Here is a 72,089-nt window from a genome sequence, read left to right on the forward strand (position 1 = left end):
CCCCTCGCCTCCCCACCAACTTTCTGTGCGAAGCTTTTCCATCAGCACGTTTTCTCCCCTGATGCTCTATCCCAGGTCTGAATTCTTTTCATCATCATTAATTTGATGCCTTGGTTCTCAAAGGTTTTTGTGCACAAGAAGAGAAATCAGGAAATCATAGCAAGCTCTGAGGAAGAGGTGAAACTGAAGAGAGGTGAGAGGGAGGGGGCCTTTGAAATCGTAATTAGGGAGGCGGAGAAGTACCAGTAAGATGTCAAGTCTATTGATGGACTTATGTAACAGAAAGCTAAACTGACACACTTTTTTAAAATGTCAAAGTTGCTAACGTTTGCCTGTTTATTTATTTTTAAATTTATATATGGTAAAATGTCCTCATTTGGGGCGTACAGTTCTAGACGTCTTGACAAATGCCATGACCACGCTCAGGCTACGGAATAGTCCCATTAACTCCAAAAATACTCTCTCTTGTTGTTTCTTCATAGTCCAAACCCTCCCCCTGACCTTTAACCCCTGGCCATCACCCATCTGTTCTCTGGCTCTACCAGAATTTTAAATGTGGAAATGAAAATTTCTCATGTGGATGGTAAATGTGGTTCCCTTTTTATCTTGGCATTGCCCTTGGTCTGGATTTTTGGTTGTACTGTAGCTCACAGTAATAAAGTTCAGAGAAGAACTATTATCTTCCAAGCATTCCTATCATTGTTTTGGCAAATGCTCTCCTGTCTGGGTGCCAGAGGAAGGTCCTTGGGGTGGCGATATACTGTTTTTGAAAAAATGAACAAGATCTCATAGAAGGGCCATTTTCAGCATAGAATTGCAAGCCTGGTATAAAATTAGAATTGCTTCTCAGTGAGAAACAGCCTTTATTAAAGAAAGTACAGATTCTTTCAGGAGAATCCCAGGTTTGATACAACTTTTAATTAAGTTTCTCAAAAGCTAGAGCTCATTTATTCTTCCCTCTGTCTACCATCTAGCAGCAGTGTGCAGGGCCCCATATTCACCAAGACCTTCCTTTGAATTCTAATTCCAATGTGAGTCTTTATACCTAATTTTGGTTCATTCCATGGGTTTTCTAAAATTATTTGTTTGAATATCATTAATATCTCCCTCCATTTTCACTATGAAAATCTCTCTGGATAAAGCTCTTAAGGAGTGTAAGCTATCTCTTCTCAATACTGGATTACAGCTAGTATTTTAAAACCAAATGAAACAAAATGAATTCCCTACACAAATTAAATTCCAGTATGCATTCACTTCTTATCCTGACTGGAGATAAAAAGGTGATAAAATGAAACTTAAGAAAATGATTCTAGCAGCAATATTATGAAAAACAGATGAGCTTTTCGGTGTTTCTCTGGCCAGCGAAAGACCAAATACTGTGAAAAGTTTTAATCAACTTTGGAATTCCAACCAGTGTTGGCAGACTAACTAAAGGCAGACCATAAAAAAGAGCAGGCGTTTGTGGAAGGCAAAAATCACTCTGTGATCTTTTTTGGGGGGTAGGAGGGAGTGATGTGATGTTTCGGAGGCAAGGCAGCCCACACATGTATTCAGAATTCCCCAAAGCAAATTTTCAGAATTGACTGAGTTAATTCCACATACTCTCACCATCTTTGACCCAATATGCATTTCGCTGCTGCTAGAACTGTCCCAGGTGGAAGTATTTCTTTGGACTAGCAGAATAGAGAGATTTCATATGCACTTTGTACACGCGATGCCGCTTCCTTAAATCATGTGTTTATTGACTGCAAATTTCACTTGACTGCACAAAATGCATTCAGAATTGATAACTCTGAAATGTAACAGCAATTGTGTTTATGGGAGACCATCTTCTAGCTACTGAAACTGGCTAACACTCCATGTCTAATGTCTGATTACAGAACATCCTGGGAAAAGAGCTAGTTCTTCAGGTTCTGCAGGTATCAACAACTCTTAGAAGCCTATATAAGAAATAATAAAAACAGACTTTGATATATATACATGCTTTTTGCTTTTAAGTAGCCATATTGATAAACAGATCTTAATTATTTTCTACTGCCTGAGAGCACATGGGTAATTACTATACTCTCCTTATGTTTACCAAATAATTAGTGCATTATGAAGATATCATTTATGCTTAAAAATGGAAAATAGCTTTGAATTTAGTGAAGGAGGAACACCAAAGAGTCAGAGGACAACGAGGCATACATTTCTGAGAAGTGGCATCCTGTTTTCCTACCTGAAATCCTAGCCACTGGCTCTGAATAATAGGTTTATACCCAAGTAATCTTAGAATTTTAGAACCGGAAACAGAAGATGCAATCTAGTGCTTTACATGTGAAGAAACTCAAGGCCAACTGATTTACATACTTGCTCAAAGTCACACATGGAGATAGTAAGCAGAGTGGCGAGAAGTAGAACCAGGAGTCACAGGCTGCTCTGCTTACTAACCCCATCTGCATAGAGAAGAGGGGACTTACGCGACCCTGCTCCTGGCCGGCTCTGAAACATTCAGAGGTTAGAGCGGCCCCCGGTGCCCACCGATGGCTCTTTGTGATGAGCTTACTGAACCCTGACAGATTCCCAAGAAACACCAACCAAATACCCACCTCCTAAAACACAGCCGATCTTCCTGCTGACCTGAGGGAATTAATGATCATACCTCAGCTCCTCATTTTTAAGATTTTATAAATGTCAGCCTTCCTTTGACCCTGCAGCTATCATAATAACTATAATAACAACATAATATATAACATATATGATAATACCATAATAGCTACAACAATAGCATCATACAATGAAAACAGCTTTTCTTTTCACTATTTTACTGTGATTATCTGGCATTCATTGAGCATTTTAAAAACTATTTTATTGAAGTATCACTGATTTTCATTGAGCATTTAATATGTGCTAGGTGTTCCGCTTTACACTTTTTTAAAAAAAATTAACTCTCACAACAAATTAATCCAGTAGGCACTTGTGCTGGTTTTTGCCTATTTTCTGTCAGAGCCGCTTCTGGTTTTTCCCCTGCTCTGTGCCATACTGAAGGGGGCTGAACCCTGCAAGTTACGTCACCCGAGCTTTCTTGCCAACTGGTTTCCAGTTAGTTTTAGGAAAGAGGGAAAGTGACGAAGATGAGAAGGTAGGAAGTGGAGAGACACTGGACATTTCTGCCCATTTCCTTGGGTTTCAGGGAGCATCTCCAAGAGCGGTTGAGTCCCCTTCATTGTTCTGGCTCTTACTGCGTAGCCCAGACTCCAGGGGTCTGGTAACAGCCCTACAGGTGGTAGGAGCTTCCTGGTGGGTTGCCTTACCATCTCGGTTGGCCCCTTCAGCTCTCCCAGTACCTTTACGATTAGTTCCCGCTATGAAAAATGCCCTCCGGACCACTTGACATGGATTCTGTCATTTGGACTTGAATCTCACGATTGCCCATATCCTATAAATGAAGGCCATGCAGGTTAGAGAGGCCTGTCTCACACCAGAGAGAGTCCTATGTGTTAGACACTATGCCCAGCACTTTTACACAGTATTTCATGTAATCCTCACAAAAGTATTATGAGGTAGATGTGATTATTCCTATTTCACAGACAAGAAAATAAGGCTCAGGGAACATAAATAATCCACCTAACATCATAATAGTTAGTGGCAGACCTAGGAGCTATGCTTATAACCAAGCACGACCCTATGGGGTCTGCCTGGCACAGACCCCCTCCGTCATATCCTCTGCTGTAGCTCCTCTCTTAAGTGCCCAAATAATAGTATCTCAGGCGTATTTCCTGAGGTTTTCAGATGCTAAAAACCACCACCAAATGAAAGAAATTAACTACTTGATGAGCACAAGCGTGAGCACATAGCCCCCAGACCTACTGGTGCCTAAGGATGGATAATGTTAACTGCCCTGCTACCTCACCATCAACCAATCGGAGAATTGTGCATGAGCTGCTCACAAACCCTGCAACCCTCCTCCCTCACCTGGCCTTCAAAAATGCTTTGCTGAAACCCTTCGGGGAGTTCGGAGTCTTTTGTGCCTGAGCCACCCGTCTCCTTGCATGGCCCTGTAATAAACCTTTCTCTGCTCCAAACTCTGACTTTTGGTATTGTTTGGCCTCACTGTGCATAGGGCACACAAATTTGCATTTGGTAACATTCTAGACATTCTAGATCACAGTGAGGGTACAACCAATTAATTAAGAGATGCTGGAAGATGGTACCACCTCTTCCAGAGTTTGATTGGTCAAACTCTTCAGGAAGGGCATGCTAGAGACTGGAAAAGGAGGCCTCTGCTGCATTACCACAACTCAGGCAGTTTACCAGAAGGCTCTCCACAGCTGCTTTGCAAATAATCACAGGGCTAAAAGCAGTGGGGTGCTGCTACTGGTTTAACAATCTGCCCTCCAGGAAAAAAAAGTCTAGATTCCTTTCTTTTGCCAATTTCCATGGTGTAAATATTCCCACTATGGGTGATTTTAAGCTACTAATGTGATATCAACCAGCTCATGAGATTCCTGAAACACTAACAATCAGCTCCATCACACCAATGGCTAAAGGTATAAAAGGCACGAGGGTAGTTTTAGTTGACTTGGTTCTATTAAACACATATATTTCCAGATTAAGTCGGGATTTAAAAAGGATAAGTTGATGAATTTCTATTCTTCAAAAAAATCATCAAAAAATGATCAGCACATCACAGACTGGGAGAAGATATTTCATACATACACATACATTTACATATATATAACAGGATATCTAGAATATAAAAATTAACCTTACATAAATCAATAAGAAAAGAGGCAAATGATACAGTTTAAAAAACGGACAGAAGATTTTAACAGGCCCTTCATAAAACATTACATAACTTTTATGGCCCACAAGTATTGGAAAAAATCATTACTCAAATGCAAACCACAAAGAGATACTGCTATATAACCCCAGAAGAGTTAAAGCAAAGGTGACTGGCAATACCAGAATTGCTGAGGATATGGAGAAATTAATATCCTTGTATTTTGCTGGTGATTGTGGACATTTGCAAAACTTTTTTTTTGTGGTACGCGGGCCTCTCACTGTTGTGGCCTCTCCCGTTGCGGAGCACAGGCTCCGGATGCGCAGGCTCAGTGGCCATGGCTCACAGACCCAGCTGCTCCGCGGCATGTGGGATCTTCCCGGACCGGGGCACGAACCCGTGTCCCCTTCTCTGGCATTTGGTACAGGGGCACATTCTTGAGCACATGCCCCTGTACCAAATGCCAGAGAAGTTTATTTACCATGACCACTCTCTTTATAAAAGCTTCTCTTGGACTTCCCTGGTGGTGCAGTGGTTAAGAATCTGCCTGCCAACACAGGGCACGTGGGTTCGAGCCCTGGTCTGGGAGGATCCCACATGCCACGGAGCAACTGGGCCCATGAGCCACAACTACTGAGCCTGCGCGTCTGGAGCCCGTGCTCCGCAACAAGAGAGGCCGTGATAGTGAGAGGCCTGCGCACCGCGATGAAGAGTGGCCCGCTCACCGCAACTAGAGAAAGCCCTCGTACAGAAACGAAGACCCAACACAGCCAAAAATAAATAAATTAATTAATTCAGAAAAAAAAAATACGGGAGTCCATGTATTTAAAAAAAAAAAAGTTTCTCTTACATGAACCCTTAACCTTCACCAGATCCCTAATTCAACATGAGACCTACTCCTTACGGTCACTGAGTCAGTAACCGAGATGATCTGTACCACAGACTCAGGCAAAGGTTGTTTGATGAATTGTATTATTTTATGTTTTTCTTTTCTTTTCTTTCTTTCTCTCTCTCTCTCTCTCTCTTTCTTTCTTTTTTTGACAATTGTCCAGTTCCTGATAATTTACCAGGTTCTAAGTACTTACCAACCTCTATCTTTGCAAGGGATTCTAGACTTTTGCAGGTGACTTTTTAAATTTTTGGCTTATTAAATAGGAACTAAGTTCTTAGACTATTTCTTCCTTGTCTTGTCTCATAATCACCCTTAAACATTTCATATAAGCTTTACATCTCTAGAATATCACTGTTTTCTACAGCTTTTAACATTATTTGTCTACCCATCCACCCCTCTCCCTCTTAACTAATGATTCCCCAAATATTTCTTCTGCATTATTTTGTTTGGTTTGTTTCCTCTCTGCATATTTTGGGCCTTTTTTTTTTCTGTTATAAGTTAATTAAAACAAAACCATTATAAACTGCATGTCAATAAAGTGCAATTGAAACAGCTATGCCATTAAAAACAAGACATATGGCATATCATCACCTATGTGAGCTTAAGCAATTTACACTGATAAAATATGGCCAGTGACATTTCATATAAAGTCAAGGGGCTGCCTATCCAGAGACTATCTTTAGGTTATCAATTATCTACAGTCTTTGGATACAGTGGCTCTCCTAGGTATGAATCTATCTATTTTTCAGTTTCATAAGCTCACAGTAATTTATTTTTTTAAAAGATGAAGACTAATCAGAACTTCAAGGAACGTTAAAGATCATCTAGTCTACCTTCTTTTCCCATATTTACATATAACATGGATGCGGGGGAAGGAAGCATAGAGCACTTACGTTGTTTATCCAATGTTGTTTGGTTAGTAAGAGGCTAAGCTTGTATAGCACTCAGGTCTCTTGCTTCTTGGCTTGTTTCTACACTCATGAGAAACTTAGCCAATTGTCCTGTTGAAACTAAGATTCCCGATATCTATTATATTTGCCTGAAATTGCCAGGCTAATTGAGCTCTAAAATCTTATGTACTATGATTTCAAACCTCCCTTCAAGACTACTGTGGTCACCTATTTGCTAAATTTCAAACAAACCAACACACCAAGTGAGCCAATCAATTTGTATAAAAACATCTTCCTTCTCTTTTCTTGTTGAGAGAAAATAAAATGAACTCTTCTAACTATTTGATTATGATAATTTAACAATATTACCATTGTCATATACATATATGCTATGCTATGGGGCATATTACTAAGGATAAAAAGCCAGTCCAATAAGAACTGTATTCAGAAGACTATATACCAGGGTGAATGAGAGAGCCAAAAAATGCTATGTACAATAAAGATGCGTCCTTAGAATTCTGCTAATGTATATTTTTCTCTTTGGTTCATTTGTTTGTTTTTTTGGAATAGCACATAAGCCTAATAAGAATAAAGCAATGGAATAAGAATATAAGAGCAATAAGAATAAACAAGGGAAACACTTTGCTTTTTGACCTAGCACAGATAGTATTATATTACTAGGTGATTGGATCAATACAGAACTACTCCACTTTTGCTTTGTTCTAGTCTTCTCTACCATGGAAAATAATCCTTATGCTGGAAAGCTACAAAGTGGTGAGAGGTAATAGGATGTAATTTTTAAAAATCGGTCCATGGAGTTCAACAACATGAATTTGGATCCAGACTCTTCTCTCATGAGTTATATGATCTTGTACAACTTATTTGCTCTGAGTCTTGCTTGATGATATCAATAGTTTCATCCCTGGAGGGTTAGGAGTATTAAAGGAGATAATTCATGGAAGGCACTTTGACACAGTAACAGCCTAATAAGTGGTAGGTAACAGGGAACAGAAGCCCAAAGTAGGTAAGAGAATATCGAAGAATTCTAAACTTGACAATCTTTCAAGGCCTAGAAGAATCGTATCCCAATGTACTGAAATAATTTATAAAAGCAATAATGAGGCTATGGCCAGTAACCTTCGAGAAGTCATGGCAAATGATAGATGTGCCGGACTGTTTGCCCCAGTTTTCAAAAAAGAGGGGAAAACTTAGTCATCCCAACCAGCCAGCTAGATGTTTTAATCTCCAGGGACATTCCAGATGCATTATGGATTACGAAATGGATATTCTAAATGCAATTTTAAAAGGTAGTTGTGATTGCTAAAACCAGCATTTAGTCAAGTGCAAGTCATGCTGAAAGTGTGACTCCTAGTGCAGGAAAGTGGGTGAGAAAAAAAAAAGAGAGAATCTCAGTATCATGAAAGCAACAAGAATGGAGAGGAAATCCTTGATGAGTCACACGTGAAGAGCAGATTGTTGGGAAAGACGCGTGAACGAGTGAGGCAGCTGAGGGCCTCAGGTGAAGATTGAGTTTTAGTTAAAGGTAGTTTTTAGTAGGAAGATAGAGGCTAAGGTTATTTCTTCTCAGCAGAATGGCACACAGTAGACCCTTACTAAATATTTGTTCAGTAGATGAATACATGAATGAATGATTTGGATTAAGTTCTAAAGAGAAGGGTGGAAAATGGTAATATAAGAATTAAAAACGTGAGAGTCAGTATGAAGAAGGCGAGGCTCTTTGCATAGAGATGGGAGTTAAATAGCACATGTATAGAGGCCTAGGGGTCGACCAACCAGGGCCACTGGGCCAAATCCAGGCCAGCACTTGATTTTGTGCAGCCCACGAGCTAAGAATACCTTTTACATTTTTAAATGATTGAAAAAAATCCAAAGAAGAGTAATGTTTTGTGACATGTGAAAATAATATAAAATTCAATTTTCAGTGTCCATACATAAAACCGCTGCTTTTTTGTTGTTCTACTGTTGCAGAAGGAGCCAGTTATTAAGCGGTAATAATGTGCTAAAGCACTTTATAAATGTTATTTATATAATTCTCACTACAACCTGTGAGATATAATTCACTGTTCCCATTTTACTGATGAGCAAACTGAAACTTATGTTTCAGCCAAGTTCACACAGTTTATTAGTGGCAGAGTCAGAAACTATCAATACATCCACAGTAATCTGACTTTCCAGAGTTTCCATTTCCTCCTAGGATGAAAGCACTGGCTCTAAGAGTAGTGAGACCATGAGATGTTTATTAAACAGGGGTGAGGAGTGTGCTGAATGCTTAGAGGGCAGCTTTGGACCTGAATCAGAGGAAGAGAATGGTTTAGGCAGACACATTTATAAGAGAGGTATATGAATTTAATTCTCATAACTCCTGCATCATTTGGATACTATTATTAACATCCCATGTTGGATAAGGGGTGGATTTCTTAAAGACCATTTCCCAGGTAAAAGGCCCAGCATGTGGACGCTTTGGCTCTTTTTTTTTTTTTTTTTTTTCTGCTGTACGCATAGGCTCCGGACGCGCAGGCTCAGCGGCCATGGCTCACGGGCCCAGCCGCTCCGCGGCATGTGGGATCTTCCCGGACCGGGGCATGAACCCGTGTCCCCTGCATCGGCAGGCGGACTCTCAACCACTGTGCCACCAGGGAAGCCCCGCTTTGGCTCTTTTGATGGGTGACACCACTGGGCCTCCAAAGGCTCATCCAATCCTACGTTTTAGGATCCCACGTTCAGAAGCACTTAGGGAAGGTTTCCTATGGATTGAAGGATTCCAGTGTCCTGCATTCTTCCCTGAGACTTCTTTCTCCGCCCCCTCCTCCTCTCCCCCATCTTCACCTCCCAACTAGGCTTCTCAGACCTTTCAGTTAATAGCTCTGTTCCTGAATCACAACAAATCAATCAGCATATGAAGAAATGCAGCAGAGTTTAAAGTTCAAGTGTTTAGGGATGTGAAGGCATGAAACTCTCCTAACAGAAAGCCTGGAGGCAGATGACAATCTTTTGTCAAAGATTCAGCAGCTGTAGATTTCTGGAAGTGGTTTGTAACCTTGCAGCTGGCCTGTTTATTCCTGCCTTTGCTGCCTTTGGCGCTGAAAGCAGCCACGTTCCCACTGGGAACTTACTGGCTGGCCCCTGCTGCCAAAACAGGAAGTGATTTGAATGTCCTCTGTTTTTAGGACTTTCTGAACTTCAAGAGTTGTAAAACAAATTTCAGCAGTGAATTTACTGCTTTGCTTTACTACTCATTTCTTCTAAAACGCCCGTGCGGGGTTAAACTCTCAGGGGCAAAGTCCTGTACAAATAGTCACTTAGTAACGAGCTTTGCAAACCCAGCCTCTCCAGCACATTAAATTCAAAGCAGGGCTTTTTTGTGGGGTTTTTTTTTGGGGGGGGGATAGAAACTGGTGCGGGTGAAGAGAGAAAGAAGGAACAGGGAAGAGGGAAGTTAGACCTCCCTTCCCTCCTTGTCTTTCTCAGAAAACCAAACATGGCATCTTCCATGAAGAGCTTGTTTTCTGACCACAGCAGATATGTTGAATCTTTCCGGAGGTTTCTCAACAATTCCACGGAGCATCAGTGCATGCAGCAATTCATGGACGAGAAGCTGCCGGGCATAATAGCAAGGTAACCAAAAAAAAAAAAAAAAAAAAAAAAGGCCGTTTTTGTCCCATGGACAAGCCTCGGTCTCGTTCTGTGCAGTGATAGATGGGTCAAGGCCATCCCGGGAGGCTGGGCGCGGGGATAAGAACGAGGTACTGACAGCCGCCCCGCTCGACCCTCCGGTGCCCCTTCTCCTGCCGCGTTTCAGTTAGACGCTCGCTTGAAACGTTCAAAGGCTCTGATTTGTGCTGGATTTCCAGCTGCTCAGAGATAAGCGTTAACCATCTGAAGGCACAAATCCACGTTCCTTTGGGAAAAGATAAGATCCCAATCTTTGAGCTCAAATTTTTCAGCCCTCCTCCAAATTTTACCTTCCAAAAAAAAAAAAAAAAAAAAAAAATCCCCAACGAAGTCTAGTATTTTTGCATTAGAATCAAATAATTACCAAATACTATTCACCCCTGAGGATTGAGTGGGTGCCTCTCAATTCTCTTAATACCCATTTAAATTTATTCTCCTTATCCATTATTATAGTTACCACTCTCCAAAAAAAAAATAATAATAATAATTGTCTTTTACTTTCAACTTAATATTAGCAATGTGGCCCTAAAAAAGCATTTTCCCATTATCAGTGAAACTCACTAGTGTCTACCCTTCTCGCAGACTCCTTTTTTTTTTTTTTTTGGTGATTAATGTGTTCAATTTGTGCCAGAGCTGATAAGCATTATGAGAGTAACAGATTTCACATGGCAGTGATAATCAAATCACTTATCTGGGGGTGGATTGCGGGAACTTTGCGCTTCAGGAAATAATGATGGAAAACTGGGGAAAATGGCTGGGGATCCAATTTGCAACTGGAAAGGAAAGTTTCCTATCAGCAAAGGAAACTGATATTTTTATCTTTTGCTGGATTTTTCTATTGTAGGCCTGTAATTCTTTCACCAGGACAGTTAACTCCACCTGACCAGAGAAAGCACTGTGGGATGTATATGGAATTTTATTGCCCTTTCTATCTTCTATTTTTCATGGTTCAGTTTTTAAATGTGTTTTTTTTAAATTGAGTATCATATATTACGTAATAAGTCATAGGATAACAATGCAAAAATCAAAGCAGAAGGCAAATACAATTTCTTATCTAGGAACTAATTATAGTTTACTTCTTTGAGTCTTTTGGTTCATTTCTAAAATGAAAGGTAATGAGTTAATTTCTGAGTTCTTTTGCAATGCTAAGCATCTGTGTTCATGTCTGTGGCTTATGCAGATCCTTGGTTTACTTCCGCCACCCGTTTGGTTTGAAGACATACTATGGATAATTAGAGTAACGACAACAAAGATAGTGGTTCCCTGCCTTACCCACTTCCATTCCTGATTCGGGCTCTCCGGAGACAACCACTTTCAACACTCCGAAAACATTTAGTTGTTGCTTATGGAATTTTCTTTCCTAATTCTAAATAACATGTTATTCTCTTTCTTAATTTTGATGTATTAAAGTAGCTAAATAAACATGCACATCCCTCTCCCCATCATGTCAATACAACATAGCTATATAGAGTGGGTATATATAATACATACGTGTATGTATATATATATGAATATATACATATATATGTCTAAATTTTGGTTGATTTGTTTATATCATATCATTTTGCCTGTGTAAATATTTTTCATAATTGAACAATGCATTTGTACTATCATTACTACTATCATTATATTTCCTTTCATGTACAGCCTTTTGTTTTTCCTAGAGTTAACTACTGTCTTGATTTTAGTTTATTTACTTAGCTTCCTATGTACCTATCACTACTTATACCCCAAGCAGAAGTATTAATCTCCTCTCAATATATTCCAACAGATCAAGTAACCTGCTGATTTTTCCTCATGGGAACATCTTTTCTGGAGTTCTCTGTTCTTTTTTTTCCAGTCTGGGTTGATTTGCTTTTGGCCTGCTATACAAGTATTGATGAGGAATTTATTTCATCTTCTAGAAATTCCCTTCTCTCTCCAGTACTGAATTCCCAGCTTCTGGATCCGATGCTGTTTCTTTCTTGGTTTCTTTAGTCTTTTTTTTTTCTTCCCTGCTAATCCTTTAAGAGCTTTCTAAGAAAGAGTACATGGGAGGTAAATTTTTTGAGACTTTGTGTGTTTAAAAATGCTTTCACTCCTTGCTCATCATTGTTAGATAGTTAGATAGTTTGGGTATAAAACTCTACAATGTAAATGATTTTATATCAGAAATTTAAAGATATTTTTCCATGGTCTTGTAGTTACTGTTGAGAAATCTAATGCCATTCAAATTCTTCATCTTTGGTTTGTGACCTTTTTGTTGTTTTTTAGGATCTTCTCTTATATCTAGTATTCTGAAATTTTAAGATGATGAGTTATGGTGTGGGTCTTTCTCACCCATTTTTGTGAGTAGTCCCTGGGCCATTTCAATTAAGATTCAGATCCTTCAGTTTAGGGAAGCTTTGGTATTATTTAATCATTCCTGCCCTCTGGTTTTTTTTTTTTTTTTTTTTCTTTCTTTCTTTCTGGAACTTCTATTCATCAAACAGAAGACTTTCTCAGTTGATTCTCTAATTTTCTTATATTTCCAGTTTTCACAATTTTATCTTTCAGCCCTCTATTGTTTGCTATTGTATTTTTAATTTCCAAGAATGTTGCTTTTTTATAGCATCCTGTTCATCTTTCATAGATATAATACCGACTTTTATCTATTATAAAATTTCCCTCTGCTCTGTGCATGTTTCTTCTGAATTCTCCTTTTCTGTTTCTTTTGGTCTCTCTCATGTTAGGGGAAGTCCCCAACTACTGATGAGTCTTGGTTGTCCATCCAATCAAATAATGAGGCAGTAAAAATTAGTTCAGGTCCTCTTTGTGTATGTACAGGAACAGTCTGTTGAGCAGTTGGCTCACTAGAGTAATTCGATGTAGATTTTGCACTTGATGGGAGATTCTCAGATGCCAATATAGATAAGTTTATTTAGTGAAGTGGATTATTTTTTCACAGAGGAATTATTCAATCTTCTATCTGGAGGTGGTAAACAGGGCGAGGATGGTTATAGCATACAGCTGTAAATAGTAAAGTTTGTTGTTGTCACATATAATGCATTTAGATCCTTGCCTGGAAAATAGCAAGTTTTCAATAATTCTTAGTTATCATCATAATATATGAAATAGGATGATAATAGTGTCTAATCAGAATTCGAAGAGTTAATTCACTACAGATGACCAACAAGCACATAAAAAGATGCCCAACATTGCTAATTCTTAGAGAAATGCGAATCAAAACTACAATGAGGTACCACCTCACACTGGTCAGACTGACCATCATTAAAAAGTCTACAAATAACAAATGCTGGAGAAGGTGTGGAGAAAAGGGAACCCTCCTACACTGTTGGTGGGAATGTAAGTTGGTGCAGCCACTATGGAAAACAGTATGGAGGTTCCTCAGAACACTAAAAATAGAACTACCATATGATCCAGCAATCCTACTCCTGGGCATATATTCAGGCAAAAATATAATTCAAAAATATACACCCCTATGCACCCCTATGTTCCTAGCAGCACTATTCACAATAGCCAAGACATGGAAACAACCTAAATGTCCATCAACAAATGAATGGATAAAGAAGATGTAGTACATATACACAATGGAATACTACTCAGCCATGCCATTTGTGGGACTTCCCTGGTGGCGCAGTGGTTAAGAATCTGCCTGCCAATGCAGGGGACATGGGTTTGATCCCTGGTCCAGAAGATCCCACAAGCCGTGGAGCAACTACGCCTGTGCGCCACAACTACTGAGCCTGTGCTCTAGAGCCCGCAAGCCACAACTGCTGAAGCCTGCACACTCTAGGGCCCACGTGCTGCAACTACTGAGCCCACATGCTGCAGCTACTGAAGCCTGCACTCCTAGAGCCCATGCTCAGCAACAAGAGAAGCCACTGCAGTGAGAAGCTGTGCACTGCAACAAAGAGTAATTAGAGAAAACCTGCATGCAGCAATGGAGACCCAATGCAGCCAAAAAAAAAAAAAAAAAGAAATAACGCCATTTGAAGCAACATGGATGCAACTAGAGATTATCACACTAAGTGAAATAAATCAGAAAGAGAAAGACAAATGCCATATGATATCACTTATATGTGGAATCTACAATGTGACACAAATGAACCTACCTAGGAAACAGAAACAGAATCACGGACACAGAGAACAGACTGATGGTTTCCAAGGAGGAGGGGGTTGGGGGAGGGATGGAGTGGGAGTTGGAGTGAGCAGATGTGAGCTTTTTTTTTTTTTATAAATTTACTTATTTATCTATTTATTTATTTTTGGCTGCCGTGGGTCTTCGTTGCTGCGTGTGGGCTTTCTCTAGTTGAGGCGACCAGGGGCTACTCTTCATTGTTGGTGCACAGGCTTCTCATCACGGTGGCCTCTCCCGCTGTGGAGCACAGGCTCTAGGCACACAGGCCCAGCAGTTGTGGCACACGGGCTCAGTACTTGTGGCTTGTGGGCTCTAGAGCGCAGGCTCAGTAGTTGTGGCACACGGGACCAGCCACTCTGCGGCACGTGGGATCCTCCCGGACCAGGGATCGAACCTGTGTCCTCTGCATCGGCAGGCGGACCCCCAACCAATGCACCACCAGGGAAGTTCCAGATGTGAGCTTTTACATACAGAGTGAATAAACAACAAGGTCCTACTGTATAGCACAGAGAACTATATTCAGTATCCTATGATAACCCATAATGGAAAAGAATATAAAAAAAATGTATATATATGTATAATTGAGTCACTTTGCTGTACAGCAGTAATTACCACAACATTGTAAATCAACTATACTTCAATAAAAATTTTTTTTAAAAAAAGAGTTAAGTCATATAAATCACTTAGCTGTGCCTGGAATAATAATAATAAGTTGAGTGCTTGTCATGTGCAGACACATTTCTAAAAGATTCACATCAGTTACATCATTTAATCCTCACAACTCCTCCATAAGGCAGATACTATAATTATAACCCTATAAGGTAGATGGTATTATTATCCTATTTCTTAGAATCAATAATAAAGGCACAGAGAAGTTCAGTAACTTGCTCAAGGTTACGTATTAGTAAGCTAGGATTTCAACCTAGGTGCTCTGCTCCGTAACCTCACTATGCCAGCTAATGATAGAAGCATTTTTAAGAATTAACCAAGGGCACAGACAGGGATGGGTGTATTAGGACTCATGATTATGAATTGGAAGATAATTAGAACTGAGGAAGGCAACTCATTCACAGGTGTCCTTGACTCTGTGTTTCCCAGTGTCCTTAAGAACTCTGCTTCAATCTGTCTTCTTCCTATTACTCTGGGCAGGCTCTTCACTTTAGCCAAAAACTAGGCTTGTTTACCATCCTGAAGCACAAACAAACAAGCACCGTTCTTTCAGTTCATGTTTCCTCTCTAGCAGTCTCCCTTTTTCGTTCTCTCTCTTTCATCCTTTTTCAAAAATCTCTAGATCTTCTTCTTCTTTATTGAGTTCACTTTTAATCCCACTGCCATCTGACTCCTGCCCTTAACCACCTTTTAAAGCTGCTATTATCAAAGATATTCATATTGCCAAATTCAATGGAGAGTTGCCCTCTTTTTATGTTTTAGTAGTACAGTCTGCCATGTACAATGGCCTTTTCCTTCTCTAATTCTCTTATCATCTCTCTGAGCTTTACTGCTTTCCTCTCTGTCTTCTTTGTGTGTTCCCCCATTATCCCATGACTTTTTAAAAGTTGGTATCTTGTCATAATCCCACTGCTCTTCTCTTTGCAATACCCTTGGGTGATAGAATCTATTCTCCTACTTTCGACCATTACTATATGATAATTCTCCAGAATACATCATCAGTCCTGATCTCTCTCCTACCCAGCTTCAATCTTGCATATCCAAATGTCTGTTGAATTCAGATCAAAAAAAAAAAAAACACTGAAAAAACATAAACTTGCCATAAAATCATACTGTCCAGCTTCCTTTTCGATACCACCCTTCACCCAGTCATCCAAATTCACAACGTGGCAGTCATCGTGCACCTCGTCCTTTTTCTGACCCCTTATTTTTTTTTTTTTTACATCAGTTTAAAGAAAGTCCTACTGTTGCATCCCAGTCCATCAATTCCACTCTATTTCTGTATAGAGCCATAATACTGGGCTTTATTGTCTCACATTTCAACTTGAGAGCAAAGTGGTCTCTTCATTTTTATGTATCAGTGCTTAGGATAGGCACATAATAAATGTTTAATAAACATTTGTTTATTGAAAGGAAATTAGCAAGAAGAAGGAAACAAGGCAAATATCAGAGAGAGTATGAATCACCTTAGCCTTTCTCCCATCTACAATGAATGGCTTATTATATTACCAGACTCAAAGGCCCACTTTTTCTGTTTTTGTTCTCCAAACAATCTTCAAACAAATGCTATTTCCTACGTCTGAGATGTTTATAGTGCTGTTTCTAAAAGTCTCCCAGTTCAAGGTTGGTAATAAGTGGAACCTTTACTTCTAAAGATTTCTGAAGACAGCAATATAGCCACTGAAATGATCGAGGCCTTTCTTGTTGGCCTAGTTTTTGTTCACTGTAATTTTAGTCTGTTCTCTTCAACTAGACTTGATAATCAGATTTTACAAACCACCTGGCACATTTTTCTTAAACTACATAATTTTTTTTTTTTTCAGGATTGGAGACACAAAATCTGAAATTAAGATTCTAAGCATTGGTGGAGGTGCAGGTATGAATAACACATTTTAAAATTTGTATTTCACTCCAAACATCATGCTGTCTGACAGCAATATTGTTCATTCTTTAGGAAAGCCATTTTCCTTTGCTTTTGGCAGAGATTAGTTTATTAAAACCAGTAAGAGACATACCACTTCAACTAAGATTAATGTCCGCATAGATTTATAGCGTTTAGGACATCAGCCTTCATTATTATCTGTGATATGGATACGTGCGGCTTTCTTATTTTTTTTATATAAATGGAAAAAATATAGGATAACTTTGAGGATACCTTTGACCCAAAATGATTTAACTGTTCACAGAAAAGGGAAATTTCATAAGACATTCCTTAAGCTTGTGCCACTTAAACCAAAGTCCATAGACTGGTTAATGGTTTGCAAACTATTACTGGTGCATGAGAAGATAAGTGTGCACTGGAACGTAAATCAATGCACAGCTCCTTTCATTGAGAAAGCATTGCTATGGGGAAAAATATGCTTAATGACATAGCTAATTTACACTCTCGTGACCCCACTCTTTTTGAGTTGCACTGGCCTAAACCATTCCCTTCCTCTGGCTCAGTTCTAAAGCTGCCCGCTAAGAATTCAGCACACTCCCCAACTCCCTTTCGTAAGCAGTTCATGTTCTCATTACTTAGAGCCAGTGCTTTTATCTTAGGGGAAATGGGAAGTCTGGAAAGACAGGTTAATGTGGGTGTAGTTTCTGACTCTGCCACTAATGAACTGTGTGAACTTGGCTGAAACATAAGCTTCAGTTTGCTCATCAGTAAAATGGGAACAGTGAATTGTCTCATAGGTTTGTAGTGAGATTTATATAGATTAGTTTCTAAAGTGCTTCTATAAGGTGGAGGTAGGTCCTTTCTGCAAAAATAAAACAAGAAAATTCATCTCCAGACTGTGTCTCATATCAAACTCCTGAGTAGTGTTTGCTTTACTTTTAAGTTGCTAGTCATCTGGAGGTCCGAGTTAACATAATAATATATATATATATTATATAATATATATGATATATTAATACTATAATAATATAATATAGTCATATATTATTTATAATATATCCATATATAATAATATATAGTCATATATAATATTTAAACATATTATTCATATGTTTATATCCTTATTATTGTTTTCATTTGAAATAACCACAGAGTGATGGTTAGTATAGGTTACAACTTGGTAACAAGTGGACACTACATTACCACTTGTCACATAGTGCCAAATGGTAATCTCTTGAGTCTTCTAAGTGTAATGTTCTAATCCTACATGAATGAGTTGAATTGTGCCCATCTTAACACAAAGATAACCAAGAGCCCTCTAATGGAATAGGATAGCTAGTTTTTGATGTCATCATTTGCTCATTTTTCATAAAATACACTGTAATATAATGTAATAAGGACTGACTCTTAAAATAATTTTACGTTATTATCATCTTTCACCAAGAAAACAGAAACCAACAAGGACAGGTAATGAAAGATACTGTCATGAATGATCTAATACAGTGTGTTTAAGCTAAAATACTCTATTATTGCTTGTGATATTTTATGTCCTAAGGTTTATAAGAGTGATGAATTGCCCAAAGAGTGTCCTATTAATTCATTTAACCAAGACAGTCATTTCCAGTGTGTTTTGCAAATGAATTTCAGGCAACCACAGGCAATGAGACTATCATTTGATAGTGTCACTTGTTCTTGGACAAGAAAAGAAGCCCTACAAGGAAAAGTAATTAAAAACAATCTCTACCGTGGCCAAGTTAATTGACCTTTTAATATAAAGTTAATTGAATTTCTAATGTAAATGTATCAAGCAAGATGCTTATAAGCTATCTAGAGAAAGGAACATTTGCCCCACACAGTGATTCCTTACATAAAGGTGCACATAGGGGCTAATATAGAGAACTTTTCCAAACAGAGGGAGCAGTACTTGGTGTTCTTCTGACTGAGCCCTAACATTGTATTAATAACAAGCTCTGCCTTGGAGAGAATATGGGTGCCCTTTAAGCTCATTCTTCATAAGAAACTGATCAGAAACATAAGAACTGCAAGAGAAATTCAAACTGTACTTCGTCTTCACTGCTCAAGTAAGTTACATGAAATCAAAAGCAAAACCCCTAGGTCTAGAGGTCCTCGGCATGAAAGAGTAGTGTTTTGGGGGAAAGGACACCTCACTCAGTTAGTCTGAGTGCTTATATACCAACTGGGAGATGCTTATCTAATAATCTGTCATTGCCTAACTGCAAGGACTGCAGGCGCAGAAGAAAAATATATAGTGAGGAACTTCCTGTACTTGCCTTAGAGAAATGGGTTCGCCGCATGTTTCACAATCTACAGTGTGCCTGAGACTTTTGCATTATCCTGCGGCTTAGGTATCCTTCCAAATCAGTGTCTGAACTCCAGTCCCTGGCAAAGGAGGCCATTGGCCCCGTGTGACACCTTGTGCTCAGCTCCCATAATGCATCTTACAGGGTTCTACTCTGGCCTTAGCTTATGGGCCTCTCTGGTTTCACTTCCTAGATGTTTTCTTTTGGATGTCCATATACCTACAGATCCTATTCTGCATATCTTTGGTGCATATACTCTCTCTGTATTTGTAATGGTGATACCATTCTCACCATCATGATGAAAAAACACTCCAAAAGCAAACAAACTAAAAACTTCCCTAAATCAAATTGCTGCATTTATATCACTTAATGTTCATATTCTATGGGGGCCTGTTTGATTTTCTTCTCAGAAGCATGAGCAGGGGCTGCTATGTACCCTATCTGTCTTCTGTCTCTTCTATAGAGGTTGGTATTTGGGTGCAGAGGGATTTCATAATTTAAGAGAGAATGTAAGGTTTTAGAAAAAGGTGTTTGGCAATTCAGTTCAGAAGCCAAGCAATTATTAGGGCTCTGAGCAGTTCAAAAGAAAGGAAACTGATGGAAAACGTTTCCATGTCTTCTGTAAGTGATCTACTACATCAGTGAAATACAATTGATAAGCAGCATTGTTATTCATAGATGATATATTCGATGTTAGGAGAATGTTTGAAATAAATATTATGTGTATCCACAAAAGCAAGAGAGGAAATCAGGAGAAAAACAAATCATGTACAGAAATATAGACCATATAGTTTTTACAAAGGCCAAATAGAGAAGTGTAACGCTGTATGTGTATGTGCATAAGTTTGTATACTTTCATGAAACAAAGTGAGCAATGGGAATGCTTCATTCGAGGTCTCAGAGTATTCATATCATGCTTATTACAACAATTTTTTTTTTTTTTTTTTTGGCTGCGCGGCTTGCGGGATCTTAGTTCCCTGACCAGGGATCGAACCCGTGCTCTCGGCAGTAAAAGCACTGGACCGCCGGGGAATTCCCAATTGTTTTTAGCTATTGAGAGCAACTGCATTGTATTCCAAGTCTCATAGAACATGCTTTTTCAGTCCATCTTCAACACTGATGCTTCCTAAAATTAAACCACCCAATGGAACTTCTTCATTACTCAACTTTAAATGAGTGTTGTCGTTATGTTTGATGGTACATGAAGAAAAAGAAACCCATACTCTTTTTGGTAAGGGAGAATGCTGTTAATTTACAGTGCACATTTATACATGGAAAAAGGTTCCAGAAGGCAGTAATGGGCAATGTTTTCTCCTTGCTCTGGGCTTTGCTTCAAGGAGAATCACTTTATCTGCTGCGTTGTTCAGTTCTTATGTTCAAATGCCAGAAAATTTTATAAGGTTTAGACAGGACTCAAATAATCTCATTTTATCCAGCTCTCTACTTTTATTTTTATTAACCTATTATGTACCAACTCAGGTGTCATAACTTATATAATAGTGTATATATAGATAAATTTTTAATCCACTGAAGCAATTCACATATGAAACACAGGTGGTATAAACCCTTTTATAACATTTTTTGGAAAATAATTATGCTGATATATGTTGAGTTAGGTTGTTTTCTTATTCTGTAACATATAGACACCAACATTACTACAGAGATTAAACAATAGAAGAAAATTTAGAGACCATCAATACCCTCATTCTACAAACAAGAAGCCTGAGAACCATCAAGGCAGAATAAAACCCAGGTCTCTTGATTGTAGTCTAGTCCAACAAGCTGTACTAAACAGATATAAAAGTTAACTATCGACTTGGCAAAAGAGAGATTCGGTATTTAGTAATGACCAGCTATTTGAAAATCTAATTTTATCAGATTATTAATCTTGTTTCCTTTCATAAATGGCATGTTAAGGTGACCCTGAAGTTTAAGCTAGGTGGATAGAAGTAGAAAAATGTAATTAAGGCAAGAACTGGAAGAGCCAGTGTACCCAGTTTAGAAGCAGGAGCTGGTAGCAAGCAAAGGTTAATGTTTCCAATGGTCTAGAGTAAGCCAACAGTCTGTATCAGCAACTAAGGAATGACTGGGGAAATATAGGGAATTGGGGGATTTTTTTTGCCTAGAAATAAAGAATTTGAATGTGCTTATTGCCATCTGCAGATATTTCCTATTGAGCAAACCACAGAATATTTGCCCCTAAAGGGCCAGTGGTTAAAAGAGAGAGATTTCTTTGTTCGGTATTAGAATTTACTAATGATCAAACCTGTTCAGAAATGAAAGCACACATCTTGGGATATAAAGAGCAGTCACTCTAGGAGTACTAGCTTAGGCTGGAAAAACACTTTGCACATATGCTATGGAAAGGAATCAGGCACTGATTTCTTGGGTGTTTGGGCCATTGAAGGTGCTTTCAGTCCAGAAAATCTATGATCTTATGAGTAACCTTCTAGAAAGAGGTAGGCATTTCTTCAGAGTGGTGTGGCTAACACCATGTTTTGTTATATTGAAGAAGTAGAGTTTAAATAGGACTTCTAGACATGCAGACGATTTTTGTCTGGATTCTAATTGCTTTATAACTTGACATGAGTAAGAACTGTTTTACTTATGTGCAGCATGCTAGCACTTATTCCATAACTGGAAGGATATGGACTCTAGTCAATTATTAATCTGTAGGATTTAGGACTGTCTACTTGAGATAATTTGGGGCATCAGATACAAAGTATTGTTAAAGGCATTCATAATTATGTGATTTTGAAAAAAACTATTCTACATATATAAATTTACCGAAATAGTTTACCTCATTGTATTGTATTTAAAACTTTCAGTGAACGTGAAAGTACTGTTAAAGACAGACACAGTACAGAATGGAGAGACGTGAACATAATGCTACAATACTGGAGCCACTGTCATTAAAACCGAAATAAACAAGATTGTTTTGGCTAATTCAATAAGGCCTGAAACAGGAAAATGGGGATAATGAGCAGAGTGAAGACAAAACTATCATTATCTGCAGATTAAATGACTGTATACTTAGAAAAGCAAATAAACTCAGTTGTATAGCCTTAAAATTAACAAGAATGCAGTAATGGCCTGATAAAGGTAAAATAGGAAGAAAGCAATATGGTAGATCCACCTTTCTTTTTTTGTCAACATCTGAGTGTTTTTCATTTACAGTTTTGATTATTTTACAATGTACTAGAAAGTCTGTGGCATGTGGTTATGTGTAATTTTGCTGAAGGACAAGTTTGTATCTTCCCAGTTCTTGTGCCAGTTTGGGACACAGTCTCTTAGTCGATGAATATGCTTCTACTTGACATACACTATTGAATACAACTTTGCGATTTAAGACACACAGTCACAGAACCCTGGTGTAGGGTGTCTGCTGTCATCTTCATTTTATACATGGTGAACCTAATCATATATGCCACAGGGGGATTGGGGGTCCTAGAGATTGGGGTCAATGCCCAAGGTCTTCTGAGGCGTTGTCTCTATTGACAATAACAAACTGATAGGAGTGGTAAAAAAAGATACTGGATTGCTGAGCTACTAATATATTCAGTACAAAATATAAGAAACCTATTTGAAGAAAAGTTCAAATTTTTACTGAGAACAATTTGAGAAGATTTAAAAAGCAAATATGCAATAGTGATGAGGTTACAGTGACATGAAAGCTTTCATGTACAAAAGGTAAGAGTTTGAAATGAAACGAAGTTTTCCTGAAAGTAGCGTGGCGTTATATATCAAGAACAGTTCTGATATTCATCTATCACACAAGGACCTTGTGATGCTCGTTGTTAAAATACTGACATACTTGGTAAATAGCCAATCCCTGATGTCCCAACACAGGCCCCGCTGCTGCTTCAGCCTCTCCTCATAGATTCTGTACATCCTCCACCCACCCTGTACCTCAGCCCCCCACCTCCAAGCGTTCCAACAATTGGACTGGTCTTGCCTACCCAGAGGGCCTCTGAAAATGTTCTTTAGTTCTTTAGCCTGCATCCTTTCTCAGCAGCTGGTGTCTGACACCTGTTTTTTTGTTTGTTTTGTTTTGTTTTATATCACCAAAGATCAAGGATCTCATTCTAATCATTAATTCTGGTTCTTGGAATTAATCTGCAGAAGAGGTTTTTGCACAAAAATTCACGGTTCATTGTCAGATGCCTCAGAATAGCAAAAAAACTTAAAACTAAGTATAACTATACATATAAAACTGTATATAAAAATGTATTTCTATGTATAAATACATATTCATATATATTTCCACATATAAATGCACACATTTATATTTTTTTAGATACTTTTATTTATATTATATATGAAAGGTTAATAATGAAATTGATTATCCCACATATCCGTCTTTGAGAATACGAATAGCACTTTCAAATAAATTTTGATATATTCATGGTTTAACTCTCAAGTGGGAAAGTCAAAATAATTCATATACATAATAATCATAATGGGTAAACTAAAGAAAATTATCTGCTCAAAGGGGACAAAAACAACTTAGGAGAAAATAAACCAAAACATTAACCTTTGCTTTCTCCCATAGTGAGATATTTATTTTATTTTTACTTTACACTTCTATGTCTTGAGTTTTCTATAGTATTAATTTTACAGCCAGGGACAGGAAAAATAAACCCAATTTAAATTATAATTTTATAGTTGATGAGAGATGATGGTAAAGAACAGACTCACTGACTTCTGACAGTTCCTTCAGCTATTTGGCTGACGCCCAAAGCACTGTTCTGACACACGTTTTCATGACAATTTTCCTTTGGTTATTTCTGACTCACCGGTAATAATATTGCACCCATACGAATACTTTAAGAACAATCTCGCTTGTGTTGTAGCTTAGCAGATCTTTTCTTCAGAGCCCATCTGTTCTCCCATGGCTGCTGCGAGGACATGGTGGCCATGACGATGAGAGTGAGGGTGATGTGGATCAAGAGGATGGTGGTTGTCGGCTCTCTGGTCCTTCAGGTCCTTGATGTTTTCTGTTGATTATTTCTTGCTTTTTTTTCTACAAGGGCAACAGGCTCTCAGACTGTACGCACGCTAGGGCTGAAAATTTTCCTCGGCAACATTTGTGTTTTAACCACTATTAATGTGGCGGGCCAATGGTGTAAGGGTCAAATGAGAGATCGTGAAGGTTAAGAGCGCCTAAGAACACGGACGCACGCTGATACTGATGAAATCACACCAACTACGTGATTATCTTGGACTACCTTTGTCAGCTCAAGTAGTTTCATCTTATAAATCCTGTCTTTGGGCATGAAGAAGGTAGAAGAAAGTTGGTACTTTATTAAGGGTAATTCAATATAACTTATACACATCATAATATGGTAGGTATAGAATTTACCTCTCTATGTATGTGATGAAGTAGCAAATATCTTTATGTTTAAAATGTATAATTGAAAGGTAAGGCAAAATGCAGTCTTTTTTGAGTTTTTTATGAAATATCTCTACACTTCAGTGTTCATCACCCTTTGGGACATTTTCTCTATGTTTGTGTTTCATAGAACATTTTGGTAGCATGGCTTTTCTTCTGAAGTTGCAAAGCAATCAGGCAGTATTGTTCCTGGGCCAACAGCCGGAAGACACACGAAAGTAAATGGCAATGCCCTTTTGGCTCAGAATTTATATTTATAATCCCTTTCCTGAGACTCTCCAGCTATTTTAATATTCTACTCTTGTCTTTCCATACTGACAGAACTGCCTCCATACTGAGGCTCCCATGGGACAAAAGAGAGAGAGAGAGAGAGAGAGAGAGAGAGAGAGAGAGAGAGAGAAAGAGAGAGACCCAGACAGAGACAGAGAGAGACAGAGAAAGAAAAGAGAAGGGATCTCGTCAAGAATCTTTTATCTTTTACACTGCAGCTCAGAATCAGATTGTTCTTGTTCTGGTTGCAAACCCATAGCTGAAATTATTTTTCATCGCTAAGCAGAGAGTTATCTGGGCAATTTTTCTCCCTAGAAACAATTTTTTTGTGCCTGATACTCTAGTAGAGGGAAAAAGGAAGATTGTAATCTTAATGCAACTGTAATAGAATAAAATTTTTCCTGCTGATACTCTAAAGAATTCACTTTTTTTTTTTTTTTGCGGTATGCGGGCCTCTCACTGTTGTGGCCTCTCCCGTTGCGGAGCACAGGCTCTGGACGCGTAGGCTCAGCAGCCATGGCTCACGAGCCCAGCCGCTCCGTGGCATGTGGGAATCTTCCCAGACCGGGGCACGAACCCGCGTCCCCTGCATCGGCAGGCAGACTTTCAACCACTGTGCCACCAGGGAAGCCCTTCACATATATTTTGATATTAGAAATGAAGCAAGAATAGACGGAAATCAAATGGCTGGAGATAACCTGACCAGTCTTTAATCCTCCATTTTCTTGGCATGGAGAATGTTCTTATTTGGGGCAGCCCCAGGGTTCTCAAGCTGGGCTTTGTGTTTCATTGAATGTAGCTCAGTCAGAAAGACAAGCCATCACGAATACATGATGAGTGCTCTTTCACAGTGTCATTTTATTACGGAGCTGCCCATTTAGAAAGGCAAATCTTCATTTCCTTCTTTCCCAGTCTCCTTCAGCCTTCTCTTAAATGTCACCTTTTCCTGGAGGCTTACATGACCACCCAACTGAAAATCACAGAGCTTCCCCTCATGTCTTCCCCTTGCTATTTTTTGCCTTGGTTTTCTCCACGGGACTTATCATCATACATAACGGTTGGATGTTTTTGTCTATTTTATTCAGTGCTGTATCTCCAGTGATTAGAACCTAGCATTTAGTAGGTGCTTAAAAATATTTGTTGAGTTAATGTATAATAACTTCAATTTATTGAATTATGACTATATATCATGAACTGTGGTAAATTATCTCCATATAATGTCTTTAACATTCAGAGTGACCCTGCAGAGTAGACCATATTATCCCTAATTTACAGATATGCAATTTAAAGGGCAGAGATATTAACAGATTTGTATAAGATATTTCTAGTGAATACTAAATTTGAGTTCAATTTTCTCTATAGCCTCTAACTTTTCCTTTTCATATTTTTGTTTTCCTTTTTAATCAAATGACCTTGGATTTCAAGCAAAAAGGCAACATTCCTCTGCTATCTCATGAAATATATCCTTGAAGTTCAGGGAGTGGAGAAAAGTTGTCTGGAAGATAATATCCCCACCTTTTCCCTATTTTTGAACTTTTTAAGTTCCACTGTCAGGTTTCAATTATATGTTGTTCTTCAAATATAGGTATGATGCATTTAAAATATGGCCCATATGAAAGCAAGATATTATAACCACAAAAATATCTGACTGTGAAATTAAGTAAAACACTCAACTTAGGTCAGAAAGGAGACATGGGAAGTCATACTACAGGGGTAGCTGATTTGAGGGACGGAGTAGTACAAAGGAAAGAGATTTGCAAGGAAGGAGATTTTAAAAATTTAGTTTTCATTTAACTTCCCAAATCAAAAAGTCAGGACAGAAAATAATACAGGAGTGAACAGAACAGAAAAAAACAAAACAAAACACCCACAACCCAGCCTAATAGAAAAAAACCACAAAAAAACAAAACAAAAAAAAACAACCCACAACTCAGCCTAATAGAAAATAATTTTTGATTCATGCTGACACATGTTTGGATTTTCCTAACTTTGCTCAAGCTCCACGTATTGATCAACTGAGAAAATCAGTTACATCATCATAAAATGCCCAGACTCCAAAATCATTAATTTGCTGTGCTAGTCACAAAAGGGGGTGTGGGAGGGAAGGAAAGAAAAGAAAAGAAAAAAAAAGAAGGATGGTATATTGGAAAGAGTTTGCTTAATCCCTATAATTTTTCCATTTGTCACAGGAAACTTTGCAGATTTTGTTCCAAAGCTTTAGGGGGAAACATGCAATAATAAGGCTTTAGTTAACTCAGACAGCTGCTGGCCTAAAGGCTTAGGATGTCATCAATAAGTAGTCTACAATTGCCAGAACCATGATCAAGCAGTGCCTAACCAGAGATCATATATGAAAGGAGACTGACTATAAAATGAATAAGTACTCCCTTACTCCTCTTAAATATTGTTTTCTGGACCTGAAAGTTAAGATTTCCAGAAGGCTCTGCGATGCACAATAAAAGCAGCAGACTGCTGGCTTCCACGTTTCTTTTGTTTACCCCTGAATTTGTGGAGGATTTCTGAATTATCTGACTGATTCATTTCTAGGTTACTTTCCCCCACTCTTTTGGCATATTAGTTTGGCTTGGGAGCTCTTTAAAAGCCTTTACAGGGCATTTAACGTCTGATACTGGAACACATTCATAATGTTATGGCTCCTATTCAGAAGGATCCAGCCGGGAAAGAACAAATGATATTCTTTCTTTCTTTTTTTTTTTTTCATTGTTTGAATCTCTTTACTGCTGGCTCGTGGTACTATAGGGTCTGATAACCCCTCACATGCTTTTCAGTGATTAATGATCAACCTGCTCAGTTGCTTAATCTAGCATTTTAGAGTCCTTGATACTTTTTAACAAACTCATTGGAATCAAGCCTTTGCTAGTGAATAAAATAAGTGCATTAAAGCAATAATTCAGATCAGGGAACACAAGGTTTTATCTGTATTGCCAACTCCAATCAAATAACTGGCAGCTTCTTTTTTTTTTTTTTTTTTTTTTTTTTGCGGTACGCGGGCCTCTCACCGCTGCAGCCTCTCCCGTTGCGGAGCACAGGCTCCGGACGCGTAGGCTCAGTGGCCATGGCTCACGGACCCAGCCGCTCCGCGGCATGTGGGATCCTCCCGGACCGGGGCACGAACCCGCGTCCCCTACATCGGCAGGCGGACTCTCATCCACTGTGCCACCAGGGAAGCCCAACTGGCAGCTTCTGTCTGAAGGATTCTGATGCTATTGCTAGGCTCTGTGAGAAAGCCTGTAGTTAGTGATGTGTGGAAGAGTTCATGCCTAAGAGTCAGTCGGATGAAGTGAGGCAGTGAGGGGAGAGTCTTCCTGGCAGAGGAGAGAGCACAGGCAAAATGTAGGGAAGAGTCATGATGTCGATGGGGGGGGGGGGGGCGCGGGGGAGAGCGAAGCGTAGAAATACAAGAAATTCAGGGTTCCTAGAGACACGAGTTTCAATACATGAAGTTGTGAGAGATGAGAATAAGAAAGCAGGCAAGGTGGTCTGTGCTCAGTTAAGGAGTTTGGACTTAATCCAGTTGATTAGTCATTAGAAGGTTTTAACCTCAGAAATATTGGGCTTGCTTATTAGCTCAGGGTTTTAAATGGTTGTTGTAGTGATGGCTTTGAGGGAGACAAAGTTCAGCAGAGACAGGCTGAACTTTTAGGTTATTATTTTAGTATTCCAAGAGATAGGTAATTTGGGCCTAAACAAGGACATTGCTAGTATGGATGGAAAAGAGAAAGTAAAGAAACATTTAGCAGGAAAACTTACAGGTGGCCAGGGAGGGAAGAGGAAGAAAAGAGCAAAGCTTGGATGTCTGGATGGAAAGTAAACAGGATAGGTGATGTATCAAGAAAATATTTGTAACTAAATTTATTTAGAACTGAATGCTACATGTTTAGACTGTAATACTGCAGAACATCTGAACTACCTCTCTACTGACTCTCTTTTATGGGGGAAAGAGGTTCATATAATTTTTTTAAATGCATTTCTCTTATTTCTGAGTGATACAAGAATGCAAACTACATATGGTATGAGATCAAGGAATATATTGTCTAATGGGAGATCTCTCTCTCTCTCTCTCTCTCTATATATATATATATATATATATAAAATCTCACAATAAGAAATAATAGAGTCTGTTATAAATAACAAACAAAACACAGAAAATAAGTGCCTTACGAGCATGGTGACATTGTTTATTGTCAAACCCAGGATACTTTTAAGAATGAGAGTGGGAGGGAGTAAAAGGAGTAAAATTATTACAGTTTTTTGAAATATTTATTTATTGAACAAATTGTTTTTATTATATCAATTTATAAAATAGTTCTTTTATGTCATCAAAAAGTTTATGAATAACAAATGTTGGCAAGGATGTGGAGAAAAGGGAACCCTAGTACACTGTTGGTAGGAATGTAAATTGGTGCAGCCGCTATGGAAAACAGTATGGAGATTCCTCAAAAAACTAAAACTAGAAATATCAAATGATTCAGAAATTCCACTCCTGGGTATATAGCCAAAGAAAACAAAAACACTAATTCGAAAAGATACATGCACCCCAATGTTCACAGCAGTATTACTTACAATAGCCAAGATACGAAAGCAACCTAAGTGTTCATCAACAGTTGAATGGATAAATAAGATGTGATACATATATCACCATGGAATATTACTCAGCCATAAAAAAGAATGAACTTCTGCCATTTGCAACAACATGGATGGACCTAGAAGGTATTTGTGCTAAGTGAAATAAGTCAGGCAGAGAGAGACAAATACTTGGTTATCACCTACACGTGCAATCTAAAAAATAAAATGAAAGAATGAATATAACAAAACAGAAACAGACTCAAAGAGAACAAACTAGTGGTTACCAGTGAGGAGAGAAAAGGGGGCAGGAGCAAGAAAGACATAGGGGATTAAGAAGTACAAACTACTATGTGTGAAGTAAATAAGCTATACAACAGCACAGGGAATATAGCCAATATTTTATAATAACTACATATGAAATATTATCTATAAAAATTTTGAATCATTCTGTTGTACACCTGAAAACTAATATAATATTGTAAATCAACTATATCTCAATACAAAAAACTTTAAAATATAGTTATTTTTTAAAAAGTATTTTCAAAAATAAAATTGCAGTGATAATATTTTGTTAGAAATTGAAGAAACTTGGGAAACAAAACCAGATGGGACATTAGCACCAGGAGCAAGTACAACTGTCCCTGGCAAACAAGAAGTGTGGTCACCTGACTTATGAAGTCAGAACTGCATTTGACATGCTACCTCCTGAGGAAATAATTTCATTATCTCCTCTTGTTGTTCATTCATTTCTTCTAGGGACCCAGCAGTGAACGCACAGAAGGTTCGTGTCCACATGTGGGCTCACGCTCTATAGAGGTTGTTACATGAACCTACGGGTTCCGAGTCTCCATTGCAATTCTGGCATTGTGTCCTCTGTCATTGCCATAGGAGGCGGGACTGGGTGGCTCTATGGTAGAACATTCTGCAGGTTGGGAAAGGGACAAGATTGGAACGAGCCCTGGGGATGTGCTAGATACATTCTTCCATTTGGGTAGATCCCACGTTGGGTTTGGGAGCCTCAGAATTAATGATTTTTTTAATCTAAAATATATGGCTAGGCACATAGCACAGGGAGATCAGCTCGGTGCTTTGTGACCACCTAGAGGGGTGGGATACGGAGGGTGGGAGGGAGGGAGATGCAAGAGGGAAGAGATATGAGGACATATGTATATGTATAACTGATTCACTTTGATATAAAGCAGAAACTAACACACCATTGTAAAGCAGTTATACTCCAATAAAGATGTTAAAAAATAACAATAATAAAATCATTGCATGCTAATAGAAAAAATAAATAAAATATATGGCTAGGCTGATAGAGGCAAGAACAGAACTTTTGGCCTCTGGGCCTTTGGGGCAAGCTGGAATCTCTCTATTGCTCATTAGGCCACAGATTTTCCTATCAGCCTTTTGCCTTAGTTATCTTTTGTACCCTCCAAAAATAATTACTGTAGAGAAAAACTTCCTATGTCCCTTTAGTATTTGGTGTTTTCCTATTTCTTAGTATGAAGTTGTTAGAAAAACAAACACTTCGGAGTCAGACAAGTATGCCGTAAACTTTAGGCACATTAATGTCCCCTCGGTGTCAAATTACTCAAATCACCTTGTCTAGTTGGGAACAATACTGTGGCGTTTGTGATAGCATTGTGGTCAGGATTAAGTGAGATGTTTCAAGTCAAGTGCCTAGCACAGTGTTTGAGAAATAATAGGTGGCCAATAAATGACGGCTAGAATAATGATTAAGGAAGGACTAAAAGGTGTCAGGTCCAGCTATGGAGAAAACTGTCACATAGGCTTCTTCATCCTCTGTTTCAGCTTCCCTCCCATATCTTCTCCCCCCTAATCCCCACTGTCTCCCATTACCAGTACTTGGGACTCTCATTATACCATTAGACGGCCCTCTTTTCCAAGTCTAGCATCTTTTGTTCCTGATTTATCTTCCTCATCTCCTTCTTTTCACACCTCTCAGTCTTATGACCTATGCTTTTTTCGCCCGCCATATCTAACCTTGTAAAGGTTCTGTTAATGCCATTTATGCCAAAATGTTAAAGACTAATGTCATTTTCATATGCTAGTCTTGCCAGCACATAAGTCTGTTTTAGTGAAGGTCAACATGATAACTAAGAGAATAAAAGTGCAAACTTAATTTGGAGGCATCAGTAATAGGGAAAGAAGAGAGATTTTTAAAGAGAAGGACTCAATGATAACGATAAAAATAACGAACAGCTAACATTTATTAGGTGCCAACTCTATTTTGCACCATGCTTTATAAGCATTGCCTCATTTAATCCCCTCACCCAATAAATTATGTACTATTAATATTGCTGTTTTTCTCATGAGGAAAATGCACCTTGGAGAGATAAAGCAAATTTCCAAAGGTCATAATACCAAGTAAGCGGGTCAGACAGGTTTGGAACTCAAGTCTATCCAACTTACCGTCATCTGACTCTCTTACATAGTCACCTACAGGCTAAATTTTCATCAGGGCAGGTATCTATTTGCTCCTCTTATCATCATTTGCTAGAGCCTGGTGTAGTGCCTGGCACATAGTAAATAATCAATCATTGGTGCATGAATTAATGCATAAATATCTATTCTGCCATAACTTCCTCTCCATTTACCTCTCTGGGATCACCTCTTGCATGGAGACACTGCCTTGCCTAACATTCCAAAACTCTGAATTGCCAGTAGTCCCACATATACGATTCTGTTTCCTGACTTCCTGTCCTCTCTACCTGCAATTCCCATTTCCCCAGAAGTCCCTGGGCTAACTTCCACTTACCCTGTAACAGAGAACTCAGGAGTGATCTGCCATGAAGCTTTCCCTCTCTCTGGCCTCTCCTCCTATCCTCTCCCTCACTGTCTCCTTTCTCCTTCCCACCTTGGTCCAACCCAGCCAGAGTTCTTTCCATGTCTGTCTATACCACTAGACCATGGTGTTTTTGAGGGCACATGTCTGATATACTTTTTTATCCTTTTTTATACCTGACATATTTTGTATGTGACATATATTTTGTATGCATCTGGCCTAGCCTAATTTATCAATTCTATGGCATGTTTTTTTCATACTTAACATCTCTGAAATTGATATACATCTTCCAGTTGATGAAATCTTAAAATTATAATTGACAGTGTTTTTTCTGATTTAGTGACATAAAAAGAAGAGCTGTTTGCATCCTATATTGAAGGGCATCTTAGGCTTACTGTAATATAATAATTCATATTAAATGAAGGCTATATGAATGAATGAATGAATGAATAGCAATCATAGCCCTCCTCAAATCACATTATTCTTCCTACTTACAACTTAGCTGTTCTGCATCATAGACATTGTGGCAGGGCAACAGCTGAGTATTATTCTTTATTTATGCTGGGCTTTCCTACAGATAATAAACTCGTTCAAATTATTCTGACTCATTTCTTTCTGGACTGAGGTGATCTGTTCCCTATGCTTTTCTTCCAGGTGAAATTGATCTTCATATCCTCTCCAAAGTGCAGGCTCAATACCCAGGAGTTAGTATCAACACTGAAGTGGTTGAACCAAGTGCTGAACAAATCTCCAAGTACAAAGGTACTTGTAATCCATGGCGCTGTAGATCAAATTCTGTTCTGAAAGGCCTGTCATCCCAAATGCGGCCCTTCAATCATTAACAACACAGCTGCTGTGGTATGTTCTTGGTAAACTTATTGAGAGAAGAACCTGATTAATTTGTTTTCTTGGCAGGAATGACGAAACATCTCAGAATATAAATAGTGATGAGAATCCCCCCCCCTTTTTTTTTAACTGACTCTCCATCCCTCCCCTGGTCATCAACAATTATTTTTGATATTTATTCTTAGAGACAGAGTCATTAATTCATTCAGAGGTATTTAAACAGAACCCTTGCCCTTAAAGAGCTTACGCTTCATTGCTTACAGCAGGAATCAGGAAACTTTTCTTTAAAAAGGGCCATAGAGTAAGTATTTTAGACTTAGATGGTCTCTGTCACAAGTAATCAGCTCTGCCACTGGAGCCCCAAAGCAGCCATAGACAATACATACACTAATGAGTGTGGGTATGTTGCAATAAAACTTTATAAACACTAAAATCTGCATTTTATATCATTTTTACCTATCATGAAGTATTATTCTTCTTTTGATTTTGTTCAACCATTTAAAAGTGTAATGGCACAAGATATGAAAGAAGCATGAAATCAGAAAGTAGTGTATATTTTTAGCTTGCAGTCTATTTAAAAATAGGTGGTGGGAAGATATGGCCCATGCCATGGTTTGCTGATTCCTGACTTACAGAATCATATCACCTGTCTTACATCAATTTTCCATTGATAAAATTCACCAGTTGATTTCCCATTAACACCAAGATAATAGTACCTATGTCTGATCAGGATTCTCATAATTATTTCTCATTGACTCCATTCTCTAATTTCATTTAACACTAGAGGAAAAACTAGGATGAACTCTTTGGTCTTCTGGAGATTTATAAAAAAGAAAAATGTGCTTTATATCTGTTATGTATATAACACTGATTGCATTAAAATTCTAAATGGAAATGGGTTCCGAATTTGCAGTTAAAATTGATGGTGTGCCACCTCTTCTCCGTATTTTAGAGCTTGTAGCCAAGACATCAAACCTCGAGAACATAAAGTTTACTTGGCATAAGGAGACATCATCTGAATATCAAAATAGAATGATGGAGAAAAAAGAACTTCAGAAGTGGGACTTTATTCATATGATTCAGGTAAGAAATATTTATTGTTATACACTCTCAGAAGAAAGATTTTTCAGAAATATTTCAGAGTACCTAATATTTTAACTTTAAAAAGAAAAATGAAAATCTGATTTCTGATTTTACAAGTGACCATTATCTGTCCAAATTGAAGTTAAAGATGTTGACAATACTAAGAGATTCTCTGTAACATTTAAAAACCCAGTTTTCTCTATGCAAAATACCCCCATAGTTACTGATTTTTTTTTTAAATGCTGGCTTAACTTTTGTGGGATTGAAAGTTCATAGATAGTAGAGTGTAAAACATCCTAACACAATTCTCCAGTAACTCTAATGGTCTGGATGGACCAACATCCCAGAGTTTTTCTGAATCCTCTTGTTTTTGCCTTCTTTTGATGACCTGGCTCATGTGCACATGACAGAAGGGCAGGCTAGATGATTTCTCAGGTCAACAAAGTGTTACTGACATTAGTCAGTCATTACATAGGAATTTATTTCCATGGTCCAGCACTTATAGTGTATTTCTTAGAAATATGATAGTGTATTTCTTAGAAATACGATAGTGTATTTCTTGGAAAGGGGGAGACAATTCAGTAGGTGGTATGGGGACATACTTCCAGAGGTCACTGACATATCTGGATAGCATATAGGTGTATAGGCTTTGGGTGTTGGCTACCATTAAAAGATGTGTATATTTTAGAAATACCACGATGAACAACAAGATGCTTTTTGCTTTCTATAGTCCACAAGCACAGTCATCCCAAAGGAATAAAGTTTTTAAAATCATAGGAAGAAATGACTCCAAGATCAGCATATCCAGGCAATCCTACATCTTTGCTTTCTTAGCGGACAAAATCTTTTACCTATAAGGGAGTCCTAACATTGCTCAGCAAACCTATGTTTCTCTACTAGACTTACTTTCCCACCTTCTCAAACAGCTGGCCCTTGAACAACACAGGTTCGAACTGCATGGGTCCACTTATATGTGGATTTTTTCAATAATAAATGCTACATGACTGACGCAGAACCCCAGAAACAGAGAAACTGCATATAGGGAGGGCCAACTCTGTGTTATGTGTGAACATTTGTGCACAGAGTGTTGGTGTTCCTAACCCCTGCCTTGTTCAAGGGTCACCTGTATAACTATCTCATACCTCCCTCTCTCTCCTTATACCTCCTGTAATCCCTCCTCCACCACTCATTTCCAACTGATGACCTCACGTCCTATTCTGTAGCAAAAAGAGAAACCATCAGGTAGAAAATCATCTTTCACTCTCCAAATCTGCAAACATAGCTGCACCTGTACGCACCATGTCTTTCTTTCCCCTTATTACAAAAGCCTCCCTTTATCAAAAGCCAGTCCCTCCACATATGCTCTGGATCCCATTCTTACAAAATTCCTCTTTTTTTTTTTTTAGCATTTAAAAAAATCTGTATTCTACAAACATACCAGTGAATGCTATAAATAAGGGAATATGACATAAAACAAAATGAAAAATATATGTGAGACTGTTCTCTTTAGTGTACAGAATTCATGACAGTTGCTGCACTATCTAGCTACTTAAATAGATCTATATCTATAACTATATTTATATCTATATTTATATATAGATATAATTCTTATATAATGTTGCAGCTTCAGAGATCATTCACCAGTTTCTCTCAAAAGCTCCACGTCTGTTCTTTCTTTCTTACAGCAACTCTGCTTCCTCTACATTACTCCTCTGTCCCTCTCCATCTACTCTGCATTTTTCTGTGCTATTTCTCTCTCTATTGCTCCTTGCGGTCCTAGCATTCTCATGACATCCTTCAACTTGATATTCATAATCAACTGCAGAGATTCTGTGTCTATTAGATCAAATTTCAGAGCATCTGCTATGACCCGCCTCCTCTTTTCAGCCAGGTCATGTCAGGGATGGTTAGCCATCTTGTGGCTGCATCTGGGTGCCTGTCTATGTATGGTCCCTGTGATGAACAGCATGGAGTGACATGATACTAAATACGGCCTGTGACGCTGCACAAGCTGTGTGCAGCTCCACTGTATTTCATTCATTTGTGTGAGAGGGGCATAGCTTAGGTTGTTTATGCTTTACGCAATAAATTCTATCATGGCATCTACATAAAACATTGAATTCTTGTTTAAGAGAGCTGAAGATGAGATGTAAGAAGTGTCTATGGGGGTAGATTCCAGGGATGTAAGTCCTTAGGGAAAATTTTCTACTGCCAATCTTTAATTCCAAGCTCTATCGTGTTGGGTGGAAAGACCTCTCTCTCCCTGCACTTCACCTTCACCAGAGATGGTTCAGTTATTAAACATGGGTGGGCTTACTTCACTCTGGGTCAGAAAGAGAAAAACAAATACCGTATGCTAACACATATATATGGAATATATTAAAAAAAAAAAGCTACTGGTGAACCTAGTTGCAGGGTAGGAATAAAGAGGTAGACATAGAGAATGGACTTGAGGACACAGGGTGGGAGGGCAAAGCTGGGGCAAAGTGAGAGTAGCATCGACATATATACACTACCGAATGTAAAATAGTTGGCTGGTGGGAAGCAGCCGCATAGCACAGGGAGATCAGCTGGGTGCTTTGTGACCATCTAGAGGGGTGGGATAGGGAGGATGGGAGGGAGGGGATATGGGGACATAGGTAGGCTTATGGCTGATTCGCTTTGTTGTGCAACAGAAACTAACACGGTATTGTGAAGCAATTATACTCCAATAAAGATCTATTAAAAAAAAAAAAAGGGTGGGCTGACTCCTAGCACCCTGGAACCATGCATGTAACTTTAGGCTTTATCCAGTCCATTTCCCTAGAGAATCTGTCAACATCAAAACCTGTCACATTTTCCATGATTTTAAAAAAATCATCTGTGAGCCTACGGTGAAGCTAGTGCAAAGGGCTTAATTTTAAAGCAACGCTCCATGAAATGGAATGTTTCTACGGTGCCAGCACCATTTTTGCCCAGAACTACTAAAACTCACAAAATATAAAGTGAGCATTACAATTCAGTGCCCCCATGTGGAATGCAGACTGTCTCGAGCTATAAATGTCTGTGTTAATGAAGCCAGAAAGAGTAAAGTTTAAGCTGTTTGACTCTAGTTGAGTAAATACCATAGTTTCCCCTCTCCCCAAATATTTTCTCACACTATTATTCTATGTCTATATATAACATCTTTAATTTTTAAATTTCTTAAGTGTTTTGTTGAATAAAAATCCACTCAACTTGAACATCAAACCTTCTAGTGAGTATTTAGTCCAAGCGACAAAGACATTGACATAGAAAAGCATCTCGTTTCTCTCTTCCTTCACTTCTAGATGCTGTATTATGTAAAAGACATCCCAGGCACCCTGAAATTCTTCCATAGTCTCTTAGCTACCGGTGCTAAGATTCTCATTACTCTTGTGTCCGGTAAGTTATTTTCCTTCAGCCTGAATTTTGAAACAGTGATAGCGCATGGATACATGTGTTTGCAGGCAGCTGGTATATTTCATCTTCATTATGAAATTCCTGATTTGGCTTCTGATCAGAGTCAATTAATTAACACAGTATTAGGAAAATCCTTCTCAACAGCTTTCCATTTAGGAGTTCCAGTGGAATTGAATGTCTGTTTACTTCTTTCTCTCGAGCAAATATATCCTTGTTGTCTCTATATAAAAAATATTTATTTAACATACAGCAAATACAACGGATAGGAATGTTTTTAATGAGACTAAAAATAGTAAATATTTCTATTTACCTCCTTTTTGTCTCTTGAATGTCTTTCTCTTCTGTGATGTTTATTAATAAATATCAATAAAATAAAGGTTTAAATAGTTGGGACACTATCCTATTTGATTAATTTGCATTTCTAGAGCCATTATCAATGTTCATTTAGGTTTTCTCAAATAAGTATCAAAAATGGTCCCCTTGTTTTGTTTTGTGTTGTCGTGTTATTTTCCAAAGAAGGCATTTGATCATGTCATGTTGTTTCCAATGATACAATAAGTACCACACAGAGAACATAAGTAAACAGATTAGCAAATGAAACACTGACATTGTTGCATGCATTAATTCATTACTTCTTTCATTCAGCAGTCTTTGTGGATTGTCCACACAGTGCTAGGCAGGTTCACTGCACGTACACAGCAGCCTCTATCTCCCTAAGCTTATACCAGACCCTGTACTCAGAAACCATAGGTCGCAAAATGCATTTATTCTTTTCTTTATAAATTTATTTATTTTTGGCTGCATTGGGTCTTCGTTGCTGGCCGTGGGCTTTCTCTAATTGCTACGAGCGGGGGTTACTCTTCGCTGTGGTGCGCGGGCTTCAGTAGTTGTGGCGCCAGAGCTCAGGAGTTGTGGCTCACGGGCTCTAGAGTACAGGCTCAGTAGTTGTGGTGCATGGGCTTAGTTGCTCCCCAGCATGTGGGATCTTCCCGGACCAGGGCTCGAACCTGTGTCCCCTGCACTGGCAGGTGGATTCTCAACCACTGCGCCACCAGGGAAGTTCCCATGTATTCTTAAATATGAGGAATGGCTTTAAGGATGGCAAACATAGCTGTTGCCTATAATCCTGGGTTTGAACTCATGTGGGAGTTTGGCAAATGAGAGTTCCTGTACACAACCTCTTCTCTAAGGGAACATTTGATATACTATTTTTATCTCAGGTTAGTTAAAAATACTCATTTGTGTGGGAGAGTTCTATCTTACCATTTAGAAGGGCTTCTGTAAACTGGATGTTTCCCACCAACCTCTCTCTAAATTAGGACACTTGGGTAAAGCACTTTGTACTGCATTTAGGAATACAGAAGTCAATTTAGTTATCAACACTGAGGGCAGTCTATTCTTGATAATCTGTGTCAATAATAAAGAAACGGTGTTGCAGACAGAAATAGCAATTCATCCAGTAGTCATATATGTTTGATTTTAGGATATATTTCATATCAAATGAAGATCTACTGTTATATATATTTGGTTTATGCTTAAATATTTTCAGAAGTCAAGTATTGGAGCGTCAGAAGGCAGCTCTCTATGAGTCTATGCCTACCAATAAGAAAAAGCCAGCCTAAGGTTTAGGAAGTGGAATGAGCAGTCTACAAGCAACTGAGAATGGACTAAGTGCCCTTATGGATACAGTATTCTGCTGGCTACATCACGAATACGTTAATAGAATCCGTGGTTAATTGGCATCAGGATACGTGCAAACCAAAACAGGTCCAGGGAAATGCAGGATGAGACATAAAATCAAGAATGCTGAGGCGCTTCCTAGCTGTGTGAACTTGGTCTGTGAGTCTTAGTTCGTGCAAGGCCTATTTCCAGTTAATCATACCTACATAATACGGCATCTATGCATACATTTAGTTCACAGGTACTATGTCTATATACACTCATGGGGAAAAACAAATCAAAGAAAGGGAGTAAAAGTGCGAAAACCAGTTAGCTTTCATAAAAAAAGGTATTTTGAGTCAAAGCTTATTCATTCTGTAGTTTGACGGTGGAGATGTTTTACTAACTTTTTCAGCACACAGCTTACAATTTTTCATTACTGCACACAGCAGTGGGAGGCAGGTATCCCAAAGAGGAAAACACTGGTAACACACAACCCTCTTAACTCCGTGCTCTTCCTAAGATACCAGCTCCTTACTTCCCCCTTCTACCCCTCTTATGTGTTACCTAGAGCAGCTGAACTCCCTTTTGCTCTGACTCTCTGACCTACATAAACCTGTGCACCTATAAACCCATCTTAACAACAGTGTATTTCTCTGAGATAAATTCTGTTGGCCCCTCGGTGTGTGGAAGTGCCTATGGTCTTCTTTTTTAAAAATACCAAGAACTGCTTTGTCGTATTAATAAAGCTGATATAAACATATGGGTCAACTTTCAGGAAAATAGAGCATAGTCAATTTCCAACAGTGAAAACAAAGTTAATCGCAAGAACTTTCCAATCAGATTTGTTTTATATCGTTGTCAATTAACAGGTATAGAATTGATCCACATTTTTATTAGTCACTTTTTCATTTGATGATATCACTGCAAATCCCTATCTGCCTGGCCAGTCTTTGGATAGCAGACAGGTTTGGGAAAGCTCCCCAGGTCCGCTGAGGTGCCTGATCAACTTCCTACCTTACCGCTGTAGAAAAACCATTACCCTAAACTACCTTCTCAGCCCCAACTTGAACCCCCATTCTTCATACTTGCCCAATGAAAACATTCCTTAAACTTGAATATTACCCTAAAACTTGAAACACCTACACCAAAATGGTTCACACTAGGCTCTGTTTATATCACATTTGTTGCAGTCACTTTCTAAATGGAATTTGCTTCATAATTACCCAGAAGTGAAGAAGCCTGTTTGTGTATTTCCTTTCTTTGGGGGCAATATTCTCATCCACAGCCTCACTGCAATACAGCAAACTGAGTACTCGACGCCAACAGAGTCAGACAAGCCTAGAACTAGTCACTAAATTAAATTTCTAAGAACGCTCATCAAGCCAGTATCTCACCTAAGCACATAATGGTAGGTCTGGATTAACATCTTGCTCTAAAAGGTCATCTTAAATATGCCCCACAGCTAAGGCTTCTGCCTGTCCATCCGAGTCAGACACTGACCTGTTACCGAACTGATGCGTTCTCTCTGTGAATAAACTGAAGTACTCAGTTACTTGAGCACCATATGGACACGCATTGTTTGCAATTTATTAGATTCTAAGATAATGAAATACGGGGTCAGTTTCTAGATTTAATTATGCAGGGCACCTAGCTTGGTTAAGGTGACAGGTGTATTCAGCATATTCAAACACAGCCTACACTCTTGGTCCCAAGTTGACTGCATAGGACAGTCGTGTAGATTTGGTTCATTCAGCTTTTATGGAGCTCCTCTAGTTGGTCACTGCTAGGCTCCGGGGTTGCAAAGATGACTGTTACTCCTCTGCCTTTGAAAGGCTCCTAATCTAATGGAGGATTCAGACGTGTACATACTTTCAAAAAGGTGCTAAGTTCTGATCAGAGGCAGATAGGGAGTTTAAGGAGAGTTCCCGGAGAGCAAGAGGCTCTGCCTCTTATCTCTAGTCCCAGATCTTTGCAAAACCCTTGGCAACTAGAAGACACCCAGTGAATGTGTTTGAATTGAACTGAATAATTGTTTATTATTTCTGCCTTATACTATCCCAACAACAGCTAGTTCTGAATGTCCATTCAAAAAAAGATACCATGTTTTAGCTAACATGATAGACATGGAATGAGAGAATACAGAAAGTTCTGGAGATTTGAAGATGGATTTAATAAACAGGAATAAAAGACTCAGTAAAGAAGATACACATATTCACACACACACAGTGCACACCGAAATAGGCAGAACAGAGGCTTTTCTCCAGTTCCTAAGTATCCATTAAAGAGTTAGCCCAGCTCAGTAAATATTTATTTATTTATAACAATCAGAAGTTCCTGATTATAATGATAAAAGATTTGATTTGGGATGAAAAAGAAGAGAAATAAGAAGAGGTGGATTTTTAAAATGAGGAGTATCCCACACTAAAATAATGTTAGTGGCATGTTTTTCTGCAAATGTAGTAGCCAGGCATTCGTTGAGAGAGTTGCTAATTAAAATGCAACTTATCTGGTTACAGGAGACTAGCCAGGAGATCAGTGACATTTTCTGTCTTGCCCTCTCCTTATCTAAGGAAGGAGGCAAATCATGGTGTGTTATTTTTAATAAGGGGGGTGGGGGTGAGGGACCTGGTTTATATCATGTTGAAAACAAAAGTAACACCATATATTGTGCCCACCGAGAGCCATTATGATAATGTATCAGTCAGAAAGTTTCTAATTGCTCAGCTCAGAAATGGCACTGAGTCACAGAACACTGACACCAGCGAATTCTCTGCAATTAGTGTTTGGTTCTTTTTTCTCTGCCAGGGTGAAAAAAAAAAAATGATAACAGAGCCTTTCCTCAACCACCGAAATATTTATTTTCTTGTAGTCTTGTTTGCAGGCAAATTCTTATTTAGGCAGTCACCGTCTTTGGAATGAAAGATTTTTGTAGTACATGCTCATGACCCTCATTTTTTTTCCCACTGAACTGAGGTTTTATTTTTTTCTGCTTCATTCCAATTCCACCTTCGTCTAGAGCTTATCCTGTAGTTATCGTTCCCTCTTCTGAAATGTTAGTGGAACATCAATTATCTAGGCTATTTATTATTTACCACTTTCTGCCTTGGTTATTCTCTTTTGTTGAGTTAAATCAGGAGACTTTAGCCAAGCCCATGGATGAGGCCAACCTCCTATAATTATATGTAGAATTGTGTGGCTATATAGTGTTTGTATACTTTTCTGGAGAGTCCGATTACTTTGATTACATCATAAAGGAGCTTTCGGAACCAAAAGAGTTCACGCCTTTGAAATCTTAATTTTTAATCCTGGAAACTCATAGAGTTGTAAGTTCTCTCTTATATTGCTTTGGCCAAGTCCAACTTAATTTCGTAACACTTCAGCAGTGTTTACTATGTGCCAGTCATGGTTCTAAGTGCCTTACTTTATCAACTTGGTGATCCTTGGAACAATCGTATGAAGATATTCTATTATTATCCCTGATTTATAGATGACAAAACTGAGGCACAGGTTCATAAAGCTAGTGAGGAGAAGCCAGACTTCACACTCAGAAAGTCAGGCTCTAGAGACCACTCTTAAATGCTGCACATATCCACTATCTCTGTAACAGCCCACTATTAGATGCGTATATTAGAAAGTCCATAAATAGCCGTTCTTTTGTTTTGATTTATTAGTATTATTACAGATTTCTGAAAAGCAAATTTGTCTTTTTACATTCTCAAGATTACAACCAGTGGAAATACATTATCAAAGTAATTCCATATAATATTCATTTATTTTGTAAGCACTTATTACACATCTGCCATGTGCTTACCATTGAGCAATGATTCACTTCAATTATCTCATTTAATACTTGCAGTTGCATTTGGGGTAAGTATGGTTATCTCTATCTTATAGATGAGAAAACTGAGGTTCTGGGAGACTAAATACCAAACCTCATCTCATTCATGAAGTGTCAGAACAGTCCAACCTATCTCTCCCACAGATGCTGTATCTCTTAGCTTCTACACTGGGCCAGGTTTTCAACTAAATACAACATACACTGCTAATATATCTTCTAAAGCTGGGGACAACATTTTTAGGACTCAACCTAGTTGTTGCTGTCCAAGGCAGCATCCTGTAATTGTATAGACATGAGAGGCTACCCCATCTTTGGTCTGGGTAAACTATCATTGTATTTGCTGTGCTCTTTCTTTCTATTTCAATTTTTACTCTTAGACCCTTTCCTCTGAACCAGACTAACATAAACAACTGCCTTCCTCCTATCACCACCTGAATGTCCAACGGGGACCTCAACCTTAGGTCTCCAAAACCAGATGCCTGATAACACATTTAAACATGTTCCTCCCTCATTCTTCCCATTTCCAATAATGGCAATTTTCTCTTTTCAGATGCTTGGGCCAAAATGACTGGGATCATCACTGATTCTTTTCTTTCTTTCACTATCCAAATTATTATTGTTAACAATATCCAAATCATTAGCAAATGGCATTGGATCTAGGAGTGTAATATATAAAAAATTCAACCACTTCTCATCACCTCCAATCTTGCTGGTGCAACGTAACATCATCTAACACCCAGATTATTGCAGTAGCTTTCTTACTGTTCTTCCTGATCTGTCCTTACGCCCCTATAGTCTATTCTCAATAGAGAATAGTCCATCTGTATGGCCAGAGTGACCTTATGAAAATGCAAATCAGGTTAAGTCACTCTAATATTGTGTTGTCCAATATGGAAGCCACAGTTGGCTACTGAAAGTGAAATGAATTAAGATGAAGTAACACTTAAAATTCACTCCCTTAGTCACACTAGCCACAGTTTACATGTTCCATAACCATAAAGTGGTTACTGGCTACGATACTGGACAACGCAAATATGGAACATGTCCAAGAGTCCAGAAAGTTCTATTAGACCACACTACAATGGCTTCTCATCTTTTTCCATATGATTTAGCACCCAGTCTACTCCTCACCATCACCCATACAACCTCCTCTCCTTCCACGCTCCCCTGTGTTCACTCAATTCCAATCTCACTGGCTTCCTGGCTAGTTCTTAACATGCCAAGCCTGTTCCTGCTTCAGGTCCCTTGCAGTTGCTCTTCTCTCTACCTGGAGTAATCTTCTCTCTGATATCTGTGTAGATTGCTGTCATGTCTCTGCTCAAATGTCACATTATTAGAGAGACTATCTGCGACCACCTGATATAAAACAGCAACCCATCCAACTCTTTGATCCCCCTTATTCCTTGCTCTGATTTGTTTTTCATTAGCACTCTGCACCATCTGATATATGATTTATTTACTTATTTAACTTTCTCTCCTCCCACCCCCTTCACTCCTTGAACTGAGCTACACAAAGGCAAGAATTTCTTTCTTTTAAATTGACTGCTCTATTCCAAGCATCTAGTGTACTGGTTGGCAGAGTAGGTAAAGGAAAAGAAGAATAGCTGAAAGCATGAATTTTGTTCTGTTGCACAGGAACCAGTGGCTGGGACAAGCTATGGAAAAAGTACGGATCTCACTTACCCCGGGATGACCTCTGCCAGTGTGTCACGTCATCTGACCTCATGCAGATGCTGGACAAGTTGGGGATTAAGTATGAGTGTTATGACCTTCTGTCTACCATGGACATATCTGACTGTTTTATTGATGGCAATGAAAATGGAGACCTGCTTTGGGATTTTTTGACAGAAACCTGGAACTTTAGTACAACAGCACCACCTGATCTCAAAGCAGAAATTATGAAAGATCTACAAGAGCCTGAATTCAGTGTAAAGAAAGAGGGAAAGGTTCTTTTCAATAACAGTCTGAGTTTCATAGTGGCTGAGGCATAAATGTCCACCATGAGAATGTATTCAAAAACTATAGTTTGAACAATTTTGATCATTCACTTATTTGTGCATTAAAATTATAAATATATCTCATAATATAAACAGAGCATTTTCTCTGATATGCAAAATCTAGAAAATCCCAAGATATTCTTGGACTTCCATGTGGAATCATACATGACACTGCTGGTCTTATCCCATCCCTTCTATCGGTAAAGAGACTACATGCTGTCTACACACCACATAATCTGGAAAAATGAGACAACTAAGTTTCACGGGCTTATTGACAATAAAACCCTTCCCATTTGTTGATTATAATGGAATTTCCTGGAATACTAATAAAATATGTGCTATGGATTTTTAAAATACTAGTAAGGTATATGCTTATTGATACCTTGGACATTAAGAAAGCATACGTTTATTGACTTTTCCCCTTCTGTGAAGAAGTATTTCTCTATGTGCATTTCTTTATTGTAGTTTCTTATTTTTATAGATTACTCTAATTAACTTTGTTGTGTGTTGTCATTTCCTCCCACTTTGTTTCCTCTTTTAATTTTGTCTATGATTTTGTAGTGTTTTGTTTGTTTTCTGCTATACTGAAGTTTTTCTACTTTATTCAGTCAAATTTAGTTTTTTTTCCTTTTTTAATTTCTGGACTTCTGACACATTTTAAAAGGCCTCCTAAAACCAAGGTTTTAAAATATTAACATATTTAATCATAATAATTTTATAATTTCACTGTGAAAAAATCTTTGATATGTTTGAAGGTTACATAAGTATAAAGAGTGAGTTGAGAACAAGCTGATCTTCCTCAAAAAACAAAAAAAAAACCATCTATATCAACACAACTGACAAAAAAAAAACCCACTGACTTAAAATACACCTTTTATCATTCACTAAATTTCTTGAAAACACTTGAGTCTATTTCAATACTCCATCATCCCTATGCCCCTCTGTCTTAAGATCTCCTCTAAGATCAAGAATCATCTTTAGGGCTTCGCTGGTGGCACAGTGGTTAAGAATCCGCCTGCCAATGCAGGGGACATGTGTTTGAGCTCTGGTCTGGGAGGATCCCACGTGCTACGGAGCAGCTGGGCCCGTGTGGTACAGCTGCTGAGCCTGCGCTCTGGAGCCTGCGAGCCACAACTACTGAAGCCCACGCGCCTGGAGCCTGTGCTCCGCAGCAGGAGAAGCCACCACAACGAAGCGTAGCCCCCGCTCGCCACAACTAGAGAAAGCACGCTCACAGCAATGAAGACCCAACCCAGCCAAAAATAAAATAAAATAAATAAATATATTTTTTAAAAAATCATCTTTAACAGTAGTATTTCAGAGGATTTTTGAAAAGTTTTTGATAATCTTTATATTATCTTTAATAATAAGCATCTATCATTCTTAAAAAAGCACACCTCTTAATTAAGTAATTTTATAATTAATAAATACATATATTTTAAAAATATAAGTAAATAATTACTACTCCCTGTTAGAAACAGAACAAAAGTAAGGTTTTACTAAAGAGGTCATGGACCCTGATTCACCAGTGATGAAACATTCAACATAGTATGATATTCACTCTTTCACATCACAGAGCTACCACTTAATGCTGTGGTATAGTCACTTAAAAAGGGTTAATGCCTTCCCTCAGGCCCAGGAAATACACTGGAGTATAGAACCTATTTCTACCCACAAATTACCAAGCTTTATCGTTCATAATAAGTAAAACTGACTTGCATTACTCTCTTTTCATGGACAACTTTATCAATATTTTTTTGAATTGTCAGTTGCAACAAATGAAATGACAGCTATCCAATCAGATTCCTGAACATGAACCCTGAACCATTCATCATACTGATACGTGCTACTGACAAAGGAAATCTGTGAAGCAGGCACGATTGATGGATATGGACCATGACGACCTTGAACAACTTCACCAAAAAAAGTGGAAATCAAGGCTACAGAGCAAATTACGGTCTTTTCTAAAAAGCACATGTGCAAAACAAAACAAGAATAGAACTACCATGCTGCTTAAAGATGAAGAAGACTAGCCATCTAGAGACAGATGTTTATAAATATGGCCTTTTTCTCATACAGCCCTTACTATAAAATACGAGGATAAATAAATTCTCACCTGCTTCAATTTAATGTAATGTGAACAGTCAAGCCTTTTTTAAGAGAAAATCCTTAGGAGTTACCTACCAGTCAGTGGTGGAAAGATACAAGGGTACAACAGGTGCGAGGGATGGAACTATTGGCTTCTGCCTGCATTGCATGATATTAAAAAGGACTTGAGGCAGTCACATATTGAATATTCAAGTCTGTTTTTGTGGTTCAGAAAAAAAGCCCACAACATGAATTTGGAATGTTGTTTTATACATCATCGTACATCTCCCAGTGCTTAACATGGGGCCATGCATAGAGAAGATGCTAAGTAGGATTACTTTCTTTCTCAAGCACCTATCTTATACCTATGTGTTTATATTCTTGTTGTAACCACAGCTCAAGAAACCCAACAAAATTGTTTGTTGCCCTTAGTATAAACCTTAACTTATTTAAAGTGTTTCTGACACTTTTCTGCATTTGTTAGAGAGTCCTGCCAGATCCAAAGTATTAAGTGGAGCAAAGTATTTTAGGGCCTTGATTCTTGCTTATTGTAAAAATTGGCAACTTTCTTAATTGAAAACTCTGCCAAGGATATAAAATGGAGAAAAGACAGTCTCTTCAGGGAGTGGTATCGGGAAAGCTGGACTGCCTCATGTAAATCAATGAAGTTAGAACACTCCCTCACGCCATACACAAAAGTAGACTCAAAATGGCTTAAAGACAAATATAAGACATGACATATAAAACTCCTAGAAGAGAACATAGACAAAACATTCTCTGACATAATTCATAGATAGCAATGTTTTCTTAGGTCAGTCTCCCAAGGCAATAGAAATAAAAGCAAAAATAAACAAATGAGACCTAATCGAACTTACAAGCTTTTGCACAGCAAAGGAAACCATAAACAGAATGAAAAGACAACCTACGGAATGGAAGCAAGTATTTGCAAACAAAGCGACCGACAATGGCTTAATTTCCAAAATATACAAACAGCTCATACAACTCAATAACAACAACAACCAAAAACCCAATCAAGAAATGGGCAGTAGACCTAAATAGACATTTCTCCAAAGATAACACAAAGATTGCCAACAGGCACATGAAAAGATGCTCAACATCGCTAATTATTAGAGAAATGCAAATCAAAACTACAATGAGGTACCAACCTCACAACAGTCAGAATGGTCACCATTAAAAGTCTACAAATAACAAATGCTAGGGAGGGTGTGGAGAAAAGGGAACCCTCCTACACTGTTGGTGGGAATGTAAGTTGGTGCAGCCACTACGGAAGACAATACGGAGATTCCTCAGAAAAATAAAAACAGAACTACCATATGATCCAGCAATCCCACTCCTGGGCATATATCTGGACACAACTATTATTCAAAAAGATACATGCACCCCTATGTTCATAGCAGCAATATTTACAATAGTCAAGACAGGGAAGCAACCAAAACGTCCATTGACAGATAAATGGATAAAGAAGATGTGGTACATATACACAATGCAATACTATGCAGCCATAAAAAAGAATGAAATAATGCCATTTGCAGCTACACGGATGGACCTAGAGATTATCATACTAAGTGAAGTCAGAAAGAAAATAACAAATACCATATGATATCACTTATTTGTGGAACCATAATATGACACAAATGAACTTATCTACGAAACAGAAACAGACTCACAGACATAGAGAACGGACTTGTGGTTGCAAAGGGGGAGAGGGATGGGGGAGGGGTGGATTGGGAGTTTGGGGTTAGCAAATACAAACTACTATGTACATAATAGGTAAACAACAAGGTCCTACTGTATAGCACAGGGAACTATATTCAATATCCTGTAATAAACCATAATGGAAAAGAATATGAAAAAATACATATAACTGAATCACTTTCCTGTTCACCAAAAACTACCACAGCATTATAAATTAACTATACTTCAATAAAAAATATAAAAAAGAAAACAAAATAAAAAAAAGAAAACTCTGCCAATCTGGGCAAAAGAAAAAATTTAAATTTCTGGTGTGCATCCATAAAAAACAGATGCAAAGGTCACAGAAAATACTAGATCTTAAGCCTGTGACATTGCACAGACGCAAATGTATATTTAATGTACTTAAAATGTTTGCTTAATATAAATAGCTTACACAGAGTATTTTGTCATTTTAAAAGCATATTTACATATATTTACCCCATCAGAATGTTATTTCTAAGAAAATAAGGACTTCTTGATAAGTCCCACAAGGGACTGATTACCTAAAATAGTCTTGTTAGATGGACAGCTTGAACGAGATTTCCTGGGTTCAAATCCTGGTTCTATTAATTACTCACTGAGAGATCTCAGGCAACTCATTTTCTCTATTATCAGATTTCTTCATCTTCAAAATGAAGATGATAACCACAGCACTGACCTTAGAGGGTGGTCATGAGGATTCTAGGAGTCAAGGTACAGAAATATGCTCATAAAGTGACAGGCTTCTAGGGAATTTCAAAAATATTAACTATAATTATTAACTGCTCAAAAAAATTCAGTATAAAATGTAGAACACATTTAAAAAAATTAAAATTAAGGAAAATTATGACTGAGGCCAGAGAGATAGTACCTGGAAGAAGCAACCTATTTCCTGACCTTGACATTTCTAGCTAAAGGTAGATGGCCTCTCCGTTATTGCTGAACTGGTGCTTCACGAAGCCCAAGTGCCACCAGGGCTGAGACACTCACATCCCACCTGAAGGCATCTGCTTGCCTGATGCTGTAAGTACCAGCGCTCCATACTATGAATAGTGGCCCCATCTCAACCCTGTCTGAGTAGACCAAAGAAAGGGTGGGCAGCTGACACAAGGATGGCAATACATAGGCTGGCCAGAGATTGACTGGAGTGGTTTCTCTTCACAAAATATAAAAGGCATCCCTTTAATTCTCTTACTAATTTAGAATTCCAAACCTGGGAAAATTAGGCTTTCATCTTTTCATTCATTCATGAAATATACATTTCACCACTACTGATTGTTCTAAGCAAAGGTGATAAAGTAGTAAAGAAAACAAAGTTCCCAACGTCAGTGACCTGATTTCTAGTGGGAGGGTGGACCGAAAAATCAATATTGGTCAGATAATGATAGGCATGATTAAGAAAACAAAAGTAGATAAGGAGAAAAGAGTACTGGAGGGGAAAATAAGAGTGGTTGGAATAGTCAAGAAAGGCTTTTTTTTTTTTTTTTAGAAAAAGGGTGAAATTCGAACAGAGATTTAAATGAAGTGAAGGGGCAACCATGCAAAGAGTTGGGAGAAGAGCATTTCAGAAAGAAGGAAGTGCAAGTACAAAGTCCCTGATGTGGGAATGAGCTTGACACACTTGAAGGACAGTCAGGAGGTTAGGTGGCTTTCTACAGTAGGTGGGCTGAAAAGTCATGAGATGAATTCTTGTCCAGAGTAGCCACCATAGTGGCCATACGTGGGAGGACCTCACTAGGATGCCACAGTTAGAAAGGGAAGAATGGAGCAGACCTACAGAGAGAATAAGACCATACGGCCTTGGAACAGGAGATGTGCTTTGGTTGTCTTGAGCAATGTTCCTTACCATTTCCAATTCCTGTCTATGTTTAGCCGGAAAACAAGTACCCCTTTCCCCAAGGTGTTTGTGTGGGTGTCTGCCTCTTGCCTCCCAGATGTCATTGTTAGAATAACGTGTAAGATCTCACTTGATTCTTACTTAATGAATTTCAAAGACTGATTATTACTATCCCATTTAGGAGGTGATGAAGCTGAGATACTAAGTTAAATGACTTGCTCCGCTCTCAAAATAAGTTTGTAAAAGGTAAGCTAGCCCTTACACATTCTGACTTCACACTGTGCCTCTGTACCTTGGGAAAATTAAGTTTATGATCCTCTGTCATCATAGATGTAGGTTATCTTAAAGAGTAACACTGCATCAGACTAAATTGCCTTTGCCCCCAAATGCCCATCTGCAAATTGAAGGGATCTGATTGCAGAAAAGAAAAAACAATAGGATGGTCAAAGGGTAGTATAAAAAAAAAATCACCTCACTGAATGGTGAAATGGCACTCTTTCTGAACACTGTACTTCAATAATAAGGTAGTTTTAATCTATTGCCAAATACCTGGGTTCGCTCATCCATTTGCCTTGACTTTTGCTTTTATTTCTCTACCTCTATTCCTACCAGGTCCCAAGCATCACCCATTTCATGTTTAAATTATCTGTCACCCCTATCCTAGCTCCCCCGTGGTTCATACACTGTGCAATATGCATTCATAGTATGCGATCAACAAATGCAGGGTAGTTAAAGCTATGGATCATGTAATCCATCTCTCAACGTGATATACACTGTAAAAAGGCAACTGCAGTAAGAGGGGGGTTGATTTAAGAGGCTCCCTGGGCAACAACAGTCACAATTTCCAAATGTGCCAAAAATTCATTAGGACTCCATGTCAGATTGCCGTAATCTCTGCAGCTATGGTTTAATAAATACAGTGATGTGCGGTTCTGGAGGCTATCCTATATAATCAGTGTCTTCCCATGATCAGATTCTTCTCCTGAAGAATTATCTGTGTTTCCTGATTTGTCTTAATGATACTTGAAGGACTTTGCAAACAACCTGCCTACAGTAGAAAATGTTGAAATAAATCACAGGGGCTATCAACTACAGTCCAAGCTTCGTGAATTCTCCAAAGACATTTGATACAAAAGAGGCAGGAAAATATCAGTACCTCTATTTATGTCCTACAGCTAACTAATTTTATGCTAATTTCATTTCTATACTGTGATTCCTTATTCTACATGTTGATGGATGGATTTCATGAGTTAATTCTCTAGTCCCCGTTGCAGGCGGACTGGACATAAATCCCAGGGTTTTGTAGAAGAGGCAGTTGTTCCATGCTACCTATTATCAGCACAAACACATTGCAACCGTGGCTTATTTATCAAGAGATTGCTACTATTCTGCACATTTTCCAAGTGGCTTCATCTATCCCACAGTAGCTTTTAATGGGAGAAGTATAACAGTCTTTGTGGTTTGTTTATTATTATCTATTAGGTTTTTTATTTCTCCAGGTCTGACTGGGAGAAGAGTTTGGACTTCTTTCTCATTTTATAAAAGACGCCTAGAAAATGGGACAAGCAAATTAGCTAGGGCTTACTGCTTCAGGAGACACCTCATGAGAGGGATTGATTTGGGCAAGGTTGGCGACCCATGGGTTTCCCATCTGTGTGTCCTCAGAATGGGGAAGTAAATATTAGCTTCCAGGCTTAGCTGTTCTCCCTGTGTTTTCTTTGGTCTCTCTAGTTTATAGATTTCCAGCCTGAAAAATAGTTGAGCGTGGAGATTCTTTGCTAAATAACAGACATTAAGGAATTGTAAGGACTCAACTTTAATAATAGTTCATATTTATTGAGTGTTTATGATGTGTTAGGTATTGTGTCACGTTACTTAATCTAATCCTTGTAACAAGCTTATGGGATAGTCATTATTTTTATCCCAATTTCACAAAGAAGGAAATTGAGGTTTCAGTTGCTTATGGAACTTTCCCCACATTCTCACAGCGAATGCCAATCCATAGCGATAAACCACAGACACCATCTTCTTAACCATCACATCTCGCTGCCTAAGGGTGATCCTTGTTGATTCTGTTCCTTTCTATCCTAACTATCCAAGCTTCCTCATAGGAATTATCTCCTAGCTTCAAATTTTCATTCTACTTCCTGGGGACTGATCTCAACTGCTGACTCTGGTACAAAGAGAACATCTGTTTGACTTAATCAACTTTGATCCAACAATGTATTACCTTCAAACGGCAGCTCCTGTATGACTGGCCTGCCCTCTTGGGCAGAGAAGGACAATCCCAGTGAAATGATTTATTATTTTAATCTTGTGTACATATATTCTCACTTAGTGAGTATCCATAACACAAGAGACTTTGAAATGGCAAATCATAAAGCCTGTGTAGCTCCCGCTGGCCAGAGAGTTGAAGGGAATATGGCAGAGACTGTTTCCTAGTAGCAATTCTCCCCTTCTTCTGTGACAATGTAATATCTAATTTTTAATTAGGTATACGGCTGCCCAGATGAAGACTACATTTCCCATACTCCCTTTGTGCCAGATATAGTCACATGACTAAGTTCTAGCCAATGGGATGTGAGAAGTAACACTGTGGGATATGCCAACAAAGGAAGACATATGTTCTCTTCATCTGCTTTTCTTCCTTCTAGATGGCTGGAATGTGGATGTGACAGTGAGCTAATCTCAGACCAGGCAGACAAGAGTGGCAATGCCCTAGGAAATGCAAACCAACAGGAGTTGGGTCCCTAGACCTGGTGAAGCAGAGTTGCCACATTAGGGGTGGACTGCTTACCTTCAGACTGTTACAAGAGACAGAAATAACTTTCTACCTTCCATGTACAATGTTGACTTATTTGAAGTAGCAGTTGCTGAATCCATGCCCTACCTACCACAAGTAGGTTAATCTTAACCAAGTCCTTCCCATCTTTTTCAGAATCTTTTTTTTCCTTCTAATCTATAAAGTAGGCCAAAAGGAACACTGAGAAAATAAGGAAAAACTTTGAAGAATACAACACATGTTATACTGGGTCTAGGAGAGTAGGTGACTATTTCTGAGAAAAAAACTTTTTTTCCCCAAATAGTGCTAAAATATCAAGATAAGTGTACCTATTTTATCAATCACCTGAATTCTAGATGCTTAATCTGCATGATGTCACATATCCACCTAGTAGATTAGTCATTCATCATAGTATTTAATTCTGTTTCAACAAGTTATGGAGACATGAACCTCAACAAATTCTGTAAATCATAGTCACTCACTACTTTTAAATTTTCAATTTAAAATCACCTGGGAACCTTATTAGAAATGCAAATTTCTTCGTTCTACCCTAGATCTGAACCATGTGTGAGGCCCAGGAATCTGTCTTTGTATGAATCAACCAGGTGATTCTCTGGCTCACCAGATATGGAAACTTGTATGGAATATTGGTAAAAATAATAGGAATAATTATAGAAATATTGCATCATTCACTGACACATCTGAACCAGTATCCTCTGAACGTTGCATTGGCATTATTATTTAATAATATCTAAATGAAGTGAGAACTAATTATGTATCAGGCACTATATACAATTTTTGACGTTATTTCATTTAATTTTCAAAATAAAAAGGCATTTTTTACTAATTTTTCTTATTTTATAGATGAAGACAATGCCATTTATAAGTTTAGATAGACTTGCACAGTTTCTAAGCTAAGACATGGCAGAGCTGGGTCTCTGCTCCAAAGTCCAAGAGTGTAACTCTGAGATGCTAAGGCCTTTCCTCATTCTTAGCACTAGCATCGATCGGGGAGAAAAAAACATGTTTCAAAGGTTATTCAAGTAAGGACAGTAGTAAGTGCCTTGGTGTTCATTAGCCTACAACGCTATTTGCAAGATATCATATAGGACTCACGAAAAAAATGAATTCAGGAATTAAAAGAAAAGGAAGAGCATTAACACAATTTTGCTAATTTTAAACACCAAGCTTTTTATAAACCATCTTAGCTGTTAACACACTTACACACACATTTGATAGATATAAAAATGCTTTCAGTGATTTCCCAAGATTGTGCCTGCTCTATTTTCATAATTTTAAATTCACTATCATTTAACTCAAAATCTTTTAGTGAATTGTTTCATTTTTTGAAATTTAATTATATATATATATATTTTTTGGTCTATACTTGACTAAGCTGTGGTTAGCATTTTTCAGTTTTGTAGTTTTTGTCACAGTGTATATACATGTATATAAACTGTATGTGTGTGTGTGTTTGTGTGTATGCCACCCCGCCCATATACACACAAACATAAATCATTTATATATGCACGTCTACATACTACAGCTATCAATCTCTGTAGAAAGAGGAATCATGATGTGGATTACAAATTCATGTTAATTTAACATGTATGCTTGTGGGTTTTCTTAATTTAAAATAATACTTACATAAGTAAGACACCAGAATATATCAAATCTTAAGTGGGTCTCTAACAGCAGGAAGTTAAAAAAAGAAATTAACATACAAAATGTTACATTTAACTCAAAGACATCAATAAATCTCATGCTTCTGTTTTATAGGAAGAATTTTTAACCAACAATACTTCTCAGGAGAGAAAAAAGTCTCCATTTTCAACAAAAATAAAAATGCTAAAATTAAATAGATTAATATCTAATTTTATACCTTCATTTATATTATGTGCAAAATCATCTTAAATATTTGTTATGGATGAAGTGGCTTTCTACCAAATTGGGCCTTTTCATAGTAGAAAATGTTAACATAAATTGTTGCATAAATCATTGCCTTGTAGCATACCAGAAGGCGCATATAAAAACCCATATCTTTACTGCACATATTTCCCATTAACCATAATCTATTAGTAATTGAAGTTCATTACAAATTCTTGTAGACTTTATTGCTATCGCGCTGCATGATATACCGAACCTGGCTTGCATAACAAGAAGTCCTTGCTGGGAAATATCCTATTAACGATGACAGTGCATTTGTCATTGTAATAATAAACCTGTAGATTATAAATTATCAAGGCGCCATTTGTGCTGCCCTGGCTTGAAGGTTTGTCAGTGCCTCCATTTTAAAACGCTGATTTTCAGTGAGTTGTAACTCAACTATCAGAATCTGCAGTGAGCTGCAACTCTGCCTCCAAGGACTCAGCTCAAGAGTCTTTTTGGGACAATTCTTAAGTATGATTTACATTTTCCAATTAAAAACAACAGTGGTCTGCTGGCCTGTGCACAACAGTATTGAAGGGACCTGTGAGACGTAATCATTTCCCACCAAGAAAAATATGTTTAGACCTGGCCCAGATACCTAAGGCTGTTTAAGATCAAACTTTATAGCAGTCCCAAGTGTGTGCCTTAAAAAGACATTATTTAATTTTTAGGAGGGTGACAATTAAACTCAAATGTCAGGCATTCACGTTAACGACATATACCAAGTGATTCTTCCTTTCATGCAAGGGCCGCCACTCCTGCCCCTTTCATACTAATAACTTGAAAAATAGAAGAATTTATAAGGAGCAGTGAGAAAACATTACTGAGAAGGGAGAGGAGCATGGGAGAAGCAAATGTAATATTGAAACAGAAATAGCTACAACTGTGTAAACAGATGTGCCTTTGGCTTGGAGGTGAACTTTACCAGTCTGTGATATTTCTCAGCCAAGGAGATGGAAGCCCGCAGGACCAGAATAGGGCTTTCTGCATTCCAAGGGCAACTGGTTCCACAAACTTTGATCTTTCTTACCTTAAAATGGGGTATTAGATAATTACGGTTACTTGAAAAATCTCCCCAATTCCCAAATTAAGAACATGCATTTCCATGACTACGATCACAGTAACCAAGAAACTCAACGTCTTGGGGTTCTGCAGAGAGGGAGGGAGTGATAGGGGCTGGCTTTGGACACTTGTGCGCAAGACCGGAAGTTAGGTAGGATGGGAAAGTGACGGCGAAGGAGAAGCTCAGCCTGGCCCTGACAGCTGTTACTGACTGCTCCAGTGAACTGACAAGTAAGAAAAATATAATACATGATAAAGTGAGCCAGAAATGCAAAATTGAGCTGTAGAAACTCTCAGTACCTGGGGGAATGTAACACAATTCATTCTCACTAGAGGATTAAAGAAACAGATTTCATGGACAGGACCCTTTTGAGCAGGATCTTAAAGAATTACATCTTTTTTTTTTTTTTTTCTCCTTTTCTTTAGAGACTCCTCCCCCAGCCCAGCCCCCAGTGCAATGTTCTTTTCTGGGATACGTCACAACAAGAGGAAAATAATAGATTCCTATTTCAGGAATGAGCATTAGCTTGGGGTGGGGCAGGCTAATTTATGCTTGTAGAACTCGGAGCCAGGATGTACTAATTGCTGGGGGTGGGGGGCAGGGGAGCAACTAAACTGTAGCCAGAAGGAATAAATCTTTTTTATTTCGAGGACACGCTAATATCTAGGTCCTTCTAGCCTCTTTCAATGGAACATTGGACCTTCAGTTTTAGTCAGTCATTAAGTGGGAAAAAGCAGAGCAAATGGGCTCTTTTATTGAATTTATTCCCAAATGTCTTTGAAAGAAAAGTCAAATAGTTCTGACGGTATCAGTGCAGTCTTCTGCATAGCAAATTCGCTAAGAAGGACTAAATGCAAAATCCTAAACCCATGTCCCAGATACTATGCTAAGAAATCAATGTATTTCACTGCGTTCCTGCAAGTCACGAAGTAGGTTTTAATGTTTCCATTTTACAGAGGGAAAAACTTGATACTTTGGCAAGTTGTGCAAACTAAGGCAGGTTAAGATTTGCCTAATATCAAACAGCTATTAAGTGGTACAGTGGGAATTCAGATTCAGGCCTATCTGATAGCATAACCTGTGCCACATGCCAGCTCTATACCACCCATATTGTTGATTTTAAAACTAATCTCATGAAATAAACTAGAGAGAGCTCAATAGAGAGCCAGTTTCCACCTGCCAAACCTTAATTCATGTTACTTAATAACTATGCTTTTCTCTCCCTTCCTTCCTTTCTCTCTCCCTCTCTCTCTCTTTCTTTCCTTCCTTCCTCCCTCTCTCTTAGTTTGATTGATGCCCTCAGTCATGGTATCATTCTGCTCTACTTTTATTCTCAAGAGCTATTCCAAAATATAGTGATTTCATGTTTAACTAAAGGCAATAAATAAATAAATACTGCTATCTCCTCAATAAAAATGATCGGTTCTATCAAAATTGTTGTCAATATTGTCTTTGACTTTTTTAGAACAAAATCCACAATATTGTCTTTGACTTTTTTAGAACAAAATCCACAATTCAAGATCTACTTTTCATTTGAAAATGCTTTTGGTCTCTATAACAATGAAGCACATAGAGTTTGCCCACCCCTAGAGAAAAGTTCTGCCATCTTAACTTCAAATTTCTCAATGTGCTCAGACTCTACTTCCTCTGTTAGCATCTTTGTCGTTTGGTGATAGATATCTGTTCTTTCACTTGCTTCCTTTTCAAACTCCATCCTAGTGTTCTAATAAATCACATTTTTTTCCCTAGCGAGTTTTATGTCCTTTTATAATGGTGAACGTGACTTACATAGTACACAGAGTACTGAAATATTCTGAACAAATGGAGTAGGGTCATTTCCATTCCAAATATTTGCCCAGGCAATAGTTTGCCATTTGGAACCAAACTGGAAGCCAATGAAAACATGATGAGCCACCTGCTCATTCTCTCTTTACCATCCCCAAGAATTTGAAACAATTATTCCCATTCCTATAGCACCTTTCTTGCAAAGAGTTTGCCGTTTCCAGGTGTATTATTTCATTTATCAACCCAAGCTTCTCACTAAAAAAAAAAAGGATATTTCAGGAGAATGTAAAAACCTACTATGTGTCATATCCAATGATATGCCCAAAGTTTTCTCTTCACGGGGAACCAAAGAACAAGGACATCAAATGTCTTACTCCAAGGATAAAGCATATGACTTCAGTAAGGAATGATTTCCTCTCTGCCCTGACCAAATTTCCATGTCTTCATAAGCTAAAGATGGTTTAAACCCAGAATAGCAAATATGGTTATTGGAAAAAAAGGAATGTTAGACATAAGAGAGAATTCTTGTTATTGGGGGATGGAGAAGAAACACATATGCACGACTCCACGTTGAATATGTGAGACAACACAAAAAATACATTTAAAATTTGGAGATCGGATAGTATAGTGTATCTGGGTCTTCCATCCTGGGTCACGGCAAGGGAGACAGAAAACCTCATAGAGCAATCTTTCTTTAATGATGAGGAGGTACTGCAAAGTAAAGCTGTCACTTCTAGCATAGCATGGCTAAACCTGTAAGGGCAAGAGAGGGAAACAGGGCTTCCCTGGTGGCGCAGTGGTTGGGAGTCCGCCTGCCGATGCAGGGGACACGGGTTCGTGCCCCGGTCTGGGAAGATCCCACATGCCGCGGAGCGGCTGGGCCCGTGAGCCATGGCTGCTGAGCCTGCGCGTCTGGAGCCTGTGCTCCGCCAACGCGAGAGGCCACAACAGTGAGAGGCCCGCGTACCGCAAAATAAATAAATAAATAAATAAAAAATAAGAAAGGGAAACAGAGGACACCATACCCCAGGATATGTTCTCATAAGCTCCAGAGTGACACAAAAAAGCATTCCTGAGATCCCTATTCTCTCTGCCCTCTAATACCCAAATGAGCGTGCAAGGGTCAAGAAATGGCCACTGGTCCTCATCAGATATTTTATACACGGTAAGGAGATGCAGTCAGAGAGGGTTTCTTGGGCAGGGGGGCTGGAAGACACTGAGAGCACAGTGGATGCCAGTGGTCACGTAGCGTTCGTTGCTGACAGGCCGTGGCACCATGTGTGTTCACTTTCCTCTCACTATACAGACCAGATGCAAGTGCTGGCTCTCGCTTACAGTGACAGCCAAACTCTCCCTACCCGAAACATATAGAGAAGGATGGGTAGAGGAAGACTTTCTGAATTTGAACTTTTACTCAAAATGGTAAGTAATCCATTATTTGTCTGAATTTACCTAAAAGTCATTCGATTATATTTTCCACCACTGGATGGAAATGAAATTGAAAGCAACAAAAACCAAGTCCAATTTGTGAAAAAATAAATTAAAATTCTGCTTTTGTAACTTTCGAAATATGTAACCTATCACTCACGTAAGGACTCAAAATCTATGTCAGTCAGTTTCTTCCTCCTTCCACCTTTGAAATCTATATTACCGATACCAGGGCGTGACATACTGTTGACAGCGGAAGGAACATTCCAATAACAATAAGATAGGCTTGATTTCAGACATGTTGTTTTACACTCTAATAACCCCTTCTTCCCACTGCCATGCGAATTTCTCCTAATCTGTAGAGATCTTGCTACCCTGAGCCAAACTCTGCTTTCTGCCCAATTTCCATATGTTATCTCTTAGGCACAGTGCATCACAGCACAGGGACAATTATCTCTTAAACACAGCCCAGTACATATGTATTCACGCCTGTGCATCTTGCCCCGTGAGAAGAAATTAGTCCCTCCATAATTAGACAAAACTATCAGTCAGTAGTTAAAGAAACTCAAAGTTTCAGCAAAAGAAAGCCACCCCAGAAGTCCTCATCTCCATCGTTAAAGACATCACACAGAACTTTTCATTCTCTATACTCCATATGCTAAACCCCATGAAATCGTTTTCTGATCACATCTTCTAACTGTACCCAATTCCTAAAACGTTTCCACTATGACTTATAGGACTCCTGGTCTATTATAACTAAAGCCTCCTTATGTTTCAGACCCTGACTCTCTCTCGAGAAAGCCCTTTCAGATGATAACTGTTAGCCCTTCTGCAGTCTCCTACACTGGGCTTGCAGGAGGGATGGGTGTCCTCTTACCCCCTCGTCGCTCCTTCCTTTGTATTTTCTCTTCCTTCTCCACAAAAACACTTTGAATCTCAGAGGATCAGGTGCTGTACTAGTCAACTCAGACTCAGGCTACTTCTGAATTTTGGAAGATTTTTGATCCTGGCTCATTGTCACTTTCTTTTGCACCACTCCTGCTTCTTGGTGATATCAACGCCCTTCTAGTCCAACCTGGCTTCTCAGTCCCAGAGCTCTTCTCTTCCTAGGATCTGCTCCTCTGTGTTCCTCAGCCATTTGCTCTCATGAATATATCACAGACCTTGTCATTATCTGAACTACGTCCCCTCCATATTCTCTGTTTCCAGCAATGCACTCTCTGATGACTACCTGCTATCTTTCCAGCCCACTTCTTCCAGTATCTTCTCTCCAATCTCCCTTTGAACCCATCAGAACCTAAAATCTATCAATGATAGCAATGTTTCACTTTTCCTGACCATTCTGGATTCACTCCCTTTCTCATCCAGCCTTAATTCTGTGACCAAGAATTATAAGCCTTCCCTTGCAGTTATTCATGATTTCTCTGCCCCTCTCTAGCTTCATCATAGGGAAAAGCACAGCCCTAGTTAAATTCAATTGTCTACTCCATGCCTGCTACTGTGCAACTCAACATGATTAAAGAAAAGCATAAACTATGATAAATGGCCTCACTTTCAATTCATGACCACTCATCTCAAATGGCCTCTTCATGTTAACTGGCAATTATATGTCCATATCTGTTTCTCTCCCACTCTAACAGTGGACTATTTCATACTTGAAATCGCCAATTACCTCTTCCCCCATCCTCCTTTCTTAGTTGATGACTTGGTTCGTCCTCCTCAACTTTATATTTTACTGAGAAAGTACAAGCAACCAAAAGAACTTCTGCAAACTCCCCCCACATCTGCTGACCTACCTGCATCTGTCCCTGTACACTCCACCTTCTCTCCTGGTAATTTGGATGCATTGTCCATGCTCTTAGCTAACGCCAATGTCTCTCATTGTGCCCTGGGTGCCAATTCCTCCAGTCTGCTCAAAGATATTGCAATTATCCCCTCTTTTTCCTGAACCATGATTTTCCTTTCTCTGTTAGATCTTTCTCATCAACATCATAATTTACTGTTTATTCTCCTACATAAAAAATTGCTTAACTAATTCTACTTCCTCCTCCAGCTACCAGTTATTTCTGTCTTTCCCTTTACAGAAACTCTCAAAAGTGTTCTCTAGGGCTTCTCTGGTGGTGCAGTGGTTGAGAGTCCGCCTGCCGATGCAGGGGACGTGGGTTCGTGCCCCGGTCCGGGAGGATCCCACATGCCGCGGAGTGGCTGGGCCTGTGAGCCATGGCTGCTGAGCCCGCGCGTCCGGAACCTGTGCTCCGCAACAGGAAAGGCCGCAGTGGTGAGAGGGCGCGTACCGCAAAAAAAAAAAAAAAAAAAAAAAAAAAAAAAAAGTGTTCTCTATACTCACTGTCATGCATTTTCATGTTACTTCATTCTCCCTGGAGCCCATTCTGTTTACTTCATGCTACTCCACTGATCCTGCTCTTTTCAGCATCTCCAGTGATCTCCAGGTGACTGGATCCAATGGGACACCCTTAGCCCTCACCTTATTCCATCTATTAGCAGCATTTGTCACATTCTATCTTGAAATGCAGTCCTGTGACTTTCAGGACACCCCCTCTCAGGTTTTGCCTCACACCTCATTTGCCACTACTTCTAAGGCTTTTTTTTTAATAGGAAGGAAGTATAAGCCTTTTAAAAATATTTATTTGTTTGTTTATTTATGGCTGTGTTGGGTCTTTGTTGCTGCGCACGGGCTTTCTCTAGTTATGGCGAGCAGGGGCTACTCTTCACTGCGGTGCGCCGGCTTCTCATTGCGGTGGCTTCTCTTGTTGCAGAGCACAGGCTCTAGACGAGCAGGCTTCAGTAGTTGTGGCACGTGGGCTCAGTAGTTGTGGCTCACGGGCTCTAGAGCACAGGCTCAGTAGTTGTGGCGCCTGGGCTTAGATGCTCCATGGCATGTGGGATCTTCCTGGACCAGAGCTCAGACCTGTGTCTCCTGCACTGGCAAGCGGATTCTTAACCACTGCGCCACCAAGGAAGTCCTTCTAAGGCTTTTGTGATGGTTAGTTTTACATGTCAACTGACTGAGGGATTCACAGATAGATGTGCTAAGGGATTCATAGATAGATGGCAAAGCTTTATTTCTATGAGGCTGTTTTTGGAAGAGATTAGCATTTGAATTGGTAGACTGAGTAAAGAAGATCATCACCTCATCAGTGTAGGTGGACATCATCCAATCTACTGAGTGCCTGAAGAGAACAAAAAGGCAGATGAAGGGCAAATTTGCTCTCTGCTTGAGCGGGGACATCCATCCTCTCCCACCCTGAGACATCCATGCTCCTGGTCTTCAGACTCAGACCAGGACTTGCACCATTGGCTCCCCTGGTTTCTCAGGCCTTCGAGTTTGGACTGGAACTACACCACCAGCTTTCCTGGGCCTCCAGGTTACAGATGGCAGATCATGGGACTTCTTAGCCACGATAATTATGTGAGCCAGTTCCTCATAATATATCTCTTTCTATATATCTCTATATTGCTACATAAATCCTGTTGGTTTTGTTTCTCTGGGGAGCCCTGACTAATACAGCTTCTTTTTTTTTTTTTTTTTTTTGCGGTACACGGGCCTCTTACTGCTGTGGCCTCTCCCGTTGCAGAGCACAGGCTCCGGATGCGCAGGCTCAGCGGCCATGGCTCACGGGCCCAGCCGCGCTGCGGCATGTGGGATCTTCCCGGACCAGGGCACGAACCCACGTCCCGTGCATCAGCAGGTGGACTCTCAACCACTGCGCCACCAGGGAAGCCCTACAGCTTCTTTTTGAGGTCCTCCTCATCTCCCTGACCTCTTACTTTTGGAGTGGCAAAGACTCAATCTTGGGTCTTTTATTTTTGTAATCTATGCTTACTCTTATTACCTTGGGGCTGTTCATTTAATTTATTTAAGTACTCTTGATAGGCAGACAGCTCTTAGATTTCTCTCTCTCTGAGTTCTAGATTTATAGACACAACTGCCTTTGTGGAATCTCTTCTTAAGCGTGTAATAGGCTTTACACAAATTTAATACACGTAAACATTAAGCTCCTAATCTCCCCAAGCAAACCTTCTCCATCTCAACCTTCTCCATCTCATCTTTGCTGCATTTCAATGAATAAGAATGCCATCCTTCTAGAAGCTCTGGCCAGAAACTTTATATTCCTTCTTGAGTCCCTCTTTAATCACGCCTCACCCCAATGTAATGCTATTAGTCCTTTACATCTCTCTGCCTGAATGTTCTTTACTCAGAAGACCCATGACTCTTTTATCTCCTTCAGGTCTTTACGTAAAGTCCATTCTACATTAGGCCTTCCCTGACTTCCCTGTTTAAAATTGCAACCCTCTGCTCTCAACACTTACCATTCACTTTCATGGCATTTTCACCTGCACTGACCCTGCGAAATCATTACCTGACACACAAGGAGCCCCTTAGGGAGCTAGATGCCCTCTCATTAGACAACTGCCCTTCCAGGGTGGAATCCTCAGGTCTCCTTGACAGCCACCCCCTCCTTTTGAACATTTTTTTGCAGAATTTATTGCTCACTCTGACCATGAAAATGCACACTGGTTTGCTTAATTAGCTGCAGAAACAATACATGTTGACAAAGGAAAGGGGTGATGAAAGGAAGTTCATTACTTTCACTACATAAAAGACTCTGGCAGGATGGCTTACTAACATATCATAATAATAATGATGTGATAATTATTACAATAACTGTCATTTGTTGATCACCCAATGATAGAGAAAATTTTCCAGGTAACTCTCTTTTTCCTGCCTCATATAAAGACAGAGGGCTCTCACTGTGGATCTCTGAACTCTTGGGAAGGAGGCAGGAGCAGCTGAAGTGGGACAGAGTTGGTGAGACTGATGCCTCCGTGGCAGGAGAAAGGGCCTCTTACCTTGCGAAACTACGCAGACTAACTGTTGTTGAAGAGCCCTTCTAGGGAGAGCAGGTGTGGAGATGAGTGATGCGAAGAATTTACCAAGAACTAGGGTAGGAAAACAGTAGTAAACAGTTTAAACACTACATTTTAAACAAAAGACCCCTGGGGAATCCATCGGGGGTTGTAAATCCCTGATACTGACTTCTGGGGCCCTTCAAATCCTAAATAAAGTTTATAATCTGAACATCAGTGCCCTACTTTTTTTTTCTCTGTGTGCTGCATAATTTTTTCTCTTGTCTCTCTTTTTCCTGAGAGTTGAATTTTAAACAGATTTTACAGATAAAGGAACTAAGAAAAAAAAGGTTTATATATACAGCACTGTTAGTTTACTCACCAGATATTTACTGGGCACAAACTATGTGCCAGGAACTGGGCTAGGTGGTGAGGAATCATCAGAGTACCAGATGGACAGGATATCAGCTTTCTTGTATATATATTCTAGTGAGGGTTACAGACAAAAGGGAAATAAATAACAGGTTGTTAAATGGGGCTTTCCCTATCTTGGAGTTTTAACTGGCCTTAAAGCTGAGAATAGTAGGTGTAATGTACTCCAAACTCTAAATGTAGGGCTAGATCTTCTATGTTGGCTATACAAGAAGATTGGATAGAATCACTTCTGCCAACTGTTTTAACACTCACCTCCTGGCTATAAAGAACAGGAAATAAGAGAAGTCTGGGAGTAAGGAGTAATGAACAGGGTGTTGTCAGAGTACAGCCCAGGGTAGGGGAGCAGATTCCTTCATCCTCAGAAAGTTTAATCCTCAGAAAGCAAAAGTCTGGGAGATATAGGTTCTGATATCTTACTACTCATAGCTGAATGTCTCTAGCCAACCATGTGTAACCTTTGGTAGCAGGTTTCATTGGAAAGTCTTTGCTATGAACTCAACGTGTCTCCACAAAATTCATATGTTGAAACCTAATCCTCAGTGTGGTGGTATTTGGAAATGGAACCTTTACGAGGTGACTAGGTCATGAGGGTGGAGCCCTCATGAATGGGATTAGTGCCCTCATAAAAGAGTTCCCAGAGAGATTCCTCACCCCTTCTGCCACATAAGGTTACAGTGAGATGATGGCCATCAGTGAGGAAGTGGGCTCTCATCAGACACAGCATCTGCCAGCCCCATGATCTTGGACTTCCCAGCTTCTACAACTGAGAAATAAATGTTTGTTGTTCATAAGATACCCAGTTTATGGTATTTTTGTTGTAGCAGCCTGAATGGACTGAGACAGTCTTGCATGCCCTGAGGTGGGCAGCACAAAGCTGAATTATTTCCTCTGCTCCAGATATGGTCTTTGCAAAAGGGAACTGTACTTGGGTTATCTCAAAAGTGGACTGGTCAAAGGAGTGAGGAGACACCAACATGGCTGTTTGGGGGAATAGGCCACAGGAAGCCAGGAATTGAAGGAGGTGTAATCAACCAGCACCTAAGGCATTTACTATATCAGAAAATTGCAGAGGGGGAGTCTCAGCTGGAGAATCAGTAGTCAGGCCTACAACTCATAGACAGCCCTGATGCCAGGTTACAATTATCCAAGTGAAGTAAGTCCTTTTATGCCCCACCTGGCTCTGCCCTTGCTTCAATCCTGAAGAAGACACAGGAAGCCTACACCCTTCAGTGAGGGCGGGAGGGGGATGTAAACTATGGGAAATAGTAAAAAGGCTGATCTTGTCCTCTTTGCCCAATGCAGTCTCTCCAGCCTGAGGCAGGCCCAAGGTGGGGAAGCTAAAACGCTTTAAATAGTATAAGTCTAAGGAATTAAAGTGTAGATGTCTCCCTCGATTAGAATTTTAATACCTGAGAGGAATCAGGGAGACACTATGGGATTATCTATTGTGGAGGATAATGAGTTAAGAGATCAAGGCTAATAGAAAGTTGTTTTCTGCTCCCATACACCAGTCTGGCTCATTCAATAGTCAGGTTTGTAGAGAACAAATAAATAACCCCGCAGACTGAGATTAGTGCTGTGAATGAGCTAACAGGTCAGGAGAGGCCTCTCTCAGACAAGTGTCCTCGAACACTTGAGAGACCTGAATGATGAGAAGCCAAGCAAACAAAGAGATGAGGAAAGAGCTTTCTCACCAGAAGAGACAACAAAAGGGAAGGCCACAAGGCAGAAGGAGCTTTTAATGATCGAGGAGTTGACCAAAGGGCAGCAGCAGAAGCAGCAGAGGGAGAGAGGCCGCTGCTGAGGTTGGCATTGGGGGCAGAGGCCTGAGTCTCTGGTGAATCTGGATCTTGACCTTGAGTTCAAGATTAATTACAAAGGCAATAAGAATCCATTAAAGGATTTGAAGGTGATCAGACTGGTGTTTTAAACAAACACACAAACAAAGAAAACAACTCTGGCTTCTACGAGGACAATGTATTGCTGGTGAGTAAGAGTCGACCCAGGGGTACCAGATAGGTGAGACATGATAGTAGCGTGGCCTAGGTATTAGACGTAGAGTTGAAGAGAAGTGGGTGCAGCTCAGATAAAAGTTGTAGGTAGAATTTGAGCCACATACTGAGGGGTCCATTAAGAATCTTTAGTGGATGCTACTGCTACCCCGTTCTTCCCCTCTCCATTGGCAGATACACCCATTCCCCAGCTGCCATGAGTGCTGGATGCTAATTGCTCACCGCTGCCACCTTTTCTGGAGAATTTTCCCAGTAAAACGGTGCTTGGGAACTTATGTCCTCCAACCTCCCACTCCTAGGGAGCCAGAAACCTGACACGTGGTTATAAAAGGCCAGCTTCCTTGCCTCAAGGTGAGACCAACGTAGTGCACACTTTGCATTCCAGAGCTTCCCTGTGGGGTGATACTGAAGCTAGTCTCGCTTAGCTCTTTTCTCCAGCCCTCTCCTATTCCCCCCCCGCCCGCCCCGTTCTCCTGAGAGCACTGACCAAATAAATCACCTGAATATCACTAAATCAATATCAATATAATAAATCACTTGAGAATTCCTGCCTGAGGCTCTGCTTCTAAGGAACCCAACCTGAGACAGAATTTAATTTTGAACATGTTACATCTGACGTGACTATGAGGCATCCAAGTGGTGATGTTAAGTAGGCAGGTTGATATACGACTCTACCTCAGAGAGATGGAGAATCTGGGCATCAGTGGCATATGAATGGTATTCATAGCCAGAGGGACGGATGAAATCTCCAAGCAGGCATGTAATTAGATAACAGGGTCTGGAACTGAGCCCTGAAATCGCCAACATTTAGAGGTAGAAGGTAAGGATTCCACAAAAAAAGAGTATGGTACCTTGGAATCTGAAGAACTCCTATCTCTAGGCCTAGATGTGGGGACATAATAGGGCTCTACTATATAACATTATGGGGAGTATTAGACTCTCGAGGGACCGGTGATTGTCTCTTTTAATACACAACACAGAGAAAATTCAGGAAATGCCATTTCCCGTTAAAGAATCTTTTAATCATTGATACCTGCAAACTGATTCTTTTAAAATCTTTGTAATGCTAGGTAAGGTTATTTCATGTTAACTGCACAATTAACTCATGTCATCAGTGAAGCTTTTTTCATTTGAATGAAGTCCCCAGTCCCTATAAAATTAGAATTTTCCTCGTTTGCTGAAGTCTTCCAATTACTAAGTTGAATGAGTGCACTAAACTTTTATTTCCAGAGAAATGAATTCAAGTAGAGGTCATCCACGCAAATGAGCTGAGTGATTTCAAACTAGCATTTCAGTGTACCAGAAAGTTCTATCTATATAAGTTGTTTTTTTAATACATTTATTTATTTATTTATTTTTGGTTGGGTCTTTGTTGCTGTGTGTGGGCTTTCTCTAGTTGTGGCGAGCAGGGGCTACTCTTTGTTGCAGTGTGAGGGCTTTTCATTGCGGTGGCTTCTCTTGTTGCAGAGCACAGGTTCTTCTCATGTGGGCTCACTAGCTGTGGCTCACGGGCGCTAGAGCACAGGCTCAGTAGTTGTGGCGCACAGGCTTAGTTGCTCTGCGGCATGTGGAATCTTCCCGGACCAGGGCTCGAACCTGTGTCCCCTGCATTGGCAGGCGGATTCTTGAGCACCGTGCCACCAGGGAAGTCCCTATATTAGTTTATTTTTAAAGGCAAATGAAAGATAAGAATATGAATTTCCTGTATTTATTTAAGGAGAGATTTCTGAAAATGACAGTACTTTCATCTAAATCTTCAGCACCCATCAGTTAACTTATCAGGGAGCAAAGTTTATGGAAGGCCTGAGAATCTGAAGATGAAAAGACAACAAGCCAAAGAGGTAGGTCCAGCAGCAAAGATGCTCTGAGTTAAAGGTATCATGGACAGTTAATCTGTAAATTACTAAAGCTTATACAAATTATAAAGTAATGGATTCTTGGGATGACAAAGCTCAAAGCTCTCAATTCTCATTTAATCTCCCCTGCAATGCTTTAAATCAGGTGGTATTTTCTTCAACTTAATAACGGTACAAATGATTAAAAGAGCTAAACAACTTGTTTGAGAAAGCAAAGCTAGTTAAGTGGTAGATTAGGATTCTTATCCAAGTTCCTCTGATTCCAACGTTTATAAGTTTCCCCTGTATACTAACAACAATCACAGAGACCCAGCTTCTTCAGTATTGCAACAGAAAAGGTCTCCGGAAGGTAACATTTAGGGGAGAAGTGATGGCTGTATGCCTGGGCTCTGACTCTCTCCCTGAGTACACCTCCCCACTGGTTCCTCACCCATTGATCCTTGTACTTCTTTTTGTCCCTATAATGTAAATATTCCACCTTTCTTTGTCTTTAAGCATAGTTTGCTTAGACATATTTTTCTAAGGAATTTATAAAAAGTGTTGGGGGGGGGGCGTGTGGTCGGGAGAATGACATTAAATGAAGGTATAAACCCCTTGCTCCAAAATTCAGGTGTAAAGTCCTAATAACATGTCTGGGTCATGTCTGGAGCTTGGATAATACTGGTGGGTAGACATGGGCATTTAACTTTTCTATGTCTATTTGTATCCTCTTTTTGCATAAGGGGTGAAAAAGATTTGGTCAAAAAGGAATCAGATCGCCAGAGCTGTATATCGAGAGATGTAACAGACTGTCTGAGTACAGGAATTGTGTTTTAGCAATTTCCCCAAGGAACTATAATGGAGGCCAATATTTATGAAGTTCAGCTGCTAGTTGCTTGGGACTATATGAAAATGAGTCTCAAGAGGGTCTGATTTCCTGCTTAACTAGCAGTTCTTTATTTATTTTATTTTTTTATAAATTTCTCTGTCTCTTTTAAGATACAAACAGTTTATTTATTTATTTGGGCCACACAGTATGTGGGATCTTAGTGCCCCAACCAGGGATCAAAGCCCTGATTCCAGCAGTGGAAGCGAGGAGTCTTAACCACTGGACCACCAGGGAAATTCCCTAGCAGTTCTTTAAAAAGCGCAAGACTGATTCACTGTGTAAGTTAACTCGCTGCCCTGGCCCTACTCCTACTCTGGGATTTCAGAAATATTTGAGCCAGGGAGATTCTAGAAAGACTGAGCTTATTGCAGATAAGTTAGAGAGTCATTAGGAGTAGCCAGACTCGGCTTTTCACAACTGGGACCGTCTCATCTAAATTCATTCTCTTCTGTCTTCCTGCCTAACTTTTCAGTATTATCATCTCGTCACATCCATTACCTTTCATGGGTCCACTCAGGTTGTAGTTCACTTAAAGGCTTTGCTCCACCCTCTTATGCAACTAAGGGAATTTACCTTTTAAGTTGCCTCACCGTGGATTCACAGTGTCCTAGTGTAGTGGGCTGAACGGTGGTCCCTACAAAGATACAGCCGTGTCTTAATCTCCAGAACCTGCGAATGGGACCTGACTTTGAAAAAAGGTCTTTGCATCTCAAGATGATGTTATCCTGGATTATCTGCGTACACCTTAAATCCAAGGACAAGTGTCCTTATAGCAGTCAAAATAGGAGAAGACAAGAGAAGAAGGCCGTATGAAGACAGATGGAGACTGGAGTTACGCAGCCGTAAGCCGAGGAACACACAGAGCTGGCAGAATTCGGAGAAGGCAAGGAAGGCTTTTCCCCTCGAGCCTTAAGAGAGCACAGCCCTGCCAACATCTTGATTTGACACTTCTGGCCTCCAGAACTGTGAGACAATCATTTTTTATCGTTATAAACCGCCCAGTTTGTTGTCGTCTGTCACAGTAGCCACAGGAAACAAAAGTAATTGGTAATGGCACTGAAACTACACAATAGCTCTAACACAAGTACCGTAAAAGATGGAATACATACTCCAAGAATACGGTTATTGAACAAGAGTAAGCTTACTGAACACCTACTAATAGTTTTGGAGCTTTTCGTACTCAGAATTCTCCCATATTTCTTTGTCATTGAAAACTTATAGAACCAACCATGCAGGTGGGCATAATACAGCTGATGAAACTTCATCTCAGAAAGGTTACGGATTTTCCCTGAAGAGCCCTGCAAGTAGGTGAGAGAGTGGGGATTTGTGTCCAGGTCTGTCTAACGTCAAAACCTTTGTCTTTCCAATATGTCATTCAGCCTGTTCCACAGGGGGCTCATTTCTTTTAAACTATTTCAAAATTACAGTAAACTGGTGGTGTAGCTGGGGATAGTCTAACACAAACACTGGTTGCCAGAGATGCAGTGTCATCAAAAGCACTGTAATTTTCATCTCTCTGTTTTCAAACATTTCTTCTGGAATCTTCTCTTCCTAGAAAAAAGGCTAAAAACTAGCTATCAGTGAGTCAGATTTGCATTCTCCTTTGCTTAATGGCTTCAGAAAGATTTTTAGAAAAGTGAAAGTGACTCACGAAACAGATCCATCTTAAGTAGTTATCCAGAAAACTGATAAAAATTGACAAAATTATATTTGTCAAAGATGACCAATGAGTGTAGACTGGTTAGTAAGTTTGGCAAAGTCTGACCTAAACTCTTGGCACATTCTGGGGAGAATTCCAAAAGTTTCCATGTCTATCATGGCCAGAAGAAGGTTGTACCTGGCATGAGAAATTATGCCAAAACAGAAACTTCTTGGAATAGTAACATTAAGGAAAATAAAATCATTTGTAACCATACCCCAAAAGTTCTTCTCAAATTGTTAATATACTCCTGGTTCTTTCCTTGCACAAAGTGAACAAACCGCTGAGACTGTGAGCATTTGTTACTGTCAAAGCAGAAGGTACACTATTTTCATAAATATGCAAATATCTCCTACTGGGCTTCTATAATATTTCCAGCAACCCTACTGCAGTGTATGTCTATTTCAAATCTGATGATATTAAAAAGGAGGAGAAAGTGCAGAGCACGCAGCTTGGAAATATTTCTGCCCAGGAAAGCTAGCAATTAGAGCAGAGGATAGGCAGGCAGGCCTGGGATAATGAACATTACCAAGATTACCTGCTTAATCTGATCTGCCTGTAAGCCTCAGGA

At 39.2% G+C, this 72,089-nt stretch overlaps 1 protein-coding gene across 3 annotated transcripts; it reads left to right on the forward strand.

The window, feature by feature from the left end:
- The first annotated feature begins 9,639 nt into the window (after positions 1 to 9,639).
- Positions 9,640 to 45,514, forward strand: HNMT (histamine N-methyltransferase). 3 transcript variants are annotated; one of them, XM_004284489.3, is made up of 6 exons: positions 9,645 to 10,180; positions 16,850 to 16,902; positions 32,942 to 33,049; positions 34,086 to 34,216; positions 37,525 to 37,618; positions 44,772 to 45,514. In XM_004284489.3, exons 1-6 carry the CDS (start codon positions 10,044 to 10,046, stop codon positions 45,125 to 45,127), a joined length of 879 nt encoding a protein of 292 aa, XP_004284537.1. In that variant the 5' UTR covers positions 9,645 to 10,043; the 3' UTR covers positions 45,128 to 45,514. The 3 variants fall into 3 exon arrangements, with proteins under 3 accessions (XP_049567933.1, XP_004284537.1, XP_033270226.1); XM_033414335.2 differs by lacking the exons at positions 9,645 to 10,180; positions 16,850 to 16,902 and adding exons at positions 24,237 to 24,471; positions 30,235 to 30,259; XM_049711976.1 differs by lacking the exon at positions 32,942 to 33,049 and having other exon boundaries at positions 9,640 to 10,180.
- The last annotated feature ends 26,575 nt before the right edge of the window (positions 45,515 to 72,089 follow it).

The sequence above is a fragment of the Orcinus orca genome, chromosome 7 (genome assembly GCF_937001465.1).
Source record: "Orcinus orca chromosome 7, mOrcOrc1.1, whole genome shotgun sequence".
NCBI classification, from domain to species: Eukaryota; Metazoa; Chordata; class Mammalia; order Artiodactyla; family Delphinidae; genus Orcinus; species Orcinus orca.

Coding starts and splice junctions, on each gene's coding strand:
- HNMT (XM_004284489.3), top strand. CDS start 10,044: ATGGCATCTTCCATGAAGAGCTTGTTTTCTGACCACAGCAGATATGTT. Junction 33,050..34,085: donor ACAAATCTCCAAGTACAAAG/GTACTTGTAATC, acceptor TCCGTATTTTAG/AGCTTGTAGCCAAGACATCA. Junction 34,217..37,524: donor ACTTTATTCATATGATTCAG/GTAAGAAATATT, acceptor CTTCACTTCTAG/ATGCTGTATTATGTAAAAGA.